General features: G+C 47.6%; 1 protein-coding gene and 1 long non-coding RNA gene across 2 annotated transcripts; one reads left to right on the top strand and one right to left on the bottom strand.

The window, feature by feature from the left end:
• Nucleotides 1-22,262: 22,262 nt before the first annotated feature.
• On the top strand, nucleotides 22,263-42,895 carry LOC144178258 (uncharacterized). Its single transcript, XM_077705974.1, has 11 exons — nucleotides 22,263-22,310; nucleotides 23,002-23,047; nucleotides 25,710-25,802; nucleotides 31,003-31,262; nucleotides 32,079-32,171; nucleotides 33,488-33,625; nucleotides 35,111-35,561; nucleotides 37,237-37,338; nucleotides 37,933-38,106; nucleotides 40,060-40,122; nucleotides 41,043-42,895. The coding sequence occupies exons 3-10, from the start codon at nucleotides 25,727-25,729 to the stop codon at nucleotides 40,119-40,121; spliced, it is 1,356 nt and encodes a 451-aa protein (XP_077562100.1). The 5' UTR covers nucleotides 22,263-22,310; nucleotides 23,002-23,047; nucleotides 25,710-25,726; the 3' UTR covers nucleotide 40,122; nucleotides 41,043-42,895.
• A 2,459-nt stretch (nucleotides 42,896-45,354) lies between these two features.
• LOC144178259 (uncharacterized) lies at nucleotides 45,355-51,729 on the bottom strand. Its single transcript, XR_013323982.1, has 2 exons — nucleotides 51,545-51,729; nucleotides 45,355-47,250 (listed from the first exon to the last, which is right to left on the bottom strand). It is a non-coding gene; the product is annotated as an uncharacterized LOC144178259 (long non-coding RNA).
• Nucleotides 51,730-71,934: the final 20,205 nt, after the last annotated feature.

Here is a 71,934-nt window from a genome sequence, read left to right on the forward strand (position 1 = left end):
CGCGGAATCAATTGCTTTTTACAGCTTGTGCTTGTGAACGTACTTCATTCCGCGAAAACCACCTCAGTAGTGAAAGCATTGCGAGACCGATGAGGAGGAGGAGGAGGAAAACGCACGGAAAGGCTGGGAGGTTAAACTAGGTGTAGAGCCCGCTTTGCCACACTGCACTGAGGAAGTGGGGTTCTGGGGATAAAATGAGAGGAAGGCAAGAAGGAGGATATAGAAGTAGAAACGCGCGCACTCCTAGTGCATTTAAACCTCGGGCACTAGAAGTGCTCATGTAAGCGTGTAGCGTTAAGAAAATAGAACAGGGCTTTTGTCACCTTCTGTGAACTTGATGGTAGGAATAGATGTCTTAAGACCGTGAAAGGCCCATCGGCTGAGCGCGGTGGCAAGCACGTTTCTTTCCTGGGAATATTGGGACACATGCAAGGAGTGTACGGTGACGATAATCCCTTGCATAAAGAGTGCAAAGTTCCCAATCGAGAAGGGTGTGAGGCAAGGGGACACCATTTCTCCCAAAATTGTTTGCCGCCTGTCCGTATGGGGAGGCGTTACAGGGAGAAGTCGCGGTTCGAGTACGTGCAAAAAAATTTGAGCGTAGTAGGATTTGCGCAGATCATCTTGTCCAGTGAATCTGGGGAGGACTTACAGAGAATGCATCGGGAACTTCATTAGGAAGGTTTTAGTCGTGCGATTTGAAAATGAACGCGAAGAAATTGAAAGTACCTTAAAGAAATAGAAAGTACTCTTAAAGGGACACTGAAGTGATATGTAAACATTGCGGGATTACTAGCGCAAATTGTAGTCCGGAGTCCCCAGGCCATGTTTCGACCACTCTAGGCGCGTTTACGCGATTTTATTTAGCAGAAAAACTAATTCGAAAATGCTGTCCTCCTCTCTTTACGCTCGCCCATTTTCTGTGGCGTTTTCGTGTGACGTCAGGAGGGGATGAGCTGGCAATTGGCTGCGCTACTGCACGGCTCCCCGGCCTTCAGAGAGAGTCAGTCGGCCCAGCGTTTCGTCCGCCGGCCGCCGGCGGGTCGTCGCAATCAAGGAGGTTAAAAAAAGTTGCTTGGTCGCAATTCGTTCGCTTAGTTGAAACGAAGCCAGGACATGTTTGTGAATGGAAGAGTGTGCCTTTCTTTACTTGGTTTGTTTGTACACTGTATCTAGCTCCAAGTCAAGGTCACTTCACACAAGCGCTGCACAAGCGCACATGCGACGCTTCGCTGACTGGTACGCCAGTAGGAAAATATAAGGCCTCTTGAAGGCGGGAGAAGAGTCAGAGAAGTCAATATAGGTACTAAGGAAATAAAATCAACTGATATTTTTACCGTACAGCGTAAAACTAGGGCGCGGGAAGCACTTTTTTGCGCTGGCGAACAAGCACAGCGGTCAGCAGCATGACTACGCATCTGCGAACGCTTTTACGTCTACGAAATGCAATTGCTAGACGTGAGCTACTGTGGAAACTCGGGCGACGCTTACTGCACGAGCGTAGTACAACAAATAGTCACCTAAGCTGCTCGAAATGCCAAAACTAAATAAAAGTGTAAACCGGTTGTACAATATATACCCTATATTAGCAAGACCTTCGCGTCCAGCCATGTAATAAAGAAAAAAAAAAAAACGCTCCGTGGCTCAGTGGTACGGGGTGCTAGGTATGTCACCGCAAGTGTTTTGCAAGTCATGAGTTCGAATCTCCGCGGGTACGTGCTTTTTTTTTGTAAGTTAAGTTTTTTGTTTTCCGCCGATGTTTTCTATATTGAGTTCACCTTTTCTTGGGCCGCAATGTTCATGGCTACACGAACTAGTTCACAAAACGCGCGCAGGCTGGCACTGGCGCGCTAGCGAGTTCTCGTTGGTGTGCTGTTGCCATAAGCACCGACTGCTTGCAGGCAGTGGACACAGGCCAGAATGAACAGACCCTTGGCCTGGTGCGAACACGCTTTTTACGATACAGACTTGAGGGAGGCAAGCTCCAAATATGGGAGAAAAGCGCATGACATTTGGGCGTCTGCGGGTACGCGGAGGGCGTTTATGCACTGCGTAGGTCTCGGCTAGTGAGTGCTACGACTACAAGCCGTCCTGGGAGGCTTATCTTGTGCATTTTACAGCCGACAACATGGCAGAAGCGCGGTACGATGATTACTGAGATATTGAGAATGCCCATCCAACAACGCCATTGGTTATGTTTTACAGAACCGAAACCGAAACCGAAACTTGTTTGATTGCTAACCTTGGGCATCGTCCAATCACGGCGCCCCTCCTCCCAACGTCACAGCCTTAGTTGGTGCGGCCGCCGCAAACCGCGCATGGTAGTTTTTCTTCTTTCGCGCTTTGTAAAATTATTACCGATTTGTCAACCGGATAAACGATGAAAAGTGTGCTAATTTGAGCCAGTCTACGCAGTGCAAGCAAAAACGGGAGCTTGACAAATTCACTTCAGTGTCCCTTTAAATACCCCAGTGGTACGGTAGCCCATTAGTCCAGGTAATGCATGGCCAGAATAGCAGTATGTATAAATATAACAATCTTGGACACTTTTCAATGCTTATCCCAACGAGAAAGAAGTTAAGCGTACAATTAGGGCTGGTGAGCTAACGAACACCAGATTGCGTCTGCCACGGAGTGGGTGTAACCAATGTGTACTTCCGGGGATGTCTCATGGTACTTGGGGATCTACTCTACACGCCTCAAGAAGGAGCATGTCGCCGGCTCATCGAGACACCGAAAGAAGAATTCTGGGTGTAAAGTTTAGCAATATGAAACGAGCCTAATGAATTAGGGGGAAAACTTATCTAGAAGTCACCCAGAGCTCAGATTAAGAAACGGGAATGTGCAGCTGGGACGGCTATCTGTTGTGTGTATGGAAAACGGGCGGTAAACTCAAATAAGAGCATAATCTACCGACGGAAACGACGAAAAATAGGTGAAGATAGATAACTCTAGCTGTGGAGCACATAAGAAATTTAGGAGGCAGAGAACGGAATCCGATGACGCAGTACTGTAGGAGTGGACGGATGTCTGTTTGAGATGGCTACGTCCTGCAGTAGACAACAGGCTGGGATAGTGTTGGCGATGGCGGGGATCATTGTTAAAGCGAAGCTTTTAATTCCTCATTGATGGCGTTTAATTTCGCGCCAAAACGCACTGCAAGAAAGCCAACTTTACGCAACGGGTTTCACAAAGCGATAATGATGATAAGCGAAGGCATATCAGGCTGTTCAAAAAAAAAAAAAAAAGGAAGAAAACGCTTCCTGCGATCGGAATCGAACCTGGGTCCCTCGCGTTAAGAAGCCGGCGTCTGCCCGATTGCGCCATTCCGACACGTATAGAAACACTTTGGATTCCGGACTTTTACTTTGACTCGGGTTTCAGGGGAGAAAGCTTCGCGTTTTAACCATCTTTCTCTTAAGCAAGGGGCTTTGATTTTTGAAATGGTGGGGTTGGTGAAATACGTGAAGTTCTCTTTGGGCAAGAGTTCTGCGCTCGTTGAGAAACCGCAGATTGTGAAAATCATTTCACAGCCCTCCACCACGGCGACATCCCCCCCCCCCCTCCCCCTGTAACTGCGCGCGTTACAGCCACAGTTGTCTTCGCTTCGGAAATCTCCGCGCAAGCATATTATTCGAAATTGTACGGGTGGCATTAAGGACTGATCAAGTCTAATTGAGAAGAACTTGTAATGTGGGCTGCATGGACAGGCAAGAAAATTTATCCTTGTTCCCGGTAACAGCCGCTAAGCATGAATGCGCGATTTTAGTTCCCCGGGAGAATATTCGCGTCATTTTCATTCAAGCCTGCGAATCATTCTCCGAAATTTGCCTGTAATAAGTGCTGTCATACTTTTTTTCTTCAAAGTGAGCCATTTATTGCGCTGAATATGAACAAAGTGTTTTTAATTTATATTTTTTAATATTTCATTATATGTGATCGCGGTGGTATATATATATATATATATATATATATATATATATATATATATATATATATATATATATATATATATATATATATATATATATATATATATATATATATATATATATAGATATAGTGCAGTGACGAACAACAAACCTTTAGGTGAGGTAAGCGCAGTCCCTATGTCGTTCTCGTTTTTTGCGCTGTTCCGTCGTGTTTAGCCAACTCGTCCAAGTTTCGACATTAGTCTGACGTTAACACAACAAAAACCGCATTCCCGATGCTGCCTTATAATATCCCGAGAAACGTATTTAGCTCTAGGGCGCATTTACATGTAGCTGCGCTAAACCTTTACCCGGGTAAGAACCGATTAAAGGACCGACTAAATAAAACTGTGTAGACATAGAGTTGAGTGTCAAGTCACTGAGTTAAGTTTAGGCACCAAGTTCGAACGTAGTCAGCGTCTGGGATCTCGTACTGGAACGTTTTTCACCTCCTTCTAATATCTTATCCTGTTGCCAAGCGGGTACTGTACGCAGCGCAGGTCCAATAGAGGGACAGCATTGAGTTTCTGGTAAGTTTCAGCAAGGAGAAACTCTGAGTTCCGTATAATGAATTCCGCTTAAGTTGATTAACACTTGACTCAGCGCCTTCATAATCTTATTTAGCCGGGCCTCTAGTCAAGCCTTACCCGGGTGAAGGTCGAGTGCAGCTATATGTAAATGCGTCGTCAGACTATCGAACCATTCCTTTGGCTGCTTTATTGCAGCTCCGGAAATGAGAATTGTATTGTGTAAACAGTGCGCGTTGAAAAGGAAAAAAAAAATAAATTGGAAGTGTGGCAGCAATAGATCTTTGTGGATTTCATTTCATTTCATTTCATTTATTGCATACTGCAGACCTTCGCAGGTCCAAGCAGGTGGGCACGGTACAAGTAGCAAGTACATATCAGGCACTCAAGTCAGGTAGAAATGTAAAAGGAAAAATGAAAGAATTCAACATACAAGTACAGGTTTACAGACCCAACAATACACAGTTAGCAAAACAACCGAAGTGAATATTTAAACAGAGTCTTTTAGAAAGTTCCATTCTTCCACTGTTCGTGGAAAAAAAGAAAATTTAAATGTATCTGTCCGTGCAAAATAAGGTGTTAGGGTTCCGGAGTGATGGTGTCTCGTGTGCCTTGTCGATATGGGTGTCAGGTACTGTGTGGGGTCTAGTGCTGTTTGTCTCTGAAGAAGTTGGGAAAGAAAATCAAGCCTAAATGTCTTCCGTCGTGACTCAAGGAGCTCAATGTCATTAGCTCTAATTAAATCAGAAGGTGAATCAGTGTGACGAAACTTAGAGTATATATACCTTACAGCTTTTCTTTGGATTCTTTCTAGTTTATTGACGTTTTTCTGTGTGAACGGGTCCCATATTACGCATGCATATTCTAACTTTGGTCGGATTATTGATTGGTAGGCCAGGAGTTTGACATCTGAAAGAGCGTTTTCTAGTTTGTGTCGTAAGAAAGACAGTTTACGGAAGGCGGAAGCGGAAATATTGTCAATATGTTGATTCCAAGATAAATTACTTGAGTGTTACTCCTAAATAATTGAATTCAGAAACTTGCTGTACAGGTGACTCATTTAGTGTATAAGTATACTGAAATGGATTTTTCTTCCGGGTTATACGCATACATACAGTTTTATCTAACTTCAAAGCCATTCCCCAGCGATTGCACCATTGGAAAACATTAAACAAACTGTCATTAAGGTCACGTTGATTTTCAGGGCAAGTAATTTCATTAAACAAAACACAATCGTCTGCGAACAGACGAATTTGCACAGATGAACATACTACACTTACAATGTCATTTATATACAGCAGGAACAGCAGGGGTCCCAAGACACTCCCTTGCGGTACTCCGGAGGCGACAGGAAGATAGCCCGATTGTTGATCCCCGATTTCAACGTACTGAATTCGGTTTTTTAAATAATCAATAACCCAGAAAACCAAGATGCGAGGAAGACCAATATTGTTCAATTTTAGTATTAGTCTGTCATGAGGAACCCTGTCAAACGCTTTGCTAAAATCCAAGAATACCACATCAATCTGACCGTTTTTATCTAGAGTAGATGCAAAGGAATGAGTTATAGTGAGCAGTTGAGTCACAGTAGAAAACCCCTTTCTGAAACCATGTTGAGTATCAGTTAAGACAGCATTATTTTCAAGATATTCGGTGATATGATTTGCGATTATATGCTCAATTAATTTACAGCATGATGATGTTAAGGATATTGGACGATAATTTTCAAAGAGCAAGCGGTTACCTTTTTTAAATACCGGTGCAAGTCGGGCAGCCTTCCAGTCACTAGGGAGCTTTGAAGACATCAAAGATACACGGAATATAATCACAAGATATTTCGCAATCACTTCAGCATATCGGCAAAGAAAGGTGTTTGGAATATTATCAGGACCGCTTGATTTCTTAGTTTTCAGTTTTAAGAGCATGGAAAATACACCCGGGTACAAAACAAAGTTGGCCTCTGTCGTGTGAAACGATGGAACATTAGATGGATATACACTTGGGCTAGAAAACACGCTATGGAAGTATATATTGAAATGCTCAGCTATAATCTCCTTGTCCGTAACAATAGATTCATTTACTAACATTTGGGATACAGGCTTTTTTTATCCGTCAAGTGGTACCAAAATTTATCTGGGTCATTTTTTATGATATTTGGGAGAGTTGTTTGGAAATAATAATCCTTAGAAGAACGCACAGCTTGTGCGAGGCTAGCCTGCAATTGTCCGATTTTAGTCGAATCCGCACGCTTCTTTTTTAGACGTTTAATTTTACGTTTCAGGTGAATAATACTACGCGTTATCCAGGGGGTCTGTTTGTGAGTTTTCTTTTTTCGGCTTGGAACAAATTAAGCTAAACAGTGTTCAAACATTTTTTTTAAACTGTGCCCAGAGAGCGCATACATCATCATTGTCAAAATCAACAAGACCGGTCTCCAGATAATCAATTATGGACGCGTCGTCTGCACGGGAGTAGTCTTTGAAAGACCGCACTCGACAGCGTTTGTTATCACCACGTTTCAACAGTGGGACGGAAAGGCCCGCAAGATAGTGATCAGATAATCCGGCTTTGACAGACACGGTATATTCGCTGAACGCACGATTGAAAAATATCAGATCTAAAACAGAACTGCAAGAACTTTGGACACGCGTTGGGTCGCGAACCAGCTGGGCCAAATCATGAGTGAACATAATACTGAACATAACGTTAGCATGCTCAACATTCTGGTGACCAGCGTGCATTAATTCCCAGTTAATAGTTGGTAGATTGAAGTCACCTACAAGAATAATTTTATGTTTGTGATATTGAGACATATGTAGCTCAAGTTTGCTTAAGTATTCAGGGGGCGTGTCCGGAGGGCGGTAGAGCGCGTATAAAATAAAATGCTGACCCCAACAAGATAACTTAATGCACAAGCACTCCAAGTCAGCAATATCGTGCAACAATATGGCTGCAATCTGTTGTTTGATTAGAACCGCCACACCGCCACCCCTAGAGGCACGGTCTTTGCGAAAGACTTTGTAGTTCGGTGGGAATTTTGTATCATCACTAATTTCGTTGCGTGGCCATGTTTCAGTAATTACTGTGACGTGGGGATCATGTTGGAGTAAAGTGATTTCAAGGAGGTCAGTTGTATTTACAATGCTTCGCGCGTTTACATTAACAAGGAGTAGGTTTTTATTTCTGTTGCTGAATAGGGGTTGATCGTTCCTGTCATCATACTCGTTAGGTACATGAAAAGAGGCATCGTTCAAGAGTCTGGCGTTGACAGTGACTGGGCGTGCTGCCTCGTCATGGGGCGGCTTAGGTCTAGGTCGTTTTTTTTTATCAGTACTCTTTCATTCTTGACATCGTCCCACATATAACATTGCTTATTAATGGAGAGTTTATCAAAAGCCAACGACACTTTTTCCTTATTCAATCGGTTCTGTTTTGCACTATCCCAGAGCTTCTTTCTGACATCCCTTATTCTCCGTGAGAAGTCTTCGCCAATAGAAATTCCTGTGTCCTTAAGTTTAGCTCCCCTTTTCAGTATCTGTGCTTTGTTCCTGAAGTCAAGAAGCCTAAAAATGATAGGCCTAATCTTATTTGGTGCCGGTTTACCCAAGCGATGAATACGTTCGATTGCTACTGGATCAAGCTCGAGGATATCTGCAATGACTTTGCCATTAACGGCTTCTTCAAGGCTTTCGCTATTTTCGTCCTTTTCTTCTGGTAATCCGTAAACTATCAGGTTGGATCGCCTGCTGTGGTTCTCCAGGTCATCAATTCGCCTTTCCAGCGTTTTGATTACGAAATTCAACATCCCTACTTCATTCTGGCAGCTAGCAACGCTATTTTCTAGTCTAGTCAGAGCCTCTAATTTCTTGTCAATATCACCCAGTCGTTTTTCCTTGATTTCTTTAATGTCAGCGGCAATTTCATTCAGTTGCTTTGCTATTTTTGCAAGGTCAGGACCAGGATTGACTTCAATGACACCCGCCAATAACAGCAACTCCCTCAAGAACGAAGCAAGCTCATAAAGCACTTCACATGGCCGAGGGTACGGCAGCACCAACAAAAATGGGCTATCAGACCGGAAGCACTTTCCGTAGCGTCTCACCTGCGTGAAGCACACAAGATGATTGTCAAGCAGCCGCATGCTGGTGGTGCCGCCGTGCCCAGTGACCGCCGTCGACGAGGTTGACCCTTTTATATCCCATTCCAGGGGTGGTGCCGTCCGAATGTCCCTTGCGCACTCGTTTGAGCATGTCGTCGATGCGTGGCTTGGTAGTTTCAGCGACCACCGAAGAGCAGGCCCAACGTTGCTGTCAGTTGCATTCCAAAGTTGATCGTCCGTGATTAATCCGGGCCGGCCGGTGCACTCGCCATCCGCAGGAAGTACGATGCTCAGAAGAAACTGCGTGAAGAACACAAGCGGATTGTCAAGCAGCCGCATGCTGGTGGTGCCGCCGTGCCCAGTGACCGCCGTCGACTTCTCCGGTTTGAACCCGTACAAAATTAAAATGCTCCCGGTAAACTGCACTTTTTTTGCATTCATGCTAGGCTTTATGTGAGTCGTCATCGGAACCACCGAAGCTGTTTTGTGTACCGGTAATTATCTCTAATTTTTGCTGTTAAAAACAACTCAAGCCTAAGGAAAAGTAGCGGAACAAATTTGAGGGCTGAACTGTAATAAAATTACGATATCACTCAGCTAGATGCAAGAATATACCTTTTTTGCATTCTGTAGAAAAATATGACAATCTAATTCCGTAGATCAATAGTAAAAACTTAATTGTGGGAAAAATTGCGAAATTTCGTTTGCCTAATATTTGTCAATTATGTTCCACTGCGGACACAAGCAATAGTGCCGTTCTCGAAAGGCTGCGAATCATAACCTTGGCTCAGAGAAAGCTTCTCACACAAATATCCATGTAATTTTTTTCAAAACAGAGGATTATTTTCCAATGCAGAGCTCCCCCCATAAGCGCGCTGCTCTTACGTGGTGGTGTCTACTGCGCGCTGTTTTTTTTCTCTCTACTGTTGTATTACCATGTGGTTATGATGCATGCTGTTATTTCGGCGCAATTTTTGTCCCACGCTGTTTTGCCGTTTGCCCTTTCTGTGGCCGTCCCAAACTACGATATAACTAGCATTCACCGGGACTGGCTCCGCAAGGGGGTGAAAAGACCATTTTGGGTCTTCAAGCCTCGCGAGGAAACGAATGACGACAATAGTGAGAGGAAGGACGGGGGAGCGTAAAAATTAATTAAGTGCAATGCACTTCTTAAGCGACCCTGAACCTGCGTCCACCGGCGATGTCCGCGCACGTGGAGATGGGCGCGCGCAGCCTGGCCGCTGACATGGCACATACCCACGTGGGGGATTGGCCAGGAATCTCCTCGTCTTCCTTGGCAACGGGGGGAGATGGGCGCGCGCTGCCTGGCCGCTGACATGGCACATACCCACGTGGGGGATTGGCCAAGAATCGGGCGTGAGAAGGGCTAATGCACCTGCTTAAAGGAGTACTGACACGAAATTTCAAAGCTGAGATCCGCTCTAGCAATCAAGTACAACGACAACACAAATAGGTGTCTGTGAATAAATGCATCTTTCTTTCTTTGTAGTTGTGTGTGTGTGTGTGATCTCTCTTTCGCGAACATTACCGAACCGCGCAAATTCAACTCGTGCATTCGCACTTTCACATTCTTCCCCTCGGGGAAATGCGGGGAATTTTTTTATTTTGTTGGTTTACATTCTTCGAAATCCATATTGAAGGAAGAGCACGCGATGCCGGAGGCTGAAACTAGTTTCTGTTGCGCGAGCGCAAGTTTGGAAACACGTTGGTAGGCACGACTGCATCTTAGCTTCTTTCCTCCTCTCCTCTTTTAGATGCGACGGCATCTCATTCACTCGCCTTGTCCCTCCATACGGCGTTGTCGTTGTCCGTCCACACCCCTCCCCCATTCTCCTCGCCGCGCGAGCTGCGCTCTCCGCCGCTCACCCCCTCTCCTCTTCGATAGCGAACACTCTCTCGCGAGGGGCATTGGATTGGATTAGATTGGCTTGGCTTGGCTTGGATTGGATTGGATTTGGATTGGATTGGATTGGATTGGATTGGATTAAAGTGGATTGTGTTGGATTGTATTGCGTCATAGCCGCGCCACGTTGCGTCATAGCCGCGGCAGGGGGTTCACGGCACGTTTCACGCGATGGGAGAATCAACCTAACGGAAACAACAACGGAACCCCCTATGCGTCGCATCTACACAGGGGTTCCCCCGAGGGGAGGTGGGAGTAATTTTTTAAGTGCAATGCACTTCTTAAGCGACCCTGAACCTGCGTCCACCGGCGATGTCCGCGCACGTGGAGATGGGCGCGCGCAGCCTGGCCGCTGACATGGCACATACCCACGTGGGGGATTGGCCAGGAATCTCCTCGTCTTCTTTGGCAACGGGGGGAGATGGGCGCGCGCTGCCTGGCCGCTGACATGGCACATACCCACGTAGGGGATTGGCCAAGAATCGGGCGTGAGAAGGGCTAATGCACCTGCTTAAAGGAGTACTGACACGAAATTTCAAAGCTGAGATCCGCTCTAGCAATCAAGTACAACGACAACACAAATAGGTGTCTGTGAATAAATGCATCTTTCTTTCTTTGTAGTTGTGTGTGTGTGTGTGATCTCTCTTTCTGCGAACATTACCGAACCGCGCAAATTCAACTCGTGCATTCGCACTTTCACATTCTTCCCCTCGGGGAAATGCGGGGAATTTTTTTTACGTTTCCCTTCATATGTGTCACGGCAAAATAACAAAGCAAAATGAAGATGCGTGCACTCGTACTGGATCCGAAAAGGCCTGACGAAATATCCGCACCAGCTTGCCGTGATATGCTGCGTTGCACTGCTATACTGAGCCGCTTTGTCACTCTGTTCTTTGGTCGCGCTTCTGCTTTGACATTTCGGTGTTTTGTCACCGTGCTGTTTCGTCAATGCTCTTTCATACGTGCTGTGGTGCAAAAATCATGGCTCTCACCAGCTCCGTAAGAAACGCATCACTTTATAGCGAAGGTTCAGAGACGAAGCTGACCAGCGGTAATGTGTCGGAATCACCGCTTGCCGCGCAAGTGAGCCAAAGTGGAAAAAAGAAGGAAAAAATGTTTTTGTCTAAGGACCTGGGCAACCAAGGGGTTGCCACATATATATATATATATATATATATATATATATATATATATATATATATATATATATATATATATATATATATATAGAAAATAAGGGTTGGCAGTCAAGAAAACCTCAGAAAGCAAGGAGGAGGTTGTGGTGGGTCATAGAAAAAGATGAAGAATTTTTTGAGTCGAAAAGAAAGTGGTGAAAAAATGCCCGCCGCGTGGGATCCGAACCCACGACCTCCAGAATACCGGTCTGGTGCGATAACCACTACGCTACCGGCGGGGCTATTTCCCCAGCACTTTCTCGGGTATTTATGTTAAGGTATTTTTGTTTCCTGCACTTGGGGGTGGTATATATATATATATATATATATATATATATATATATATATATATATATATATATATATATATATATAGAGAGAGAGAGAGAGAGAGAATTTTCAGGATATTAAGGAACTTCAACTTGGGCACCGGCAATTGGTATGAGTGAAAAAGAAAGACACCCGTTGAAAAAAAGAAGTGGATTAAACGTTGCGGCCGAGAGCTAGGCCGGCCTTCGTCAGAATAACCGATATATATATATATATATATATATATATATATATATATATATATATATATATATATATATATATATATATATATATATATATATATATATATATATATATATATATAGAGAGAGAGAGAGAGAGAGAGAGAGAGATAGAGAGAGAGAGATAGAGAGAGAACTTTCAGGAAATTAGGGAACTTCAACTTGGGCACCGGCAATTGGTATGAGTGAAAAAGAAAGACACCCGTTGAAAAAAAAGAAGTGGATTCTGCCGAGAGCTAGGCCGGCCTTCGTCAGAATAACCTATATATATATATATGTTGGAACTTTTTCCCCGAGGACAAAGAAGTGATCTCACATGTTCGTATAGAAGAGGGTGGTGAGGAACGATGGCGGCGATCGGACGTGCTCTGTCTGTGATGTAACGTAAATATAGTTCTTTTCCTTTCATCGAAGGCGTTGTAGTCACGACAATATATATTATATGGCTCTGCATTTATTTATTTTTATATTTTTGTAACTTCCAATCCGCAACATCGTTCTGACTTCTAAACGGCCTGGGATGCCTGTTATCCCTCGGGCGATTTTCATTCGCTGTTTTCTTCGCCTGCTTTTTTCTTTTTCTCCGTTCGTCTCCCGTTTCCGTTCTAAGCTTCTATTTTTACCCTCAAGAAAGGCGGCGCTCCAAGCTTGAAATTTGATTCCCTGCTCCCGAAAGAAGGCCGTCGCGCGAAATGAGTGCCGGAATATGGAGATCACGACGCGAATGGTAAACAGGGCGGCGGCGGTGGTGGCAGCGGTGGCGGCGGCGGCGGCGGCGAGCGGTCGTTAAAGAGTGCTGTCATTTGCATTCACAAGCGCGCTCAGTAAAATGTACTTCGCTCGACCCACCGATCTCTTCAGTCTAAAGAATTACCGGGAAAATTGGTTGTAGAGTCTCGTTGAAGTAAGGAAGCAACCAAGAAAAAGCCGTCGCTTTAACAACATTGAATCCTCTTTTAGTCACACGTGCCATGGTCGATACAAGCAATAGCACCCCTGGCCACGAAAGTCGTCGATGCTACTTTTATGTACGAGGCCTCCAGACTGTCGATGGCCCTTCCACGTTGCTCATTTCGGCGTTGTATTCTTCTAAAAAAAAAGTAAGGACGTTTTAAGACGTCCTTATCATTGCGTCTTTACAGCTTGCGTGAGTGCGCAACGTGTAAAATATAAACCAGCGACAGCTCCTGGGTCCTGAACGTCGACGAAACGCAGCGTAGCAATGTACAATTTCGACGTCACTTTGGAGTCGCGTCGGTGCCACTTAGCATTACTCTGGGACGCCTTATTTGCCACACGCGCTTTAGTATAGGTGGAAACGCTCTCTAAGGTTGATCTTTGGGCGAGTTAGTTCATGGTTAACAAACGCTGTACATGAAAACTCGGAAATTCTTCGCAGCATGAAATTGGTAGCGTCGGCACACGTTCGCCAACAGGGGTCACCACCCTCGTTAGGCATGGTCAAATAGGAGGAAGGAACGTGCAAAAGAGAAGAGGTGCATGGAGCTGGGCGTTCAACCGCGCGAGTGACAAGAAAAGGCGAGGGAAAGGCGAGGGAAAGAGGGCAGACTATTCTCGCAGGTCAAGTGGCACGAACGGTTCATCGTCTTGATACGGCACAAGTTTGTCCCAATTAAAGTATATTTTTACGTCGCAGCAGTTGGGGAATCTTTCGGGCTCTACGCGGCGTCTGAAACTTAATTGCAAAAGAACCTAAGCACTTCTTATGATTTGTGAATGCAAACACATCAGTGTCCAGTTGAACTTTATTGGGATGACGTAGCGCCGAATAGGTATTGTGGGCGCCGCCATCGATCAGAAGCGGCGAAAGCCTTGGCAGTGAGGGTTCTGGTGCGCCGTGCAGGACGCCCTGACTAGGGGGTGACGGCTGCGCCGCTTTGTGAAGACAGCGAATACCCGCGTTTGCAGCCGACGGGAATTTAGGGGCCGCTTCGCTGCCACAGACAACGCCGATGCCGACGCCGGCTTTGTCATCCAATAGGCCATCTAATGCTTTCGCATTAAAACTCACAGCGTAGCAAGCGAGAGAGAGAGGGGTGGTCGTCCTTCTGTCCACCTTGCGCCAAAAATGGCCCGAACGAGCGACAAACGAGACGGAACGAAAGGAGCGCCGGTCACATGACGCGCCGACGTCATGTGCCACGGTCGCTAGCCCCGCTTGCTCCTCGGTTGTTTCTACAAATTTTTTTTTTTAAATATTACAATTGGACTACAACCTTGGACTGCCGGCTAATAAATCAGAGAAATATAGTTCGGTAATAGCACTAGTGGGATATTCATTCTGCCACATCACACTCTTGATTCCAACAATGAAAGGCGCGAACCGGCGTGGGGAGGAAGGACTCTCGTTTTCTCTGGCCACTCCCCTTAATGAGATTGACGAGAATGCTGCAATCCGAAACCATGAACCAACGTTATTGTGCCGGCATTATTAGAGCTCACTCGGACATAGCGCTTGATGCAAAGCGTTGCGCTGCGATCGATACGAAGATTAGCGTTCGCTCTGTCCAATGGTACTCCCCATCAAATGCGACAAGGCACGCACGGAGATTACGCCCAACTCTCGAACCGTCGTAGGGAACCGAAGCAATTAAATGGGCTCACTCATTGTGAACGCCCAGTCTGAGCCGGGAGCCTTGGAGCAATGATTACAGAAGACTGCGCCGTCGGGAAAGCTGCCAGTCAACATCCAGCGAAGTGCACGTGTTCATTTGCGCGGCCGCCGTTTGTACGAGCAGGCGGCCTTAGCATTTCTCCTTCAGCGTTTCGTGGGAGCTGGAACGACGCATGTATCTGACGGTGTGGCAGCCCGCCCACCCGCTGACTTGCCTTAATGATAGCTCACTGCTTTGAGTGACGTTTGAATATATACGTGCACTAGACCCTGTTCGGCGGTGAACTCTTTAGCGAACTTAGAACGCCTGTACGCCGTCGACGTGAGCGTTGCGAAAAAATGGCATGCGACACTACAGTACGCGTACTTTTACGGGTTTCTTCATAATTCTCAATGGCGAAACGATGCCTCCATTATTAAGGAAACTAAATACACTCACCTTGAATAAGAAGCAAAGAACCAGCCAAATAGTTTTTTGGCGCATTGTGCGGGCACAAAGTAAAGTTTGCGCGAGTACTGAAGGGTTAAAAAAACCGGGCCGTCTCCACTAACAAACCTGGGGAGGGGTGAACTATGCAGTGTATAAGTGTATGATGCGGTTTCGATGATGCGGGTTTCATGTATGATGCATTTTCGAAGTCATGATGAAGTGTATAATGTGGTTTCGATGCTGAGCACTCGGCGTCTTAGGCCTTGTCGCCTTCGTGTTTTTGCCCACTGATATGAAACTGCTGGGGGTAGAGGTATGCAGTTTTGCTGTAAGTCTCGTGTCTTTGAAGCACGAAGCGTTCTACCGCGAGGAGTTGGAAAACGAGTGCCCCGGTGTGCTCTTTCAGTACCCGTTTTATCGCATGGAGATGAAACGCTGTATATAGCGCGAGGCGTTGGGAACGAGTGTCTCGGTGTGTTCTTTTAGTATACGCGTTACGTTTTAGCGCGACGCGTTGGAAAACGAGTGTCCCGGTGTTTTAGTACCGGGACCACATGAGACGCCAACAGCCGGAGCCCCTAAGGTGCTTCGCCTCTAGAACTGGTGGGGGATTTGCTGCGTCCGACGTATACATTGACCCCAGCGTTGGTGCCGCAAATATGGATTAATCCCCATGCAAGCGAATCCTTTGTCGATCGTAACTGAAAATATGTTTGTTAGGAGCTACCAATGGGAGCACCGAATATGTTTATCTTTGATGGCTCTGCCAGTAGCAGTATATAGAACAAGACGGAGCCCTAAATCAACAACAAAACCACCTTTAAAATCGGAGCAGGGCGATGCGCGGGAACATGGTTATAAGAACGCAAACGAATCTGAATTCGCACGTCTCGATAAAACATATACTGCCGCGAACCATGCCTGTGTTTTGTTTTCAGCGCCTTGCTTCGCCCGGCTGTGTTATCTGTGTCCGAAGCGAAGCGCGTTTTTCCTTCCCTTTCTTTTCTACGCCACGCAGGTTATCTCATTTGGTAGGGAGAGTGTATTGCCCTGTTGTTACTAGAGAAGAATGTTCTCTGATCGCCAGTTTTCTCGATCTGGATCGATGGTTCCAGAAAGAATGACGTGGAAAGAGAAATGTTCGCAAGGTAGTCGCCGCGGCATTCGATTCGCCGAAACCCGTCCCTGCACGTCACTTTGTTGAGCGCTCCTTCGCCGCCTGTATACTTTTGAGTTCTTAGCGGCGCATAAGTTCGCTCCAATAAACTTTGTTCCTTGAAGAGCCCTGCGTCGTCCTTGGCTACGCGGCAATACAAAAGAACGGAAGGCAGAGGGATAGATGCAATAAATGTAATGCCGATGACGATGCTAGCCGATCCATGGCGCCTGGCTTTCTACGCCGGATGAAAAAAAGGGGTAATCGTAAAAATGAAAAGATATCGGATGGCGGACAGAAAATTTTGAGTGACATGTACAAAATGAAGTTTTTCACAAAGCTCCGTCCAGTCCTGTGCTCCGCAGAAACACCAAAATATTTATTTTTTAAATTTATTTATTTATTTATTTATTTATTTATTTATTTATTTATTTATTTATTTATTTATTTATTTATTTATTTATTTATTGGTTGGTTGGTTGGTTGGTTGGTTGGTTGGTTGGTTGGTTGGTTGGTTGGTTGGTTGGTTGGTTGGTTAATTGATTGATTGATATGATCTAATGAGAAAAGAGAATAAATGGGGGGTGGGGAGAAGACCATATGGATTAGAGAAGTCACAGTCAGTTCTTGTGTAGTGCGCTTGGGTTTTCAAAAAAACCGTGGTTGATTCCTCTGTCATAGGAATCAGTAAAACACGAAAGTGAAATGTGCAGCGACATCTGCAGCTGAGCATGATTTGTGGGTCGGCGGCTGTCTTGTGGGTGTGCTTGGCGGGCGACGTCCTGCTGGCGGGTAGCTTCAGCAAAGGTGTACTGGCGTCTTTTCCGTGACGTATATGACGTCCGTGAAATCTTGGGGTATCGCGGCATAAAACACTTTCGCGTTAAAATATAAAACCCGAAAACGAACAACACTAAGTATAACATACTCTTTAGTACTAAAGGTTGCTTCCCCACAAGAAGACCCTGTGTGCAGGGGTGCACCCTTTAGAGGCCGCTTGGTTCGTTGTACTGGCGTCACTTCACTGACGGATATGACGTCAGCGAAATATTCGTGTATCCGGGAATAAAAACACTTTCGTGTTAAAACACGTTGAGAATCACTATAACTGCTGTCCAGTTTGTTCAGATTCAAAAAAAGCCTTGGTTGCTCGTGCAGCCTGACTAGCCTTTGACCAGGGACCCTCTCCGTTCTGATGCGGGACTTGAGCTGAGAATGGAAGAGTATGAACTTGGTGCGAAGAACTCTCGGCACAACTGAATATCCAACATTGCATACAACGCAACGAACAAGAATAAGTGCGAGAGTGTCTGCAACTAGCCCTACACGGAAGTTTTGAGGAGCCCTTTGTCCTGAATCCTATAATTGTCCATGGTCACTATGCTTGCGGTGCCTCGTCGATGTTGGGGTTAAAGAAGCGTAGATCACGCAGTTGTTTTCCTGGGTGCGTCTTCAATATGCGGTCTTCACGACGGCTGCTCATCGCGCGAACAACCTAGAATAATGATAGTTGGCGGTGGCGATCTGGTCGGCAGTAATTTAATGTTGAGCGCAAAAAAGCGTCGAACAAGTCAAGCACAACGACAGCTCTGTCATTCATCAAGACCCAAACTATGACTAAAGTGCAAACAATATTCGATCTGTTTAAATAGGTATCTGATATGCGTCTAGAAATTCCACGCGTTCTCTATAGGCACACTGACCCAGCGGGAATTTCCTCGCCATGACAACATCGAGAATCGCCTCCTCCTTTTCCTTCCGGGAGGGCGTTCAAGACCGGCACGCCCATTTGTTTTCTGTCTTGAGAAAAGCCGCTGTGCCCAGCAAGAGCAGCAATAATGGCAGAGAATGTAAAAGTATATTCCCTTTTGATTTCAATGATCTGTCCGCCTGAGCACCTTTCCAGGCCACTGCGTACCCGCGAAGAACGCCTACTGACGGGACAGAAACTGTGGTCGCCTTCCGAGAACCACTGCAGCTGTCCGTGACCGTTGGGCGGGTAGATGGAGTTGCAAAATTCCAGTGCGCCTACGTGGGAACTGCATCTGCGCAGCGCAACACACATCGATTGGCATGCGCTTGAGTTGCCTTCCCCGAACGCTTTACTTCTGTCTCGCTCCGACTGCACCGATACCGAATGCATTAGGAAAATGTTTGTAGAGCAACAAATCCCTTGTAGCGCAGACCTTTTACCGAGATATCGCCCCAGAATAATGAAAACGGTGAACAGATCGATGGATCGTAAATGTTACATTTTCAAGATAGAAAGTGCTGCCCAGGTTATGCATGTTTAGTTAAGATAACACTGGAATTTCCTTTAACGTAATTACTTTTAGCACGCTACAAACACGAAACAATGTACGCTGAATAACTGAAAATCTAGAAATAAAATTTACGCTTCCGAATATAAAAATACTGTGTGTATTGTATTACAAAAAGAGGCCGAAATAAAAAAAATCTGCAAAAATTCAGAGAATTGTCTACTAATGCGTAGCATTATATGTACCGCTTGTCTAGAGCGCAAGTTCTTTACAGCGAATTTTGGGTTTTTCAGAATTCTGTTGGGCTGTGTTGTGTTTTATGGCACATAAGCGACTAAGGCTATCGCCAAATGCGCCAAACAGATGGTATGGTATTTTGCTTTGTGGATAATGATTCATTGTTTTAAAACATTACAGCTTGTTTAGGAGCATTGATTCAAAATTCAAAATTCTGCCCTACCAATAATCTTCACTTACGCTATTATAACGAATTACAGGTATTACATCCTCCAGATCTCCGTTTTTTTTTTTTCGGAAATGCCGGCGGTACACGGTTCGCGATTCTCGCTATTTTTTTTAATTTTTTGGCTTTGTGAAATTGTGTCCTATCAGTTATCTCCAATTACACTATGATAACGATTAAAGGTGTTACTTCCGCCAAATCTGCATTTTTGTATAAATGCAGGGCGTTGCACGGTTCGCAATCTAGCAATTTTTCTGTCATTTTAACAGCGAAGCTGTTTAGCAAATTGTTATTTCGCGTGTCCGCAGTTAAAAAGCTAAGAAAACGCCGAGCGCACGTAAGCGCGTGCCTAGCGGCGACCGCCCAACGTCCCCGGCGCACTTTTCTCAAGCCAAGCGTACGTACTTTTGAATGACATATTTGACAGATTGGCCAAGATTACGGCGACCACCAATTACGCTTTTATAACAATTAGAGGTGTTACTTCCGTCATATCTGCATTTTTTGTGGAAATGCAAAGCGTTACACGCTCCTGGCTGGGGGGTACGTACTCGGCAAAAGATGCTACGCATTAATACAGATTCATAATCGATATCTGTAGGAACGTAGTTACAGCCGTCGTAGGTAAAGGATGAGAAAAATACTTTTAGTATTGCATGAAATGACTATTTTGTAAACAGGATTCAAACGTGAATATGTGTACTAATGCATAGTATGCAAAGTGATTTTGAATAATTTCCAGCGTGCGATAAAATACTTCTGTACGAATAATTCCCGTTCGAATAATTATTCTCATGTAACAAAAGTCATTTCTTTAAGGACAGAATGTAATGCAGGGCAGTAAGTGCTATATTTGTAGCTAAAATAAAGTTTGCTGAACCAGAAGAGTTGGGCTGAGATTTCGCCAAACGAACTTCCATTCTATAACAACCTCTCTCGTCCCGTTTAGTTTGCGCTGGTTAATCATTTTGATTCCATTGTATAGACCCTCCGTGGTGGCTCAGTGGCTAAGGCGTTGCGCTTCTGAGCACGAGGTCGCGGGTTCGATTCCCGGCCGCGGCGGCCGCTTCTCTGATGGAGGCGAAAAGCAAAAACGCCCATGTGTTGTACGAGATTTCGGCGCACGTTAAAGATCCCCAGGTGGTCAAAATTAATCCGGAGCCCTCCACTACGGCGCGCCTCATCGCCTGCGTTGCGTCGGCGCGTTAAACCCTACAATCAAAATCAATGATTCCATTGTATAGCTTGCATACTGAACTGTTATGGGCGGCATCTCGAACTTGAAACTAGGTGGTGCGGACGCATGTTGAAAGAAAATCTGACGTACACGTTTTGTGTTTTTGATGCCATATGCCTTACTCACCTAAGATGCCATGAAAAATAAATGACTCCTGGCCTATTTTCGTCGACTAAGTGCTATACAGCAATGGTGTCTGGCTGCACAAAAGGGCTGTGCATGCATATCAATCTGAAGCTTTCGACGTGCTTTTGACAGTTGCAAGTCCACTCCAAATGGCAGCCGGTACCGATTCAATGTTTTGTTGGTCGGCGCGACTTTCTGCTGCACTTTTCTTGTTTTCGTTTATATGTATCGTGATTGATTGCGCTTGCAGAACTTTCAGTGCGTTCAAAATTTTGATGTTTTTTTTTCTAGTTGTAGCATCGACAACTTCAGTGCTCTCAAACCGGCGCGTGTACTAAGGCCGGGTTCGATATTTCAGGACAATAGCAGAAGTGCCCCTCAATTTAGACACTCAGTCAGAATGGCAGAAAGAACCCATGGGCACGAAAACAGCATTAAACATCGATGGCTGCTTTTCTTCTAGGGTTACAAGAAGGGGTGCTTTTCGAGCCATTCTGGCCCCTTTGTTGCTCCAGGGCCCACTGACGATGACGAAAGGGTGGCGGGTGCTCTCGATGTCACGGCGGTGTACAGCTATAGATACGAGGGGCAGCGTTGAGCCATCGCAAATACTCGGAAGAATCCACGGACACACAGCAAAGTGGATGCTGGCATGTGAAGGCGTTATTGCTATACTAGAGCATAGCATAAGCTAGGTACGGAAGACAATTTGTGGTGCAAGAAGAGTGGTTTTCGGATAATTGGGGCGCCTTTCGTGCTTCCGTGCTCCGCTCTGTCACTCCAGTTGCACACTCAACACAAAAGCAAAACATAAAACTGTTCTAAGCTTATTGGGCAGTTTTAAATGCGGCATATATACCTAATTTTGCCCTTCTATACTCTTTAATTCGGTGTTTTCATTTTTGTCGAGTCATAATTGTCATTGTAAAGCTTTGACTTGGTTGGTAGACAAATAACTACGTTAAATAACTCGTTTTCACAATCATCGCAACACTTTGTTCATAAATGCTGTAGTGCTGTGGTTCTCAGTCATGAGCGCGCCGGGGACCCCTTTCGGTCTTGCGAAAGTGATGGGGGACCCCACAACGAACTTTATGTTGATCGGTGCCATACTGTCAATCAACGTGCAGTTGCATCTTACGTGGCCCACACCCTTATTCAATGCCCGCCTTTTGTGTCTGAATTTCGTGACGATGCGTGTCATAATGTGAAACAATTTGCTCTTGAATAGCCTTCTGAACACCCATATGTTGCCTTTTCTGTGTCTTTTTTTTTTCCTTTTATAGCTCGCGTCTTCCGAAAAAATATGTGTGCTACGGAGATAACGCACATGCCATGCGGCGAAGCCACCTTTTTGCATTGCCAGCAAGTTCTGGCAAACGGAGAAAAGAATGGCGGAGTCAACGTTTTGTAGGAGGCTTCGCGGTCCCCTCGAATGCTCTCGCGGACCCTCATTTTAGGACCACTGCTATAGTGAATAGACAAATAAATAAACGAGATAATTTGCCAGCCATCAACAGGACGCAGGAGGTTTGAGACGCGAATCGGTAAGCTACGCGCATTTGCCAAGAAAATGTTATTTGGGGTATGGAGCAATGAAGGCAATTACAGCTCATCACTATTCGAATGCCATTGAATATTTGACTTTACCCTGAATCGGGGAGTTTTTCATAGATTTGCTTTCCTTTCTTTCCGACATCCCCCCCCCCCCTCCTTTTCTACTGACTGCTGCTCACTGGTGCAGGAGGGCATGTGAGTATGCCGAACTCTTTCACTTGCAACACGCATCTTTTGATGCTGATCGAGGACCTTTCAGTCATACTCTGTGCTGTCACTGCGAAAGGAAGGTCCATTTCTTCAGCAGTTGTTTATCTCCGTTTTGTTTATGTATTGCAACCTCCTAGTAAATACGAGAGGGTTTCAGTCGGTGAAATCCTTAAAATATGACTAGAAGTGCGTTATTTGTACAACACTTTGCACTTTACGATGGTTCAGCAGGACATGTTTTTAACCGAGCTAGGCCATAACACGGAGCTATGAAAGAGCACTGTAAGGTTGTGGAAAAAAAAAGAGTGACAGGCACTGACTTCTAAGAATAAGCAAGCGTTCGTAATGAGCATTTCTGGAGACAAATCAGAAGGACCATGTGTAGGTTGCAAACGCGCGATGTAGTCATGTTCAGATTTATTTGTTGCCATGAGTTTTTTCAATGAATGTTGTATTGGCGGAATAGGGTTTCGGCGCTGGAGCGCCATTATAATTACTGTTATGCTTGACTGTCGAGAATTACGACGGTGGGTTCTATTCCATTGTTACTCTCACCCGTAGTTGCAGTTATGTGCTAGCGTTAGGCCGAGAAACCTTCGCGCAGACGCACACCAATTACTAAAGGAAGGCCTAAACAACGTCTACTGCGAACCCTCCTTTCTTTCTTTTCTTTTAGGTCCCTGATGAAGTTGAGCAGCTTGATCAGCTTAGAAAAGTGGCAGGTGAGTACTCAGTCTCTTCAGCGCCTGCGTGGCACCCTCACAACAAAACAACCCACTGAAGAGACTTGCGGGCATTCCTCGCAATTTTGCAGACTGTGACCGCAAAGAATAAATAAGCGCATTGCACGGGGCGTGCAGATTAAAAATTACTCCCACCTCCCCTCGCGGGAACCCCTGTGTAGATGCGACGCATAGGGGGTTCCGTTGTTAGGTTGATTCACCCAACGCGTGACACATGCCGTGAACCCCCTGCCGCGGCTATGACGCAACGTGGCGCGGTTATGACGCAACACAATCCAACACAATCCAACACAATCCACTTTAATCCAATCCAATCCGATCCGATCCGATCCGATCCGATCCGATCCGATTCAATCCAATCCAATCCAATCCAATCCAATGCCCCTCGCGAGAGAGTGTTCGCTATCAGAGAGGAGAGGGGGTGAGCGGCGGAGAGCGCAGCTCGCGCGGCGAGGAGAATGGGGGAGGGGTGTGGACGGACAACGACGCCGTATGGAGGGACAAGGCGAGGGAATGAGATGCAGTCGCATCTAAAATGTGAACTTGAGCTAATGAGACAGTTGTTCACTCCTTCTGGCACAGCTCACCTCCACAGGTACTACATGTGGCTTTGTAACCGTTATGTGGAGTTTGTTTTTAACGGTCCTGCTTGTCGTGGGGATAGCTCCGGCGTCAAAGGCTACACTGCGACCCGCTATTACATCCCCACAGGACTGCGTAATCAACCGCAATAAATACATGTCATCGAGACATATTTCCAGTGTGAATGGTGTACCCAGCATTTGCTTTCATCACGTAACCATAGAAAAAACAAAAAAAAAATCAATAAAGGCTAGTGTATTCTAGGAATCCGGGCGAATCCAATTATCCAGCACAACTTTTTGCGGCACACCTCAGCACTTCCCTGGTTACAACTCCCGCGGGGCTTTCCTTCGCGACTGAGGAAAGATAAAAATAATGCGCAAATACGAAACTGTATCTGGCAGACGCCTCCTCTTTTCCTCTGAATAAATCATGTGAATGCACCTTCTACCCGACACCTTTCCCCGGAGGAATGAACCCTGCTATATTTGCTATCACTTGTAAAAGCTACATGCCTATAATAATTGACTTCCAACATAGTGGCGAATGCGTAAGCCGTGAAGAAATAGCAGCTGGACGTAGCGATTCGTATCTTTTGTATTTTATCGCAGCAATGGAGGTTTGAAGGGGCAATGAAGATAAACAGATGTTAGGAAAGTGGTTGTATTATCTCTCCTAATTAGATTACGAAATTTCGCACCCTGGTCAGGGGTCGCACATGGCGCCGCAGAAGAATTTGAACTTCTATCAACTGCCGCTATTCTGGTCATCGTGCATCGATCGGCCACTGTAGCAGCTCACTTTGTTGCGGATTATCAAGCTTCAAATATTCATCATCGCACCGAGGAAACCGATAGAAAACCATTGCGCAAACGAGCGTTTACTGGAACCCGCAAGCCGCTTTGGGCGCTGTTAATTGGGTGCGATAGCTTCAGTTTCGTTAAAAGCTGTGTTCTTTGCTATGGCTACAAACTGCACTGGCGACAGTGCCACGCGCTTAGCGTAAACACCGAAGGTCTGGGCTGTGCATCATAGTCCTCTCAACTTTTCCAAAATATACGAGCACAGAACAAGCAACTAGTTTACTCAGGTACAAGCTATACATGTGACTGTAGTCGAGTACGTATATTGAATTTGTATGTTTATGTGTTTGTACAGAAGTCACCGTAGAACATTATTCCACACTCGGCATTTTTCCACTCGACATTATTCCCTTGTTCGACATTATTCTATATTATTCTACTGCTCTAAATTATTCAACATAAGTTTGCACTGCCTTTGACTTGTACGTTCTGTTTATTTTTATCACAGTGGTCGCGACCATTTCGCTAATGCTGTACTATTCGTCCTCGTTATCTGCTATGTCCTGCATATCAAGAATTTGACCCCAGGCTCAATCCTTTCTCGACGCCTTTAATGTCACGGTATTTTCTGGCTATCCAACCTCGTTTAATACTGTGCTATTTCATTTATCGTCTAAGAGATGTTGTAATAGCACAACAGCTACCCTAGCTTGACCGAGTTACAATACAAAGCACCACCGGCTTAAAGTTTTTGTGGCGCTCTGTCCGAACGCTGATATGGCATAGAACACTCTGCCGTAACTCTTACCGGGCCGCCGCCTTGATTAGGCAGCCTACAGCTGCTAGGTACTGAAGGTCGTTAGCTTGGTCCCGGGCTCACGGGGAGAACTTAGTTGCAGGCTCATCTCGCATAGCACACCAGTTTCAAAAGAGTTATTATCGAGCTAAATTTGACATCGCGGAAACTTGAACCTCTTAGTTATTTACTGTTTTAGGGCACAATGCAAGAGAGGCAAGGGTACGAAGAAAATTACTTACCTTCCATTGCCAAGTTAGAGGAAAAACCAACAACGCTGTTCATAGCTAGTAAAAATATATCGTTAAGCAGTAAAATAACGATTTTATTCCCATGGTTTCGCATCTGTAGCTTAACCCGGCGAAATGCACTGGTAAAATGGCGGTAAGATGCACGCGAGTGCGGGACCATTAACTACATAGCGTGCTAATAAGCTCGTGAAACACTTCACAACTTGCAGGGTTGAAGGGAGCGAAAATGGTGGAAAAGGAGTCATCTCACATGGTCAGCGTGGATGGAAAAGTTCGAGCGTCGAGCACAAAGGAGAAAACAGGTAACTGCTGACATATTAACACTACGCGGTGCTTCTATTTGTAATACTTATGCACTCGTTCGCAATGTTAAGGAATCATAATACGGCAAGCAAAATACTTTGCTTTCAGAAACGACGAATCACAAAAAGCATTATTTGTGCTCAACAGCAATGATGTAGCGGGCAGGTATAGATAGAAGGATCAACTATCAATGTAGGATGAGATTATAGCATACGCACCACATATTTATAGCATTCCGCCCTTCCCGACCTTCGGGCCCCGCTCCTTATGTGTAATGTAGCCGCCCACGTGTACGCTATACGAACATGGAGAACATAAGCGTTCGATAAGTAGCCCAGAAATAACCTACAGTAGCAAAAAAATATTGAAAAATATATTCGCTTGCGCTTAGATATAGTTGCATTTGATTAGGATCGCTACTTACACTTGCAGTGGTGAACATAAGATGACCACCGGTACTACCAGAGCAGCCTTCCGTCTCTGCAGAGGTTTGCGCATGCGCAGTGCGTGAGCAGCCAGGCTCTTCTTGCCGTGCGTACCGCGTCACTGAGATGTGTTGGCTCCAAGTGTAGGCTCCAAATAATGCAAATAATGTGTCGCTTGCTATACTGCCATGTTCTCTACTAACCACGTCTCACCCCTTGGTGTGAGACTTTACAGTTCGCGCGCGTTAATTACACAGATTTGTTGCCCCCTGCTGAATGGTAGCACTAGTCTCCCGAGATCGGATGTCGAAACGCATTACGCCAAACACTTCACGTCTTTCAATTATCTCGCGCGTCGTAAAGGCACTCGTATGCTTGCGTTAAAAGTGAGCACGCGGTACCTGCGAGTGTTGCAATACGGGCGTTTGATCTGCACGTTAACGGTTCTCAGAATCCTGTGCGCCAAAAGTCGATTTCACCAGGTAAGAGGATTTTGTCATGGCGAGGTGGTGTTGCTGGGGAACAAAGGCGCGACATAGTTGGCCTCGCACGAAGTGATATTGGACCCCCGCTAGGCAGGCCTTTGGAGCCGCTAAATAAAACAGTGCAGACAGCGCGATCAAGGGTCACATCCAGGAACCGGCACGCGCGCCTCCAGGCAGAACAACGACGTAAGCATCGTCGCTGCAGTGGCGCAAGCCAGCGTCATCCGGGAGATCCGTATGCTTCGCACGCTCGCAGATGACTGAGGGACGCGCAGGCAGTTTCATAACAGTACGTACGGCTGCGCTCCGCCATGCAGCTCGCGTCGTCGTCGGCCGCTGAGGATTGGGGAAAAGCCACGAATCAGCTGCCAGCACGCGGTCTGCTTGAAGAGTGAATAAAAGTGGGGTTCATGAAGAAAACTGTGTTGTCCCGATAACAATGGTGCCGATTTCATCGCAAACTTCAATGATGATTATAATCGAGATATTGGACAAAACATATCAAGCAGTGGGAATTCCCCATTCACTTTCCGGCGTTTTTGTACGGCGTCACAAGTTATCGTTTGTGCGATTTGCCGCCGCCGACCAAAAAAAAAAAAAAACGCCGCAAAAAATAAAATAAAAAAATTCCCCCGCATTTCCCTGAGGGGGAGAATGTGAAAGTGCGAATGCACGGTTGTCGGCCCGCTTGCGGCGCTTGCGCTTGGCCCCCGCAGCCCACCGCCTCGCCGCCTTCTCTTCCATCTCTTCCATCGGGTTTGTAGTATCACGTGTACACCACGCAGTTATCAAGCCGCTATAACGCCGCTGAGTCGCCAACGCACGCCGCTGACGACGTAGTTTGAATGCGTTAAAGATATAAGGCGCGTCACTAACACTGATATCAGCGTCGTGTCCGTGGCTTGGTCGGTAGAGCGTCGCGCTGCGGCCGCAAAGTCCTCGGATCGAAACCTGGCGCCGGATGCTGTTTCTTTTTTAAATATAGAGGAGCACTGCGGACGCCGACGCCGCCGACGCCGGCGGTGGATGGTTTGGGGTCGCACTTAAAACACGACTGGGCGACTGTGCCTCTAGTTCATTCTGATCGTATGAATTGAATGAGAGCGCGCAGTTAAAACACTGATAAAAAACTGTGGCTGATTACTCTGTCATAGGAATGGGTAAAACACGAAAGTGAACTGTGCAGCGTAATCAGCAGCTGGGCATGATTTGCGGGTCGGCAGCTGTCTTGTGGGTGTGCTTGGAGAGCGACGTCCTGCTGGCGGGTCGCTTCGGCAAAGGTGTACAGGCGTCATTTCCGTGACGGATATGACGTCAGTGAAATCTTCGTATATCCCCGCATAAAACACTTTCGTGTTAAAATGTAAGACCCGAAAACGAACAATCCCAAGTATAACTTACTCTTTAGTACTAATGGTTACTTTCCCGCAAGAAGGCCCTGTGTGCGGGGGTGCACCCTTTACAGGCCGCTTGCTTCGTTGTATTGGCGTTATTTCCCTGATGGATGTGACGTCACTGAAATCTTGGTGTATCAGGAAATAAAACCCTTTCGTGTTAAAATGTTTTACTGCTGGCCCATAGAACACCACTCGTGACTATATTGCGTCACTGTGTCATGAAATTTGTCATTTTAAATATTTTTTGTTGTTTTTTGGTTGAAAGACGAGCAGAATCAGTTACCAAACGCTAGTTCTTGCGAACTGAGCAAAGTTGTGCTTTGTCTTCCTGGCCCCTTTAACTTTTGGGGTCTAACGAGTGGCTCCTTATTGGCGGCGAGCGCGGCCACAGGGGGCGCTTCACAAGGCACTCCCGTGACGTCAAGGACTAACATTCGTATTCTGCTTCCCTGGGGCCAGCCTTCAGAGCCGTTTCTCTGTCCTGGGGCTGTGCTTGATGCTTGTCCACTCCGAATTGAACGTTTCAGTAGCGTTTGTTTTGATACAAGCCTTCAAATTGTGCAAACATCCACGGCGGGTGTATGCTTTGCAACATTTTTATTTTTATTTTACCACTCACGAATAGCACCGACTGCTTCGAAAACTCCAGCACAAGACGGGAGAAGTCGGCGCTTCTTAATGCTATGAATTCGTATTGTACCAACTTTCGTGTCTAGCAAGCGTTCAAGAAAAAGAAATAAACAAGCCGTCTGCGAACGCCCGCGAAAGCGAGAGCGCCCAAGAACTGAGAACAAATAGAAGCGCGTCGGTACAAGACATTTCAATTCTATTCCTCAGGGGACGTTTACTGCGCAGCGCTGCCGAGTTTTTTGTAACCTTGCGGGAGAAAGCTGAGTTTCACCCTTGGGTGCAACAGGTACAGTCATAGAGAAATGAAATGTGAACAACAAAATATGAAGCAGACCACACATAATTGAAAAACACTGCTCGTGGAGGTCAAGTATTAGCGGGCTATTGGTACATTTGGAAAGCTACATTTCCCTTTTTTTTTTACTGAAATTAGGCCACGCGTCAATTTGAGCTCCACGGAAAGAAATCGCACTATTTGGGTGTTCTGATTCATATTTTCGTGATCGCATTTTATTTGTCCATGACTGTACGTTGAAGGCATGTATTCTGTTCGCACAAAGTATAACTTGAGTCCAAAGTACCCATGTATTTTCAAGTGGTCACGACACTTAGGGTAGTGTTGTGAAAAGGGGGTGGAGGGAATCTGTGCCATAGCCCCCTTTTTCAGGAACCAATGCTAAGTTTCAACGAACACACTGTTTTGAGGTAGACGCCTAAAAAGAAACAGTTAACAATGACAGTGTTTTATTTTTCTTTGTCAGATAGGACCTCCCCGGGTAAATTATTCCGGAATAACTAGTATGAAATAGCTGATACCGTTGACTGCATTAAATTATTTCGTATTATTTCCGCCTGTTGCGCTTCCATAACTTACTCGGGATACATGGTCGCGTTTTAATTGAATTTATGGTATATCTTGTTCGATCAAAACGAATAAATAATATAAACGAACAAAAATTCGGAATGCGATTCCGCAGGCTTAATGCAACGCTCAGTGTTGCCTGAAACTGCTACGACGCACCGTGCCAGAGTTTTTTTTTTTTTAATATCCGATTTAAAATGTTCTCTAAAATTTAGATTTCAACCTATAGCTAGAAATCTAACGATGATAATAAAAAAAGTAACCATAAAAATAAAGCTAACGTGGTGAAAATAGTTCGTAACAATGAAGTGATAAAACGCCGTTTTATTGCCTGATCCTCGGCGTGATTGTTGAAGCCCTTTCCATGCAACGCAAATATCAGGAACAAGCCTCCCAGACCGTCTTTACATTTTTTCAAAAACAAGTGAGGCCGACGCAATATGAACATTTATTGAACAGCGCAGAGCGTTTGGTTCCGTCCATGAGCTAGCAAAGCCGACTCTACGTCAACGTGTCGAAAATTAGCTTGTTGTGTGACGTTGTTCAACTATTGCTTCCAGGCATCGCAGACAGAAATGCGATAAAACTTATTCAAAAGTCACCTTCAACGCGGTCAAGAATTAGTTGAATGAACTCAAGCACTGCTAACGCATCCGCACTCCGCCGGAGGGTTGCAGACGATCGGCGCAGGTCCCCAAGCTAACGTCAAGTACCTTGACGCCAACAGCTAAGGGGCTCCACTCAAAGATATCAGCGCCCATTACGCGTCGAGTACGTCGTTGACCCCGTGCCACAGCTGTGCTATTCCCTTTGTCGTCTCTCCGGCTTCTCTTTCATGTTCACGCAATCCCCTGTCTCTTCGTGGTTTCCATACACTCTGCCACACATCCTCGTGTGGTTCCGTCTGATTCACCCCGCGCTCATTGCAGTTTTAAAGTGAAAGCTTTCTCCGTGGGACCGGTAGAGTTCTGTCAAAAAGCTAATGCATTTCCCGTAGACCGGTTGCTCGACCGAAGGGCTCTGATGTCATCTGGACACACGGCGCATGCGTGAAACCGGGCTTGCATTGTTTTAAAAATGGTTACTTGAAAATCACGAAAAAGGTACGGTTTTAGATAAGACAGTACATGCATCGATCACGAAGAAGGAGTACGATAGTATATTTTTATCTCCCAAACCACTTATCGATATACATTTTGATCGTTCGTAGATGCGTGTACTTAGTGCGCGAGAAATCGTCGCGTAGGTTTGTTCTTCGTTTGCGATTTCGGCCTTTCTTTCGCGCTTCTCTCAGCTTTTTTTATGAAGGGACGGTAAATTTTATTTCTAGTAATGCTAATAAACTTTCCACCTGCGTCTTCTTCTTCCCCTCCCTTGCTTCCTTTCTCCCTGGCGAGCAGTGAAGGATGCCCAGACAGACTCGACGCTCGCGAGCGTGAAGCAGAGCTCGCAGCTGGAACAAGTCCGCCCTGGAGAGCGGCCGCACAGCGTGTCGCGCACGCAGGTCGACGTGCCTGCGCTGGGGATCCACGAAACGAAGATCGAAGACAGCAATCAGCCGCAGCAGTCTCGGCAGCAGCAGCAGCGACTACCGGTGCCTGCTGAGAAGAAGAACTACGGCCTGTACCCGTGGAACGCGGAGGAGCAAGACAGAAGCGACGTGCGTATACGGGCTTCTCCTGCAGCGCTTTCGACACTGTGGTTCCAGCCTTAGATTCCGCCTTGTAGCCGGGCTGACTGATGGGTGCTTGTTTAGGCAGGCCCATTCATGGGCACCTAGTGAACAGTGATGAGTTTGTGCGAACGCGAAGACAGTTTTAAAGTTGTATTTTACAACTGTTGAAAATTGACAAGAATTTAGTCCAGAAATTACTTCACTTCACCTGGACTAGTTAGTTGCTAGTCGTTCAGAATTAGAATGGCGGAGAACTAAGCGTGGACACTGAAAAAAAAAAAAAACTACACTCATAAGGAGGATGAGGAGGCAAAATTTTATTTGGAAGGGAGTGGCGGATGGGTGGCAGTGCACAGAAAGGGGCAACAGTTTTATCTGCTGCATGGTTTATTCATAGTAAATACCTTTTGTCATCATTATTAGTGCATCCACACCATGGGATGATATCCACTTCAGGAACCAATGCCCTCTTAAAATGTGCGCATAAGTTCATATTTTTTGTAAATGTTTTTTTTTTGCCTTGACAGGGCTTACTTTAAAGCCAATAAACTCGTACAACGAAATAAACAAAAAGGCGATGTTTACTTTTACAATGAAGAAAAAAAGAGCTTAAACTGCAAAATTAGCCCTGTGAATACTTCGTACATACTTCGATGGTATTCAAATTTCAGCGGGCGGGAAGGATCAGCCTTCCGAGTACAAGTTCTTCCATCGAGCCTTCCGCCGTACAGAGACTACTCTTATGCATGAATTGTGAGCTCTAATGGCGTGCGGGCAAAATGAATGGTGCTTTCTTCGCAGTACACGCCCACAGACCTTGCCGAGTACATCCTGAGGACAGGAGACGAAGAGGGCGTCGCCATTGCCGTCGAAGAGCTCCTCAGGCAGGGAATGGTAAGGAGGAGGGAAGACGCTTGCGGCACGCGCCAACACCCGCCTGACGTGATTGCGAAGCACGAGCCGTATTCCACGGTCAACCTAATACATAGGTAATCTTAGAAATATAGGACACGAAGGACGCGTCGGATGTCCTGGAGGTAAAATGGATGATTTTTTGGGTACGACGTAATCACCGCACAATAAAAATGTGTGCCATTTGAAAGAATTTGAATCTTTAGTTATGTTTAATTAGTGTGCCCAGGTGGATTTAAATCCCAAGGTGCGCCAGGCAGGATGCTATGGGCCTCTTTTCACCGCAGTAAAACTGTGCACTGTCATGGAAATCATTTACACCGAAAGGGCAACGTTCAGAAGTTGACTATAACAATTGTAACAAAGCAAAGTGCTTTAGTGTCCTCGGAATTTCTCGTTTTCAGGACTCAACGCTGCCGCCCTCGCGGTTTCATTCATCAAAAATTATTTTTAGCCCACGTCAGCTTTCAGCCATGCATGCCTCGTCTTCACCCCAACCAAAATAAGGAAATACAGTACAGCATACGCAGACAATTAAAAGTAACTTTTACCACCAACCAAATCAGTGCCAAGCCACTTTAAACCGATCTAAATGTGCTGTTCCCCAATTATCCGAATGTTCTTCAAGCCATAGAGGCCCGCAGAGTAAATTAAGCAATTGCGTCGGACATACTTTTGAGCCACTCTCCTCTATTAAAGTGTCGGGTGTTTGTGCTCCTGAACGCGCTCCTTCCCCTAAAACTTCATGATCACTTTGAATTCAAAATCAAGGAAGTTTATTCAAGTGAATTAGAAAAAATGCGAAGGTAAAAACACTACAAACAAGTGTCCCAAAGTTTATGACTGTACTGGGACCCTGTATAAGTCAACAACAAAGTTAATAATTACAATAAACTTAGGCAGCAGTAAATGACAGTACAAAAAGCTTGTTAGAAAATATAAGGCACTCCAAAATGAAAAAAAACGTGAATTACTTTCAAGTAAACAATAAAACAGAAAATAGTTAATCAGTGTAAAAGGATGGTCATCCTATTCGTTTCACATCAGGAATAAATAAGCAAAACTGTGACAATTAAAAACGATTAACTGGACAAAATAGGGTCTTTCAAGGATGATTTAGATGACAAAATGCAATTAATTAGTATTGCAGCAGTTGGTAACCTATACCAAATTTATATTGCAGAGAAAGCTGAAGTCATTCCGCCGTAATTAGTTTGCACGCGTGAACCAAGCGCTGCATATCCTATTCGTCTCGTAGCAAGTTCACAAGCTAGGTCCTTTCTTTCTTGCCGTCCTAGATGAGCCGGGAGGAGGCGATTGTGTACCTGCAGGACGTAAAGGCGGAGATGAACTACATCCGGGCTCAGCAAGAGAAGCTGCGGAAGATCCAGGAGCTGCGGGAGGCCATCAGCATGAAGAAGAAAGACGAGCTCAAGGTGGGCTGAAACACAAGATTTTATTGCGGTCTATTGTGCTAACATGATAAAAGTACTTACAGTCTTTGTCAAAATTTCCTGAGCCACAGAGCTCATCAATTCGGCTGGAAAATTCATACCGAACCTTCCTGTGATCTGCTCTGAAATCACCAGGTTTAACCTGTAAGAACAAAAAAAAAAAATCGTCAGCTCTCTGGAGTAGAATATTTTGTTGACACTCAAGATTTCGTGTTCAGCATTGAATGATCTGAAGTAGAGCAACCCTCAGAGGGGACTGGAGATTTTGGCAAAGATTTCACCTTATGCGGGGAATGAACAAAGTAAGGGCTAATGAACTTTGTCTGGGCTTGCTAGTCTGCACGATATGGTATGCGGTGTAATAAACCACGTAATTCAGACCTAGTAAGGCGGCCTCTGATGCCCCTTCTCCAGCCTTGCGGGCCATCCGGCCAGAGGATCTCGCCTTTTTATGACATAAGCCATCTCGGAAACATTACCCCATTCCTCTTCAACGCTAACAGGTACGCACGGGAATCCCTGCTCTTACTTTTACTTTCGCAGAAGTGTCTAACCCACATCTCGCAGGCATTGTTGTGGTGGTGCATTATTTATTGTGGAATTCCTACTGCAGCTGTGGGGTATTGTATTTTTTTTGGTTTCGATCATTTCGCATTCTTCTTACTCGCAAACAAATAGGAAAGCTTTTGGGGGAAAAAAAATTGCTCCTCATTGTCTCCGAACCAAAGTAAAATGACTTCAGATAGGGGACACGAATTTCGCGCAAATGTGCACTGATCCCTCTCCTCGGGAATTTAGCCTCCCAAGGTACCACACTTCTTGTTGATTCGGTTCACGCCTCCATTTTAACCCCACTATCATCCTCGGGCGCGAACGCTTTTATGGCCAACCCAGACTGTGAAACCCCTGTAAAGCGTGCACCACCGCAAAGTGACTATTACTGCGGTGAAGCTTTACACAACTCACGTCCTCAGTGTACATGACGCTTAGTGTCGCTTTTGTCCTCTTGGGTGTGCAAGATTCACGGCTCCAGGGAGTCAATGCCTGATGTAATGCCCGGAATGAGTGCTCTTCCATCTAGAGTGTGGCGGCAGCCTTTGACTCGTACGAAGAACTTGCATTGAGAATTCCCCGCATGGTGCGTTGCATGGCGGCCGGCAAAGCAAGTGTCGCGCCTTGGTGAATGACCGCGTCGTCTTCGAGCGGATTAGTGGTATAGTTTCCGCAGAAGCAGCACACAGATGGCGCCTACCATCGCGAGGTACCCATCGACCACGAACAGCGCGGAGTGTCTTCTCTACTGCGGTCGCTTGTAGACGAACTACGGCCCTAGACTTCCGATAAACAGTCATATCATAGATATCATGGGTCACATTGCACAATGCAGTCCCAATTGAGATTTCAACATGCTCACTTCAGTCTCCCTTTAAGTCCCGCTAACAGCCCCAGTCGTTCTCCTCTGCGCAGGCGCAGCACAGGCTCGGCGAAGGCTTCGGCCCGAGGGAGCATCCGCCTAAAGCCCCGACCAAGGCGCCGCAGAAGGCTCCGCAGGGGAAACCCACCGCGAAGAGTCCCACCAAGGCGGCCACCTCCAAGGAAGTGGCGCCGCCGTCAAGCGCCGCGGTGGCCACGGAGAACAAGGCAGTCCCCGCCGCAGCTCATGGATCGGATGCCTCCAAGTCGAAGGCGGCTCGCGTCGACGCCGGCGGAGCCGAGGCGGCCCAGAAGCGCGATTCGGCGGCGGCCAGCAACAAGCTGGGCGTGCTGGAGCGGCTGGGAGAGGAGCAGCGACAGCGGCAGCAGGAAGCCGACGGCCTGCTCAGGAGGCTCCGGGGACCCTCGCCGTACGACGAGTACACGCTCGAGGAGATCATCTACTGGCTCGCCAAGGACATGTTCGCCCACAGCATCGTCAAGGGTGCGTGCCCCTCTCTAACAGCCTACTTGTAGTAACAAAGGAAAAGAGAAACGGAGTTGTCCGGTGTGCGGTCAACACACGCAAAGGCCCTCTTTTGTCTCACCGCACTTTCTTCAACAGAACAGCTGGCTTTTCAACTCAAAGAGAAAAAGTTCAAGTGTTTTATTGCTTCTTGCTTTCGTGCAGTGTAAACTGTCTTTTTCTGGGAACATAAACAGCGGCAAAAAAGGTTACAAACCAACAAGCGTTTTTCGACCTTTACGAATGCAGTGTGCTCTTTGCGGTAACAGACAACCGCTTCACTTGCGGCGCCTTCACAATTGTAAGCACACCGGATCCGAATGCCCACACTTTGCCTTCTTTGTTTACAAATACAAAGTAGGTGTACACCGTTACCAGGCGTCAGCATGGGGCGCCACGAGAAGCGGGATGGCACGCGCACTGCCCATGAAAGACGCGGGTGGATGCGTTGGCAATATAGTCTAGTCTATTCTCCCATCGTTTGCAAGACAAGGGCAGTTCTATACAGCTATCGTCCAACAAATTTGTCAGGCACATTATTTTTGCGTTTACTTGCACGTAGCCTGAGGATCTTTATCATACGCATGCTAGAAAGTACCGGTATATCCTGGTATACCAACGTTCGCCACGTATGACGTCAGATATTGCATTGCGGCAAAAATGGTTCCTTGGGGTGATGCCACTATCGATGTTCTAATCATTTTCTTCGTTAGGTGCTACAACTAGGCTAGTATCTATTTCATGTGCTGTGTAGGTGCCCCTAAATCTCGAAATGTGGGCGTTTTCATTCTTCGCTTCCATCAGCAACACGGCCTCCACGGCTGAGGTCGAAGTCCTTGGACTCAGCAGCCCTTGGGCACAGCAGCACAACCTTATACCCGTGGCTGCACCAGTACCTCAAACTTGTTGGAACCGAATGTTGGTCGACCCTATGGTCAATCTTAGGTTGTTCTACTACAATTTTCTACGAAATTCAATTCAAATCTACATCGGACCAAATGACCGTCTCGGAAGACGTTCGAGCCGCTCAAAACGACTTTGAGACATGAATGTCCTTACTTTCGTCCCAGTGCCTTCGGGCATTTTCCCTAGACTTACGCTGAAAAAAAGAGTACTCAGTGAAAATGAACAATTTTTCATCAAGTGTTTAACGCAATTGATTTTTCCTTAAGTTAAAATACTCCTGCAACCTTTATAGGCACTATAGTTTCCATTTCAATAATACAAAGGGAGCAAATTTTTTGAATGCGATTTGCAATTTGTAAGAAAAAAAACTTTCCAGTTACGTTTAAAGTTGATGCTATAGCTGACGATACTTTCATTACTATAGATTACCTGTGATTTTAAATGTGGATTTGTGGTCTGAAAATGAATTTTACGGCAGCAGCGCTAGTGCGAGGGAGTGACAAATCCTTCCACTGCCACCGAAGTTGCAGGGGAGCACGGCAGATTCAGTACACCATACAAAGTCTGTCCTTTGAGTCGGGTGTCGTTCGTTTCGAATACGTGTGCAAGGCCAGTGGAGCACAGGTATTAGTTGGCTACTCAGCTACCACGGCGAGTTTAATACGGGTCTTAAAAAGGCTTAGCGTGGTAAGCCGAAACTTGCCAGTTTGTAAACAAGTGTTTATGGTTATGTGTTTCCTCGTTTCAGGAGACCAGAGTGCGGAAGAAGCGCTCGCGAGGTTTGCCAACTTCGTGGAGACAGAAGTATCCCAGAACAAGCTCTCTGGAGAAGTCGAGAAAAAGGTTCTCGGTGAGCTAAACGTTTAGAAAGCACCTTCCATAAATATGCGTACAATCCGGAGCTCTCGTACTCAACACTTGCGATAAACATGACTGACCTTCCATTGCTAAAAACACGAAATCGATTAAACATCCCCACAAACTAACGTGGTCAATAGGCTTAGCACAAAAAAATTCAAGACAATAAATGTTATGAAGCTGCATTTTCTGAGCTGCGAAAAGAGCTTACTAATAGCGCACGTTACACTGTAGGCATAATTAAGATTGTGCGAAAACCTACCAAGACTGGGACACTCTGCGGTACAAACACCGTTGCTTTGAATACCCTTATAATTATAAAGGAAATGGAGCCACACAACTATTGGATTTGGAGCCATTTATTATTTTTTTTTGCTTTATTTTGAAAACTGGAAAGAAAGTGGTTGCTTTCTTTCGCCGATGTCTCGCGTGGCGTTCACGGGACGACTGTTAGGGTAAAAGCAGTGGAAGATACCTTCGTGTAGCAGTACACAGCAGCAGCAGTCCTTGCGTGCTTTGCACAAGGTCCTGGTTTCTTCAGAACTATATCTGCCTCTGTGTAAGAAGAGTCTTTCTTGCCGCGCAGACATAATGCTTGCCGCACTGGTGGACATCCTGCGCGAGTTCCCGGGCCCCCAGTACAGTGGCACCAATCCGCTGCCCCCTCAGCGACTCTTCCCGGAAGCCACCGAGAACCAGGCGGCCAAGCTGGCCAACGCGAGGCTCCGAAACGCTGCCATCCGACTCCGCGAGGAAAAAAGTAAGTATGGAAACAGAGGCGACGCTGCGCAGTTATCTCACGTTGCCGAGACCATTCGTTTGTAGCCAGCGCTGAAATCTGACGCTAATTGGAGCCGCGCAGTCACTGCCTGAGCCTACGCCTAATCGGCGCTCATAGTGCCGCGCATGTGCCGCGTTTGTTTACATTTAATATCCTTGAAGCGGTGTAGTAATAATGGTCATGTCACCCAACCTCAGATATGGGGAAATCGGGGAGCTTTCGGCGTTCCGTGAACATAATAATGATGACGACGCGACGACGACGACATTATCGAGGACCATGAGGAGAAGCATGATGATGATTCGTTGCTCGTCGCATCTACACGTGTCTTGAAAAGAAATCCCTTACCGTTACTCATTTGTTAGAGCGAATATTTCTATTCCTCACTGATGGCGTTTGATGTCGCGCCAAAACGCTCTTCAGCAAAACCAACTTTACGCAGTGGTTGTCCACTCAAAAAGGCACTGCAGGAAAGCCAACTTTGCACAATGGGTTTTACAAAACTATGATGATAATAAGCGAGGGCACATTAAGCGCCTTAAGAAAGAACTGTGGTTCATTCACCTGTAATAGGAATCGGTAAAACACGAAAGTGAAATGTGCAGCGAAGCTGAGCATGATTTGCGGGTCGGCGGCTGTCTTGTGGGTGTGCTTGGCGAGCGACGTCCTGCTAGCGGGCGGATTCGGCAAAGGTGTACTGGCGTCATTTCCGTGACGAATATGACGTGAGTGAAATCTTGGTGTATCCCGGCATAAAACCCTAAAACGAACAACCCCAAGTATAACGTACTCTTTATTACTAAAGGTTGCTTCCCCGTAAGAAGACCCTGAGTGCAGGGGTGCGCCCTTTACAGGCCGCTTGTTTCGTTGTACTGGCGTCACTTCCGTGCATCAGCGAAATCTTTGTGTATCCGGGAATAAAACACTTTCGTGTTAAAAACGCTTTCCGTGGCCGAAATCGGACCTGGGCCCTCGCGACACGAAGCCGACGTCTATCCGATTGCGCCATTTCGACACGGTTGAAGCCGCTTCACGTTTTAACCATCTTTTTTCAGTCTCGATGCTTTAGTTGCGTATGTCCGTCCGGCGTGGTGAAACAGTCTGTGAAGCTCACAAGGGAATAAGGCTGGGACCCAGACAGTTCACAAAACGGGTGCTTGTGCTGAGCACTCCTTTGTTCTTTCCCTATTTTAAGTGCTGAGCACTTTAGGGGCTCGCCTTGTCGTTTTAGTTCGCTCGCTGGACCCAAGCAGAGCCACACGGCGTTCCGTCGCCGCGGCATAACCCAGAGGCTTCGAAAGCCAAGCGGTTTGTATAGTCATAAGCGTTCGAAACATGTGGACCGCTGGCGCTTGTCATAGATCTCCTCGCTGTTTAGTGCTAAGAAAACTGTAGGTACATTTGAGGCAAAATATGCGCAATTAACCGGCAGCGCCCGCGCTCATTTACTTAAGAACTCTCTCTCTTTTTTTTTACGATAGTAAGCGAAAAAAAGTGGCAGTGCAACGCCGGCACGTGCGGGAGGAACAGCAAGCACAAAAAGAACAGAACTCCCTCTGGCGCAGTTTCAGGCAGCGGGCGCGGGAGCGCTGCGAAGGTGGGAAATTTCAATTGCATTGGGTGGTAGCAGTGAGCGCATAACGGCGCTACAGCCCATCATGGCGAATCACTGCTCTGCACTTGCGACAGCTCTCGCATTGAGTGGAACGGCTTTAATTTTTCTAGTGCTGCTTACAATGATAACATCAACATTCAAGTTTTAAGAGCGACACCACCTGCGTTCCGCAAGTTTTAGCTGGAGAGGAATTTCAGACCTCTGCGTTTGTAGCGCTAGCTTTAATGTTCAGAGCAGTGTTTGTGTCATTTAATTAAACCAGCGGTCAGTTGTTGGGTGACCCTCTTTGTAAAGGCCTGCTTCTCCTCTCCCTGCAGAGAAGACCATTCCGGCAGTGATCAAGCACAAGGAATTGCCCGCGGCTGCCCAGAAATCCTAAGGCAAGCACCCACTCTTTACTTTACCTTTCTGCTGATAACTCTGCATTCAAGAGCTGAGAAACTGAGTCGTGGTTATTTAAAGCATGCGGTGTTTTAGAGGGCAACATTACAAGGAAAGAAAATGGACAGATTGTTGTCTCTAGCTTGGTTTGGCCTTTTCTGTGCGATAACCAAAAATTTGTGACTCAGGCGCAGCCGCAAGCTTATACTCACCTTGGACCAATCATTCTGGATATCCTCTTTAAATTTTGGGGGTTTAATACGCCGAAGCTACGTCTAGGTTATAATGCACGCGTAGTGGGGGACTCCGAATTAATTAATCCACCGGAGCATCTTGTACGTGCGCGGAAAAATAGACACACGGGCGTTTTTGTCTTTCGCCTCCATTTGAAAAATGGCCACCGCGGCCGCGATTGCACTCGCATCATTGGGATTAGCAGCAAAGCGCCTTAACCACCTAGCCAGCGCGGGGGTTCTGAATACCCCCTTAGGCAGGCACGTAGCCAGGGGGAGGTGAGGGGAGGGGGGGGAGTAGTTGGTGTCAGAACCCTCCCCTCCCCTGACATTTTCGTAGCGGTGCATTCCCCCCTCTGTCCCCTCCGCATTTCGGCTTTTTTTTTTTTTTCGTCTATGCTGATCAGTGATCACACTCCGTATCGCTGTATTAATATGTAAAAATTAAATTACATAAGATAATGAAAATGAAACGACGTTTGCGCGCAGGATATCTTTCCTTTTAGGTCTTTTTTTTTTCAGCAGCATGTAACACCCCCTGAAAAATATTTATGGCTACGCCACTGCCATTAGGTATCAACACGTATAGCATTAGTATATGAAAACTAATACATCGTTGATAACGCCCAATTAAACCCCTAATTAGCATGTTTTTTGTTTCTTCTTTCTTCTTGGTTTCACCGCAGTGTCAAGTTGTCTGCAACAGCGAGCAGACGAGGTCTTTACTTCCTCTGGCAACACTTCTTCCGAGCTGCGTGACACCCTCCTGGTCGTTGCCGAGCCGGCACCACCGACAACTAAACCAACCACCCAGCCCCCGTTCCCCGGCGTTTCCGCAGGCGCCCGCGGTCTTGCTTGTAATCTAGCTATTCTTCCCCTGTGTGTGGAAATGTATATCGACACGCCGTTACCTGCAACTCCAGCGTATCGCTCGTCTCTTTTGCATCAGGTGAGGAGGGGAGAGTGACCAAGGACTGGCCAAACATGTCGTATACAAGTGTCCGTGAACACCGTTCTGTGGTGGGCGTAGCCGCGCCCGTAGACATTATAGTGTTTGTGGTACATGCACTGTTGGAGAAATGGTCGCGCAGTGTAGAAGAATTCCGCAAATAATTTAACCTTGCTTTTTTTCTGATCCGGATAACTAAGTATGTCTTCTTCTTCTTTTCAAGTTCCCCGCTCTGTGCTATATTGTGCGATGACGGTGCGGGCAGAAACGACGAAGGGCAGGGAAGGTAAAACGTGACACAGTGCGAAATACTCGTAGTACGCATATATCGAAATGTAACAGAAGTTAACAAAAACAAGGAAAATAACAGAAGCTGTTAGAACGATTATCATGCGAGATAAGTGTGTGTGGAATTACTAGCCTGACTGACAAGCACTTTATTATTTTTTTTTCTGTGAAAGCACTGTCGCCATTCCGACAAATTAGTCGTTCGGGGCTACAAATTTTTAGGCCTCAGGGTTCCGTCAAACCTTTTTTTTTTTTTTTTGTCTCACTCCATCGTCGTCGTCATTTACCGTCAATACGCAATAGCATACGCCTGTGAATTGACCCTTGTGTTATTTTGAGATATAGTATTTCTTGCCTAATGGCTCTGGCTAATGATAAAATAACGACTCTAGATTTCTTTCTCTGCGCGAGCGATCCACCAACGCTACGAGGCTTCGTCGTCTGATCTCACCACGACGATCAGCCACTTGAATTTCCCTGCAGAGAAACATAAATGAAGAAAATCCGAAGAACTTTGTGTGGAGCACGCCTGCTGCATTCCGAATTTGTCTTTTAGACTTTAAATTAACTTTCTCTATTTTTTACTTTCTTTTCTCTCCTTCCCACCTTTTTTTTTTTTGGGGGGGGGGGGGCGGGGAGGTAAGTGTTCTTGATGCACCCTCCCCCTATTCGATAAAAACGATACAAAACCTTGACTGAGCAAATTGTCGCACTTTTGATGGAGTGCAGGTCTAAAATTATCTCCTTTTCGCCGACTGCTTTCACGTACATGAAAAGAAAGAAACGCCTACAAATTGTTCCGGAATTCTTTTACAATGTGCTGTCTTGTCTCTCGCTTATCGTTACCCCAAAAACTTTTACAATAGTAAAAAAAAAATGCCACATACGCTTGCAAGTATAACTGTTAAAGAAAACTTCATCTTTCTCCCTTCATTGCGGGTGAGCGCTATTTTTTGAGAATCTTTGTGGTTGTTGACCTTAGTGACTCCAGTGTTGACCCGGACTGCAGGATACCTGAATCGAGGCTATGAAACGGTCCTTATTCAGCAGGCAGGCATGTAGATACGCCGACTGGGGAAGGCCAAGTAGAGAGGTACCTTTTACACGCGGCCCGTTCCCTCGCTTGTAGTGAACTCGTGCACATTTTGTAAACGTAGTCGGACTGATTTAGCGGTTGTTGTTTTCTCTCGGCGGCGGCGGCGGCGGCCCTTACTCGCTGCCCCCGCATGTTTTCACTGCAACGGGCCATATCATGAATGTTGTACAATTTCAGCTAAAATAAAGTCACCGAGGAAAAGCTCACGGGCTGCTGCCCACTTCCATTCTTTTGTCGTCTGCTACTGGAAATTGCGATAAAAGGGCGAGTTCGTACGATTGACACCACCCCTAATAGATGGAAACATTTACAGAAACAAAAAGGCTTTGTCTCTTCTATACCGTTAAGGCTGAAAGTTGGGCTAGTTGGTGTTGACTTAGATGCATATTACCAGCGAAAAAAACAGACAGGGACGAAGAAAGAAGCAGACGGGACACTCGCTAGACTTCTATCATCCTTGTCTATCATACTTGTCTGTTGGCATTTTCATATATTACGTGTTTCTTGTGTAAACTTTTCAGTTGAAGTCTAGCGAGTGTCCCGTCTGCTTCTTTCTTCGTCCCTGTCTGTTTTTTTTCGCTGGTAATATGCATCTAACTCTTCTATACCGCTCGGAAATGTACAAGTCTGTTTCGCTTTTTTTTTTTTTGTAAGGGGGTTGGGGGGGGGGGGGGGTTGCCTGCTCCATTTACAAGGTTACAGCAGTCACTGCCAGCCTGTTTCGCGTTACGACAAACCCTCGTTTACTATAGCCCAGTTTTCGGTGTTTCTCAAGTTTATTGAACGGTTCTTACGTCAGACTTATGCATGGTCGCCAGAGAAGGCTTCAGGCCGCTGGTATTGTGTATGCGTCGCCACCGATGGTTCCCACATTTCACTGCATGGTCGGACAGTCTTAATCGTTGTTGCATTAAGCTTCTCCAGACGATCAAAACCCTCCCCACATCCACATCGTGTGGACCGCAGGTCATGCCTTCCTTCGAAAGAATGAGGCGGCCCACGCAGCCACACACCCCGAGCATTCCCGTCAAAAAAGGGAGACTTGGCCGCACGCACCTCCTCCAACGTTCCAATCACCCAATCGCTACATCGGTATCCTCCACAACTACCGCGAGAACCCCTCCCCTCACCCGTCCCTACGTGTTTGCGACGCCTGACTAGGGCGCAGACTTCAGACCCGAGCACGCGCTTCAACAAACCCTTCCTCCGTCCCACACCATCCACTGCAGAAGCCTACAACTGCTCAAGCTGCCATACTACGAAACACGACCTACCACATCGTATGGGCACGCCTGGCTGTACAAATACCCTCTTTTTGCCTCCCCTGTGAACTGAGTGCGAGCTAACCAGCTCTCAGCTCAGGGCACGGGAACACCTGGTCCCCGGGCCAGAGCACACCTTCAGGGTCATCCTTCTGCTACAGCCCGTATCACATACGCTAAATGGGAAATGTCCAAGCCTCAATAAAACAGGAAATAAATAAGCTCGATCAATAAATTTTTATTTATCCGTCAATAAATTTCGATCAACCCATAATTTTGGTCAATAACTTAAGCTCAAGCTGCAATTAGCAGCAGCCTTGTGTGCTCGTTGCTCTTTCTTTCTTTTGTACGCCATGGTAACCTGACCAGTTCACCCCTAGCAGCTTTTCTTAATGACCAAAAACGAATTAAGTAGAACCACATCAGGAACTTAATATCGGCCGAAAAGTAAGAATTTAGCTTGAATACCAACTGCAAAGTTCTTTGTAGATCTCTTAACAAATTGTTGGCAGAAATTCCTGTCCTTGTCTTTACGCTGATAGGTTCCATGTTTCTGGAACGTTGTATACTATAGAATGTTCTCCTAAATCTGAAACTGCACGCAAAGCAAGTTGTCACATTCAATGAAAATGTTTTGCATTCTACTCAAGAACTCCTGAGTAATCAGTTCTGAGGAAACAGTGGTGATCCGGAATGCTAAAAAAAAAGACAAGAAAAAGAAACGTGCCTAAGCGTTTAACCGTATTCACCCAAACTTTTCACCCTTCCGTCGCAACTTTTATTATGCACAAAAAAGGGGAGTTCTTTATTCACTTTTGTGGTCTTGGGAAAAAAACTGCATTTCCATTTCCTACCAGGCCTGTGAAAATATGAAAATTTATGATTGCTAAACAAGTAGCTGCTTCGGCCGAGAGAAAAAAATTCCCGGGCCATCTCCACTAACGTGAAACCGGGGTAGGGGGAGAAGCATGCAGTGTATAAGTGTATTTTTGGCGCCTGGGCGTTTTTGCCCACGGATGTGGAGCCGTTGAGGGGTAGAAGTTATAAAGCTTTGCTGTACCAGTCTCGCGTCTTTGAAGCACGAAGCGTTCTAGCGCGAGGCGTTGGAAAACCAGTGTCCCGGTGTGTTCTTTTAGTACGCATTTTTGCCCAAGGTGATGAAATGTTCTGCACGGGGCGTTGGAAAACGAGTATCCCGGTGTTTTAATACCGTGACTACATGCAACTACGACGACGACGACAGGAGACGCCAACTGCCCGAGCCCGTAAGGGGCTTCGCCACTAAACATTGATAAAGTTTTCATTCTATCGTGACAGCCGTCCATCAGTTATCATTGCTCATCGTGTGTGTAATGTTGGTGGCATATTGCTAAAAAACGGGAGCGCGAACAACTGCTCTTTCAAAAGTAAGGATATCACGAAACGTTTTTGATTCCTGAAGAAGATGTAGGTGGGGATGTTGAGACAAGCGAAAAAAATTACACAACAAGAAGAAAGACGGCAGGAGAAAGGTAGAGAAAGAGAGGGAAAAGGCGGTGTAGGGGTGGTATGGAGCTGCTAAAGTAGAGACGCTAGGTCGGTGCTGTCCAGAAAAGCCTAGAAAATTTTCAAAGTGCGACATTCAGGACACCTGCCTCCAGGCGCAAATACGATCACCCGAGGGATCCTGAAGCGTTGGAAAAGCTCGCCATTTTCACTTCATTCGTCCAAGTCTAAGAATGTTGACATCTCTCTGTTTCTGGAACTCTGCAGCGGTCCTGCGCGTACGGCAGTCGGCTTCCATCGTCTCTCGCTCTCCCCTGATCCCCTCTGCATTAAATTTATGAGCTGATTGCGAAGTTCAAACTAGCAGTTATGTTTAGCAACTAGGCGTCGCCGCCGTACAAATTGCAAAAATTGCTGTTTTTGACTTTAGTCCGTAAGCTAGCGAGTTGTCAGTTTAGAACGCACAGTAAAGACAAGTGTCGCGCGTAATCGCATAGCGCCAACACATCAGCCGCGCTCTAATCGCGGCTTCCCGACCGTTGTGAAGTAGCATGAAGGTATCGCTCGTACCGTGCCACTTGGGTGCACGCGTGGCGTGCAGCCCTGACTCCTCGCCGCAGAGCCAGCCGATAATCAAGGATTGCAGACAAGTACAGTGCGGTCCACTGCTAAAGGGAACCGGCAAGTGCGTGGCCGCTGCGCTCCGCGAAGCGCCGGCGCCGAGAAGTGGCGAGAATCGGAGACAGCCGGCACATGCGCACTGGCCACACGAGGCGGGAGAAGCCTCGTGTGGTCAGTGCGCATGTGCCGGCTGTCTCCGATTCTCGCACTTCTCGGCGTCGCCGGTTCCCTTTAGCAGTGGACCGCACTGTACAAAAGGAAAGTGGCGTTCCGGGCACAAAAATTATTTTATTTTCTAGGCACTGCCCTTTTCGAACATTGCTGGAAGTAAGCGCTGTCCACGTTACAGCGTCGAATACAGTGTCCTTTCCCGAATGTTCTACTATGTGGGCGCTTTCATTGGACGACGGTTACAGATGCACCTCTAGTGGCCCTTGTGCAGAGAAGTCAAGTTAACTTTTTGGGTCTGCATGGTGCGATGGATACTGTCGAACATGGCAAGGAGGAGAATGGGGATGGCGCGAATTTAGACCAGGTTGTACTACTTTCGGGGGCGCCTGGTAGAGGGGGAGTCGTCTCAGAGCCGCTTCTAGTATCCGAAACTGCCCCAGTAAAAAATGAGCTGATGTCTCCCATGTCCAATTCAAAGAACGAGCAGCCAATTCATTGCCAATTCGTTGCCAATTCAAAGAACGAGCAGCTGTTGACTTCTTTGTACGGGAAAACGCGGCCACCCAACCACCTTTCTAATGCCAACCACCAGTGGATACTATGCACTGCGGCTGGGCTGTATGCAGATTTGTGCCAGTGGTCTCTTGAGTGTTGTCGTTCGTTCTAGTTGGGCGCCTTACATTCCACTACCCGTCGCAAGTTTCTTCGCGATCTTGAACGGCAGCCGCAGACGAAGGGGCCGCGAGACCAGGGACGGGAGAGAAGGAAGAGGCTACAGTTCTTGTGCGGCCTCGAGGAGCCGGTAGTGTCGGGCGTCGTCCTCCTCCGGGCAGCAGTACTCGGGCGGCACGACGCTGGTCTCACCCAGGAACACGTAGCCGTCCTGGATGTGGCGGGCCAGCAGCTGGCGCTTGCGCGCGATGCGCACCATCTGGGCCACCTTCCACGAGATGAACAGCACGCACCCGACCGCGGCACTCACGGCCAGCGCCAGGAACGCGAGCCGGGAGTCGAAGTGCCACCTGCGCAGTGGGCCCGAACCACCTTGCGGTTAAGTCCGTGCGCATCGTGATTATTTGAATCGTTTGGCAAATTCTATCATATGACAGCTGCATCTTACCGGTACTCATTTACGGGGCAGAAACTTGGAGGCTCACAAAAACGGTTTAACTTCAACGAGAAATGGAACGGAAGGTGATAGGTGTAACATTAGGGGCAAGAAGAGAGCGGAGTGGGTCAGGGAACAAACGCGTGTTAAGGACATATTAGTAGAAATGAAGAAGAAATGGGCGTGGGCAGGGCATGTAATGCGAAGGCAAGAACAGAGTGTATCCCCAGAGAAGGCAAGTGTGCCAGGGGGCGGCAGAAGATTTGATGGGCAGATGAGATCAGTAAGTTTGTGGGGATAAATTGGTTGCAGTTAGCACAGGATCGGGATAATTAGAGATTTATGGGAGAGGCAACTTCCCTGCAGTGGGAGTAAATATGATGATGATGATTGTGATGCTGCTGGTGATGATGACGATATGACAGCCGCGATTTTATTTCCACGAGCCTCGACTGAAAGGAAGTCATCCTTGTGCCAATAAGCGAACGAGGAAGACGCACCTTAAAGCAAATAATAGTCAACCGGGAGGATTCCACCGGAAACGCGGTAAATACGGTGGCGCAATCATCGCGTGTAGTGTGTATGTACGTGTGCTTGCGTGTGTGCGTACGTGAATGTGTGTGTCTGTCTCAATCGCCTAAAATTGTTGAAAATGAAGACGGCCAGTTTGTTTAGTGCTAATAGAAGGCTCATAACGTTCACAAAATTCTGCGCAAATTTTCGTTTTTTTTTTTTTTTCATCTCTTGCACGTTTATATCTTCACCGACTGACTCCGCGCCGCATTTACAAACCATCGACGAAAAGGGGGTGTACAGGGGCGCCATATTTTAAGGCGGAGTTTAGAAACTGGCATGTTTTGAACAATACTCAATGGCTCCTCCTGTAGTATCTGCTCAGTAAGGAGTGAAACCATCTTGGAGAAGTAGGATCTAAGCTGATTCGCCCGTAAGACAAGTGAGTTGACGGCGGAGAAGCCCGCTCTCACGAGCAGCCGGATCAAAGCCCCTCCACTCTTCTACTCGTGAAGGGATACATCCTTCCCTAGGAATGTCCTGAGCAGCGTATTGAGGAGGGCGCATGTACACTTCGCATTTTGTTTTAGACAAGGTGCGCAGTTTACATTAGGAAACAGGACGAGCAAAAGAGGACCACAAACTCCACGAGGAGCACAATTTTCTCGTATTAATTACTTCTTTACGCCAAATTTTTAAAGGTTTCCCAATATTACTTGGTAATAGCGATATATTCGATATTCGAAGCATCTTTACATCAAGTATTCCTATTTATTCTATTTGAAGAGCTGACTATTCGCGCGGTTATCGTTATTATCTAGTGAAATGGGGCGACAGGTGGTGCGATGCACGACCGAAAGCGGTAGCGAAGCCAGGACAGCAAAGCATTACCAAAAAAGGCGAAGGTGGAAAGGAGCCGAAATCCGGAAAGAAAGAAACAAAACAAACAGGGTAAAAAAGCCACAGCGCTACACAGCCCCACATGTGCCGCTCAAGGTCAAATACGAAGAGGAGGAGGAGTAGGAGGAGGAGGTGGAGGAGTAAACATTTATTGAGCAAAGGGATGGGAGTGAGGGGTGATGGTCAGCTTCCTATGTCCAGGAGGCCGCGAGCCTTAGCTGATCCCAGGGTTCGTTGCACCAGGGCTTTTTGGCGCTCCGGTGCCGAGCTAATCAGCGCAGACTCCCACTGCTCAGGGGAAGGGGAGTGGACGGGGTCAGGGTTGCGTGGGCAGGAGTAGACGAGGTGATAGGTTGAGAGAGGACTGTCGCAGTGCGGGCAGTGGTAGGGGTATGTGGATGGAGATGTGTGTACGTGGATGGTGTGATTGTAAAATGTGTCAGTTTGCAGCCTGCGGTAGATATATGCCTCGTGGTTAGATAACGCGTGGTGGGGCTGAGGATATGTTCTTCTCGTGTGGGTGTAATGCTACAAGAGTGAGCTGTAGCTGTTGTCGAGGGGTGCCAGGTGGATAGCTCCACTCTCCGTGCCCATCAGGGTAACTTGCGTTGAGGATGCAAATGCCCGGGAGTGGAGTTCTCGGGCGGAAGCGTGCGCCTCTTCGTTCCCAGCAAGACCCGAGTGGCCAGGAGTACAGACAATGGCTACTCCTATGTCTTCAGGCAATCGCTGTAGGATTGGGATGTCCTGGGGTGGTGCCAGCCCAGCTTGGTACATTCGGCAGGCTTCCTGACAATCCGAAATACGAGGCTTCTCAGAAATAAATCACCACGAAAAGCACAGCTGGGAGCGTTTTCTTCGCCCTTATAAGAGACGATCATGTTAACATTCGAACCACGCAAGCTTCAAGGACACGCCGAAGACACGTGCACAGCAGGCCGCCGATCACGTGGACACTGCCGGTCGGGGACAAGACGCAGCATGCATGGGGGGGGGGGGGGAGGAACCAGCGGGGGACGGAGGGTAGAATGGGAGTCGTCTGGTCAGTAGTCCGCTCATCGGTCCTGCAGAAGGGTGGACGTCCACGTCTGCTTCTAAGGGTCCCGCTAGTTGACCTATCAGGACACCGGCACCAGCCCCCCCCCCCCTCCCCCCCGCCCCCCCCCCCCCCCCCCCCCCCCGGAGATTCTTCGCTGTCACCGCGCCGACGTCAGCGAACGCAACTGTCGCCGAACTAAGGACGGGTTCAGACTGTTGTTGCAACTGTCGTAATATCTAAAGAATGACGTAAATTTACGTTTCAGCCAACCAAACTCCGTGACACGCCGTTTTTTTACGTCCATAGCTCACGATATGGCTGTTACGTCGGTAGTCTTAACATAGTTTAAGTCGCCACGGCCATCATCTCTCGTGTAGGGTAACTGACTTTCAAATACGTTTGCAAGCATAGCTCTAAGGGTTACTTGCGAAGAAAATGTTCCTGCCTTCCGTTAGCGTTCTAAAGTGTAATATAGTGGGCATTTATGTTCTGCGTGTATTTACAGCAGTGAAAATATGCGAAGATTTGTATTTTTCTCTAGTTCGTTGCATTCTTGTGACGTAGCCAGCGAGCGCGTTATAATTAATCGTGTTCCTCCTCAGATATAATCTGGCAGCGCTCTTCAATTTCGCGTAACCTGTCATAAAGTTGTCTTGTTGGCAACTCGCGACCCCTGCTGCCGGCGTAAGCTGAACTTTAAAGACCAACACTTTCCGTCACGGGTTATCGGCGAAGGATTCACTCTTCCCGCGGACACACCCCAAAACGTGACATTACAATCGCCTATTGTCCGACCACTTTCAAGTGCGATGTCCAGCTTCGTACGCGCTGTGTTCATGCCCCCGCCGTACGACCGAGCGCTTCCGTGTTTTCTCCCGACGGGCATGCGCGCGGCGGGGAGTGCAGGGACATGTGGTATTTCTCGCGAGGGTCAACTTCCTGCTCGGCAGCTACCGTGACAATGCCACTGACGGTTCGACATTTCCCTATTATGGGGCTAGACAGATTATTGTCTCTAGGCCCCTTTCTTGCGCAATGAACCTCCTGGTGTCAATCTCCGCTGACAGTTTCCATTAAAATTCGAACAAGGCCATTTCTTTATCCCGCACGAAATCCTCTTATGCGTAGGTATAAATAAACATTCAAGCGCTGTGGAAGATGAAATGCGTACTCATTTCAAGGCACGGAAATTCTAGTTTACTTTAAACGAGTTAGGCAAATTCACGCCTTCGTCAGAGTTGGTATATAATACTCGTAAAGGTACCGCATAACAAGTGCATCCTGGTGTCTAGTTTCACGAGCTTATGCTAAGATTGTGGACTCACTACTGTGTGGTTTTCGTTTGTATTTTTTTTTTGCGTTTCTCTCTAACCACTCCCCTCTATTCAGAAATTTATACACCTCCCCACCACCCCGGAAGGATTTCGATCCCCCCCCCCCAAATCGAAATCCTGGATAAACCCCTGCCTCTATTGACCATGAAGGTAAATAAATCAATAAATAAATACGACATTGCTCAGACGATCCTTGGCACGATGATGAATCAGCTCTTAATGACACAGCAGCCGACAGACAGTGACGAGACAATGACGAGAAAATTCGGCAGTCTAAAATAATTTCAGTACTGGCGTAGAAAGCGAGCGGTGCGGATAAGAGCCTGCAGCATATTTGTCCGCCATCGCGTCTAGCGATCTCTCGGGACCCGGCGACCTCCAAAGGACACTCATCTTCAGGGCAAGCAAGAACGTGGACTTACCAGTCACTGGTAGCAGCCATTATCGGGCTTCTGGTGCGGTCTAGCTCGCGTTCGGAGCCATGCTTTCCGTCGGGTGCAGCCAACGGTAACGCGGTTCGCGAGCGTCGCGTACGTGGAGAAAATACAGCGCACGCTCGCGTTTCGCACCTGCGGCGTATCTTTATCAGACACGCGCGCGGCGAGGGAGGGAAGCGCTGCAAACACAGCCGCGCGATTGCGTGCAGAGCAAGGCGCGACACAGCTGGCGGCCGACCGCCATTGTTTTCTCGTCAGTTCGATGCTCTGCTGGCCACTCTTCCTGCGCCGACACATCGTGCACTACGATCCGTCGACGAAATGGGACACCGCACGACGGAGGGAAGTCAGCCACAACTGCTGGGATGGACCGCTAATTTATTAATCCCACAGAAAGAATTTCATCAATCCGGAGCAGCAATGTCCGCCACCTGACAGCTCGAGCGAAGATATGCAGTTTCGTTCGTGATGCCCCACTGCGCAGAAGGGGGCTTATTGCCAAGTGCGGTTTCCAGCAAAAGTGCGCGTGTATAAGGCCGGGTTTTAGACTGTTACCGCTACTGTCGTAATAACTTTAAAGAATGACGTCATTTCACGTCTCAGCCAACCGAACTGCGTGACACGCCGTTTATTTACGTCCATAGATCCCACTATGGCTTTTGCGTCGGTAGTCTTAACGTAGCCTAAGCGACCCACAAGATAACTTTTTTTTTATTGTCACTTTCAACATGTGATACAAAGAAAACTTCGAAAAAGCATTTTTAACGGCGCTTTGCTTCGTGTGCAAGGAACATCCGCTGAGAAGAGTAATCAGCGTACGTAAACCGGATCCTGAGCGATGGTTCACTATTGATAAGACCCCTCAAGTTGCTTGATGCACAATAATTGCGCGACAGAAAATACATTGATCTAAACGTTTTTTTTTTTTAATGCCACACAGTGCTTCATCCTTGAGGGTCTCTTTTAAATCGCTGCTACACTGCATTTTTTGGTAATATATAATTGGAATTATAAAAAGTTTCCCAAACTTGCTTTCCCGGTGCAGATAAATTTAATTGACCGATTCGGACACAAACTGGCGCAAACAAAACTAAGTCCTAAAAGAGGTAACGCGACCAAAGTTTGGACCGGCTGCAACTACAAGCAGGAACGAGATAATGCTGTGCTTGACGACGTCATGCTAGTGGTGCAAAACTCTGCAGAACTAGTGATACTATCGATGGTAGACTTACTATCGGTATAACTGTCGACAGTTGGCTAACAAAAGGATGTGGAAAGACCACCGATATTACACTACAATGACACTTTCGGTGAAACTTCACTGACAGTCTGCTGCCAAACTGTTACACGGTTCACATGAGGTTGATTCCAGCAAAACGCGCGACGGGGACGCGGGGTGACTCAGCAAAAACAACATCCGAATAATGGTTGAGGAATACTGCGAAAATAATCTAACAGCTGAAAGAACGATAAAATTTTTGTTGACAGACAATGTTGATCCCACTTTATCCGGCTGCCTCAACAGGGGCTGTAGTCAGCTTGATATGATACTGCCTAACGGCAGCTTTCTCCCGAGATTCCTTCATATGTAATGGTTTATAGATAAAAATGAACGTTATTATTGTAACTATACTGTCTAAAAATTATATCTTGTTGATTCTCGATCAGCACGTGTTTTGGTGGACTGTTCCAATATTACTGCTTTTAGACTACTTCCAAATGGTCAGACTATTGCTTGAATAAACTCAGTGCGACCAATAAAATGAAATGTCCGTCACTTCTTACAACTAAACAAGCATACCAGGAACATGACTTTTGCCCTGAATATATAGCGCTGATGTCCTCAAAAGTGATCGCTGTGTGCACTTCTGGGTATAACACACTACAATTGAAGAAAAAATGAGGACTTTCCTGCTCACAAAATCAAGCGTTTTTTCTTATACTTCAGTCATCACGCACGATCTTTCAAAACTCTGCATACCCCAGCACTCCTTCTGTATTCATCCATTATTTTAAACTTACGACGTGAAGGCATGCAGGGAAGGAAAGGGATTCGACGCTGCAGCAACTCTATCCGCTCCATCGGAGAATACACAGACGCGCAGTGGGCGCGGCACGAAGGATGCAGATTACAAAAGCCAGGGCGAGTCTCGCCAACGGTTCAAAGCGGCAACGACCGCTGGCCGCTGTAGAACTACCGATGATTTTATTGTCACTCGACTATAGCAAAAATACGATAATAAACTATTAACAAAAGTGCTACGAACTTTTTGTTTTGAAAAACTCGGTTGAATATTGCCCAGGTCATCAGATTACGCTTATGGTTCTCGAACCAAATACCAGCATTGTTTTCGAAGCAAAAAAAGTCAGGGCCCTTCCACTCTGTGAAGAAGGATGACCAGCGAAGCTGTGATGCGCAACGTTGGAGTCGTCTTAGCGGCTAATAGTCGTATCATTTGTTCCGAGATACTCCAGCCGTTTTCTGTCCCCATACTCCCACCGTAGATGGCCATGCTTCACTGTGCAACACAGAATGTAGGAAAGCCAGCTTACAAAGACCAAGCTTACACCGATCCCCTTACAGTCGGTTTCGCCTCTAAACACAGATGCATTGCTAGGAAGACACTTTCTCAGGGGCAGTATCAAAATACTAAGGTCCTGGGACCTTTTAGAGCAAAACTTTAGTAATCTCGTCGAGCGATATCGCCGTCGCGGTAAATTTGACGTTCATTTGACCGCAGCTGCGCCGTACCCTTGGCCATAGAGCTATTGTATGCAACTCTATGCCCTTGGCAACTCATCATGTGACTCGCCGGGCGGAGCTCTGCCGACGGCTGCGTTATCCGCTTCCCGCCGCTGCCGGCTTGGCGCATGCGCTTTCCGCAGCTAGTTCGCGCCTGACCACGTGACCCGCCACTTGCATGCGAGCTTGGACATGAATGACAGCGAGGCCGGGCCGTGTTCTCTCAACGCTGTGCGGGAGCTGGAGGCTTTGAACCACCGTCGGCAGCGGCATCTGGCCCTCCCGCGGATATCACCCGGTGAGCCATTCGGCTCGGAAAACACCGGGAGCGGGGTCACAACCACAGACAAATGCAGGCTTTGGACGAGCAGTATATTAATTACGGCTAAATGAAACGTTAGCCAAGTTAAACCAAGACTTAACCAGACTAAGTCGGGCTTCCGCTTTGCATATCTAAGATTTGCTGAGCTAGGCCACAGCCACTTTTTCATTTTTTTTTCTATACTGGGAACTGCATTCTGCACGCGGGAGAGAGAGAGAGAGAGAGAAACAACTTTATTTATTTTTTTTTTTTACAGAAAGCGAGTCCAGGAGTCCTTGACCCCTGGCGGCTTCTTCAGCCTCTTGGATCAGTAGTTGCTGTATAGTTCTTCGGAGCAGAGCAGCGCCGTTTCCCATTGCTCCTCATTAAAGATGTTTATTCTTTGTGTGTCTTTTTGCTTTTCTGTGCATGCCCATATTATGTGTTTGAGGTCTGCCCTTTGGCCGCATGTTTTGCAAAGATCGCTGACTGTCCCGGGGTAGTAGTAGCTATACAGAAGTGGGTTAGGGAAAGGTCCTGTCTGTTTTTGTGGCCAAGGGATGGCCTGGGAGAAACCTGCTTCAGAGAGAGCTTGACACGATACCAGCATAGACTGCGGTCAAGGCTGTTAAAAAGAACGATTGTTTAAGTGCTTCGTCATCATCCCAGTGGTTGAACATTCATACACGCTATAGTTGTTCCAACCACTCTTTAGAACCGTCCGAGGGTGATCCACGGAATATGGTAGATCCCGATGTTGCTGAAGAATCACGGAGTTCCGGAGGTGCTATAGTTAGTCATGGGGGCTGCGTCGCTCATGGTGCCGGCAACTCTTCATGGGTCAATGGGGGAAATGGAGACCAACCTACAACAGGCGGCCGACATTGTCAGTGAATATGCACGACAATGTGGTCTAGCGTGTGCGCCGCAAAAATCTGAGCTGCTTATCGTCTCACCACGTAAAAAACTCCCTCCCGGGTCGCCAACCATCTCCTTAGAAGTGGATGGCCACCCTATTGTTCCAACTCAGCAGGTGAGAATCTTAGGCATGCTTCTACAAGCGGATCGCTCCAACACCAAACTGCTAGACCGACTTAAGCACACCACGGAGCAAGTCTCCCACATGATCCGCAGGGTCAGCACAAAAACGAGAGGTATGAGAGAGGCGGATGTGCTAAGACTTGTCGAAGCCTTTGTAATCTCTAGGGTTACTTATGCCCTCCCCTACGCTGTGCTGTCGAAGGCTGAAAAAGACAGGGTAGAAACTATCATACGCAAGGCGTACAAACTGGCGTTGGGACTACCTGTCAGCACCTCGACACAGAAACTCCTACACTTGGGAGTTTATAATACCTTGGATGAACTCCTCGAAGCTCACCATATGAATCAATTATTACGTCTGAGCTCCACCTCCACCGGCAGGACAATTCTGAACCAGCTGTGCCTGCGCTCACCGCTTCAACATCCCCAGGCCGATTCGACTAACCTTCCGCATGAGATCCGCCAATTCATTGATGTGGCCCCACTACCCCGGAACATGCATCCAAAGCACCATCAGGATCGCAGAGACGCGAGAGCTAAAGCTATCTTCAAACGGTACGGCCAAAACGCCACCACAGTATACACAGACGCAGCCTCCTATCCCGGGAGGAGAGCTATGACTGCTGTTGTGACTACAGCTCAAGCCCTCCTCACAAGTGTATCAATTCTTACCACCCATGCACAACAGGCAGAAGAAGCGGCCATAGCCCTAGCAATTGCTCAAACCCCTGCAGAGATCATTATTACGGACTGCCAACAAGCATGCAGAACTTTCTCCAGCGGCTTCGTCTCACCCCCCGCCACACAAATTCTGCTGCAGAATCCTCCACAACACCGCGTAAGGATTATTTGGGCTCCCGCCCATGCCGACGTGCCTGGCAACGAAGCTGCCCATCAGCATGCCCGCGATCTGACACACCGGGCTAGTCAGGAGTTCGGCGAGCAGCGGCGGGACTGTCCCCTTTTGTCCTACAAGAAAATCACGCAGCACTACCGCCTGCAGCGAACCATGTACCCTGCTCCACACAAAAATCTAACCAAAGAACAAGAACACCACCTTCGAGGTATCCAAACCAATACCTTTCCCCACCCAACTAGAGCCCACATTCTGGCTCCCACCCTCTACTCCTCGCAATGCCGCTTCTGTGAGGCTCCGGGCACGCTTTACCACATTGTGTGGGGCTGTGATAAAAACCCTGACCTACCCCCTCTGCCCTTCCCCTCCCCTGAGCACTGGGAGAGAGCACTGTCCAGCTCGGACCCTGATGACCAGCTTTGGCTGGTGAAGAGAGCCCAAGAAGCCGGACGGTCTCAAGGGGTCCTGGAATAAGGACTCTTCCCCAAGGCGAACTTCTTCATAGGGACGTTTATTCCTCCTCCTCCTCTTCGGTTTACCAGGCGGTAGTCAAAATTCAGGTTGAAGACCTTGCTGTCGGCAGGTGGCACAAGTTGAACTTGCCTAAAGACTGGAAGGAGATTTAGGGTGCATGTACCCCGCACCCCTACCAGATGTAATTACGCAGTGAAGAACGAAGAAATTGGTTTATGTTGACATTAACCTTTACTGGAGCGGCCTTGTACCCCACGACAAATAAGCAGAAAACACAAGAAGCAGTCCACAATTAGAGTGAAATGCACAGCCGAACGTCGGCGAATCGAAAACTTCAGCGTTTTCTCTGCAAGCCTGTATCTCGAAACGTTCCCGTTTCCAGATCACCTTATTAGATCGAAAACATTGTCTACCAACACGAACAATGATGTAATGAAGCTTGTTAAATAAAAGCAAACAAAATTCGTATCCCCGGCTTAACCAAATTTTAAAATAAGCGGATCGCCCAAACGGCAAATGAAAGTTTAGACCGCCCAAGGGTGGAGATACCACAGCCAGGAGAGTGGGCCCGGGAAGACCACCCTGATCTCCCCTGGGAAGTAGTGGGAGGGGTTGGATTGTGAGAGATGGATAGGGGAAGACGGGAAGGGGTTGTGGGGGTGCGAACGGAAATGGGGACAGCGTTTTTTTTTTTTAACTGATCCATCGAAGTCTGACTTTGTTTTAGGCCTGATCTGCCACCTGAGAATGTGATGCAGACTATGCCAATATTTTACGGCCCCTGCAACCAGGTTGCCGCTAGCCTCTGGCTCCAACCATCGGGGACAGGCTCCGACCATCAGAGACAGAGACCATCGGAGACAGCGGGTGGTGACTCTGGCCTCCCCCCCCCCTCTCCGTCCCATTACACCCGGTCTCACCACCTGCGCTTTCAGCGGGCCCCGACCATCAATAGTATTCCCGACTCGTCAAGGGAGTTCTCCACCAATCCGGGTACTGACCTCGCTCCATGCCTTTCTCGGTCTTCGTGTACCGGATGTTTGTACGACAATCTCCGGTGCAAGATAGTCTAGATCTGTGCGATCTGTCTTACGCCCTCCTTTCGCCAGCTCCTCGCCCATTAGGAAAGGAGTCATCAGGCTGCATGGACGATGTGCTACGTCCCAGCTCCTTAATTGCGCCAACTCCAGTCTAGGTTAGTGACGACGAAATGGTACCCTTCTGTTATTAAACAAGATTGTGCCCGGCGCGGCATAAAGCAAAATGATAAGCGGGGGCTGCACTCGAAGCGCAGGATAAGATAACGGGGCGTGGCCACGCGCAGGTAACAAAGCATGAGCAAAATGAATCCCGCAGTCTTTGCTTTTAATCGTGATCACGGAGCAACAAGACAGGAAGGTAAATGGTGCTTCCTCGAGCGGCCGGATAACGTCACAAGCGCTTGGCCAAGGTCACGCTAGCGGCATCTGTAGCGGGAGAATGAACTGCGTGGCCCGGCAACGATCGGTATTTCAGTGAACAGCCCCGGAATGAATTTTGGCCGGAGCTCGTGCATCAGATGCCGCTCCTCCGCCGTCGCAGCTACCGAGGTATGTAGTCCGTGTTGGCTTTCAATTGGGTCCATTCGTTTCAACTGCACCACGTGAACCAGTTCAGGCGATGCAACACTTCGCCGTTCGTTTCATTGGTGCAGCTCGCGGCACCTGAACTGCGCCGTTCGATTCACCGGTGGCGCTCTCCCTGCCGAGGGCGGTGCAGAAGCAGGCTAAAAAATGGCTCAGGCTTAGCTCAGCTAACCTTGGATATGCAAAGCAAAAGCTTGGCTCCGTCTGTTTAAGTCTTGGTTTCGCTTGGTTAACTTTTGATGTAGCTGTGTTGCAGACCACGGCTCAACGCCGTTCGGCCCCGTGCCATGCTCACAGAAGGAGGCCCGCCTCGCTTTCATTCGCGGAGAATGCGGTGCTCCTCTTCGGCGGGCGCAAGATGAGTCACTTAGCCCGAGACGACCCAGCGGCGCATGCGTGGGAAGCGGCGAAGTTGGTCGGCTGCCGATCAGCTGAGCGCCCGCGACAGCGCGCCGTTCAGCTGATCAGTTGAGCAGAACGACTGAAAACGGGAAAAGCGGGCCTGGCGAATCACGCGATGCGCTTCAATGCATGTGTCAAAAGGTGAATTTGCGCATCCGCGTCAAAACCGCTAGACGAAAGTAGTAAAGCTTTGCTTTAAAAAAAATTCCCCCGCATTTCCCCGAGGGGGAGAATGTGAAAGTGAGAATGCACGGTTGTCGGCCCGCTTGCGGCGCTTGCGCTCGGCCCCCGCAGCCCACCCCCTCGCCGCCTTCTCTTCCATCTCTTCCATCGGGTTTGTAGTATCACGTGTACACCACGCAGTTATCAAGCCGCTATAACGCCGCTGAGTCGCCAACGCACGCCGCTGACGACGTAGTTTGAATGCGTTAAAGATATAAGGCGCGTCTAACACTGATATCACCGTCGCGTCTGTGGCTTGGTCGGTAGCGCGTCGCGCTGCGGCCCGCAATGTCCTCGGATCGAAACCTGGCGCCGGATGCTGTTTTTTCTTTAAAGAGCACTGCGGACGCCGCCGCCGACGCCGGCGGTGGATGGTTTTGGGGTCGCTTATAAAGAGCATTCGCTCTTAAAAGTGCAGGTCTGGTTCCACCGATTATTCAGGATGGCGAAACCCGCTTTGCACCGCTGTGAACTGGTACCAAGAGGTGCAGGCTGAACCGAATGGACCCATTATCTGGTCGCTTGCCCGCGCCAGCCGCAATGGTCCGGACGTTTCCCCATTCTTGCACCGTGATCGTGATATATGCAGTTTAGAAATGTTAAACCTAAGGTTTTTTTTTTTTTTTTTTTTTGCATCGGAGCGATACGCTGTTGTAAGGGGGTGGTGCCGCTGACACGTACTAGTGTCAAACTCGTACCTTGGGATTCGTTTTGTTCCTGCTTTGCTACCAGGCTGTGGACGCGCCTGTTATCTTATCCTGTGTTTCGAGTGCAGCCACCGTTTTCTCCCGTATTTTTTTTTTATTGACCGTTTGCTCCCGTTGTAGTATGCCGCGCCAGGAAAAATTGTTTAGCAAGGAACGGGGACCCTCCTGCCGCCAATAACCCAGACTGCTTGAGTCTGATCGACAGTGTTCTCAGTGGTTCTGGAAGGCACATTTCGGCGCACGCTGAAGATCCCCAGGTGGCCAAAATTAATCCGGGGCCCTCCACTACGGCGCGCCTCGTAGCCTAGCAGTAGCTTCGGCGCGTTAAACCCCATAATCTGAACCTTCTGGACGGGAGAGCGTTCCGATATGAACGATATGAATGCGTGCAGAGTAAACGCCGCGGCATTCGATTCGTGCCGACGTTGGCCTGCGCACGCCACTTGTTTGACTGCTGCTTTGTCGCTTGTGCAAATATTTTCTTGCGTATTTTGGAGCACAAGTCCGCTCTAATAAACGTTAATTTCAACGCGAACCTTGCTTCGATCTTCACTTGAGAGGAGTGCGCAGGATTTCAGTTCAATTTGGGTGGGGCGCCCCCACTACAACAGAGAAAAAGGAAAAGCATAGAAGGAAGAACGAAAAAACGAAAAAATAAAAGCCAAGGCTAGAAACTTGTTCAATTTAAAATACTTCAGGATGATTCCGTATTTTATTTTCCGAGTTAGTATATTTGTTTCTGCAGTGGGATTGCAAAATGGCGGATCGCAATGGTGAGGGCATACATCAAAGGCGCTTATAATTTGTGCATAGCTTGCGATGCAAAAATAATTATAGGTGAAGTAAAGTGAAATGAGTAATAAGGTTATGGCATTTAATGCCAGTGTTTCGGTTAATACTGCTCTCAACTGTGCCCTCCACTGTAATCAAAACGAAGAAACAAGTGGACCCACATTGATCAGTATTCTATTACAGTTGACTCTCGATAATTCGAGATCGCTTGGTTGGAATTTTCAGTTAATTAGAAGTGATGTTGATTGATTGATTGTAGGGCTTAACGCGCCGACGCAACGCAGGCGATGAGGCGCGCCGTAGTGGAGGGCTCCGGATTAATTTTGGCCACCTGGGGATCTTTACGTGCGCCGAAATCTCGTACGCACGGGCGTTTTTGCTTTTCGCCTCCATCAGAAAAGCGGCCGCCGGGGCCGGGAATCGAACCCGCGACCTCGTGCTCAGCAGCGCAACGCCTTAGCCACTGAGTCACCGCGGCGGGTAATTAGAAGTGATGTTCCGGTACACGGCAACTTCACATTCGGTTTAAAGGAGTTGCTCGAAATTTGAAGCTAAAACCTATTAAATCGCGTAATTGTAAGTTACTTCGAATTAAAAATGCGCGCCAATCCATCCTTTGAAGGTGGTTGGTAAAAGGAGCTGCAAACGACACGCACAATGATTATCCATGCGACGTCACTTCAATTCACACACGTGGCTCTACAAAGAGTGAAACCAGAGACAAGTGAAATTCACTTAACCACACCCTCTATTATGTACTTCAAAGAGATATTCCTGACTAAGGTCAAATCAATGCATGATCCATGAATGGTGGTTGGTTGAGTTGTATTGGTGAAGCACATGAGTGGTCTTTTTTTATAAAATGAAAGGAAGCTCAAACTCGGTGTTAGACGGCGTTGGTGTGAGCATCCTTAATTTTTTACTAATTCCTAGCGCATGCGCAAGGCGCGCACACGGCCGCTACACGCGCGGTGGGCGGAGCGCACAACGGCGCGAGAGGTTGCGTAACGCTATCACGTGGCATTTAGCCAGAACGCAGGGGGTAAACCCGCAGATGAGCTCGGTGAGTGCACCGTCTGCCTCCCCCGTCTCCGCGTGGGCTCGTAGCTCAATTGGTAAGACAACGGGCTGTCTCTCCGTTTCGCTATTCGTTCCAGGTTCCTGGAACGAATTTCTGCGAGGTACCGGGTTCCTGAACGGCGCCAGGTTCCTGGCGGTACTAGTAACTTCTTTTATTTGTTCGCGGAAGTTTTCTGTTGACACCAACGGTCGCGACAGAACCCTTAGGGGGCAGAGGTAAAAACCTCAGCTTTAAAAGCGTCAAGGTACTGTCATTTCTTGATAAAATTCAAAATTTCCAAGCATGAAACAGCGCTGTCGGCGCCACCGCAACTGAGGCAACGCACAGTTGTTAAGTGACAGGCCATTTGAGAGTTGCATCAACGTCCGCAACTGTCTCTTTTGAGGTCGTCAACATTTCTTGCGTATAGCACTGCAGCTTGTGGTGCTTCAGGCTTTAATTTTAGCAATAAGCCTGAACTTCATGGCAACCTGTGTCGTACTCTTGACTTGGCGATGAAACTCCAGTTCATGAACGAAATCACAAAGGGAATGACGTATTGCAGACTAGTAACAATGCTGTTAATTATCATTTTTGCTTAATTGGAAATTCGAAGTGTTTTGCAGTCCCCACGGACTTCGAATTAACCGAAGTTGACTGTAATACCATCCTGAAAACTTCCTGTCCACGGTCCCATGAGAGGATCCGTGGGCACGCACTCCTTTCCACAGTTGCAGATCCTTCAACTTGCACGCAGCTTATTTTTCCACCATGCTTTCATATATCTGCTGTTTCCTTACTTTCCACATGGCTCTGGCCATAGACGTCCAACGCTCAATTTGAATAAACTTTAAGTAAGCTACATGTGCAAGGAATATTTTGCCGTCCCCACTGAATGGCCCACCAACTGCCATGCTTGGCTGCACCCTAGCCTTATGCGTTTGTCCATGCGCACAGCTATGCATTCGACCTTGAATGCGCTGTTAAGTGTCTTCGTGGATACAACTGATCGCTTGCAAGCCCTTGCTCGCATTGCCCATCCACAGAAATTAACTGCCCCCTTTATGCAGATCCCAGCCGAAAAACACCTCCTGGTTCCATGCAATTGATTCGAATTGGTCCAGTAACTTTTTCGGCAGCTCCAATTGGTCCTCCAATGGGTTTTTTTTCCGGCTGGGATTGACCTACCCCTAATAAAACACGTATTCGCTCATATATATTGCCATTTAGGCTTTACGCTTTCAGTCAAGCGCTATGAAATTTGACTGCAAAAAATTGGTCGCTATCCCGATCTGCGAAAGTGGACGTCCAGCAAAGATGTTGTAAACCACTACAAATGGTGTTGGAGGAGGGCATGAAATGTTTCTCGTCGTCTCGGCGTGCTTGTCGCTTGCGCTCGGCTAGTATCACTAGACTCTAGAGCAGGGTACAGAGTATCGGCACTCTTTTCTCCCATTGTTCGGTGCCGCCGCCATGATCTTTGGTCAGTTCGCATTGCGTGACATTTGTTTACACTGCGACGGTTCATGAGCGCCGCCATTTGTTGTTTATGCGTTTTAGTCGGTTAAGTCTGGTAGGCTTATAGCTTGTCATCCCTCCTATGCGCCTGCGAGCGACTGACGTCGCTCCGAATGCGAATCAAAGGTAACATCATTCCAGCAGTAGAAGTGTGTCCAAACATGCCGCTTTGCTGCATCTTCGATAGTGTTGTTAACAAACGACCCGCTCGAGGCCGTAGATGCGGCAATCTCCCAACACTGATAAACGCCAAAATGGCCGCCGTTGCTGACTTGCGTGGCTCAGTGGCGGTACTCGAATACCTTATCTACTGACACTGCGCTCGGCTTCTCTGGCGACAAATGCTGGTCCTGCCTAGCCTGACGTATTCGCTCGGCGTCTTCGGCAAGAACTGCTCTGTTTAGTGACACTACTCCTGCCTAGCCTTCAAAGATAATCTGCAAACATAATCTTTACTAGGAACACACGGAGGGGGGCCTTTGTTCACAGGCGCCTAATCAGCCGTAATATGGTTTCCATGCTTATTTTGTGGTTTCATTAAACGAGTTCTGAGCTCTACGCTGTATGTCTGATTAGCCTGAAGCATGCGCTCGGCGTCTTAGGCCTTGGCGTTTTTGCCCACAGAGATTAAACCATTAGAGGGTACAGGTATACAGCTGTGCTGAAATAAACCCATGGTTTGGCAAAACTTCTCGCGGCCTCCACGCTTTGATCCGGAGGGTGCGAGATTTGCAACAATTCAGAAATGTCCAGGGAAGTGACAGATAAAGAAGGGTAGTCATAAATGAAACCGAACCAAATTGCGTTGACCCCATGGCTGTATCGCATACTGCTCGGGGTTCCCCTACGGGAAGATGGTGTAATTTTATTGGAGGGGGATGGGGGGGGGGTGTTAGAGTGGAAAGGCAGAGAGAGAGAGAGAGACGTTGTACGCGGTATGAGTTTGCCTTTATTTAAGCATTATCATCATCATGTTCAACGTAGGTGACGTCGAGCTGTGGTTGGCGTTCCGCTTTGATTATGACCGCCTTATGGTCTGTGAAATGTAAGGTCAAGGGCTGTTGTAGTGGAGGAACCCTAAAGTTCCTGAAGATGAGGTCGATGCACGTTCCCCGGATGGTTGTGGGCTGCTTGCAATCACGGCCCGCCGAGACTCTCCGACGCACGCCGCTGCCGACGACGATGAAACGTCGAGGGCACGTGAAGTGTGCTCGTCTCCTGCCGGACCAGGAAGACACCGGCAACACTGTCGCTCCAGGAGCCCTTAAAGGGGAAGCGTGCTCGTCTCGTACCGGCCCAGGAAGACACCGGCAACACTCGCTCCAGGAGCCATAGAAGAGTAAGACACCACCAGGCGTTCATCAAGCCGAGCATGCGCAGTGGGGGTGTTTTTGTCTTGTGTCTAGACCCCTTCATCAGAAGACTCGTTGATAATTCCAAAATTAGGGGTCTCCCCCTGCCCGGACAAGGCTCAGTTAAAGTGCGTACGCAGATGACGTGACTATTTTTATCCGGGACACTGATAGCCTCACGGCTGTTTTAGGGGACTTCGAGTCTTATGCTTGACTTTCAGGTGCCGAATTAAATGTCACAAAAAGTGCTGCCCTCCCTCTGGGAAACGCTACACTCGCCCCCATCCATAACTTAAAATTAGTTCGAGGCCTGAAGATACTCGGCGTCAAATTTACCGAAGAAGGTTTTTCTCCAGACATGTGGCCCGAGTTAGTTGATGATATTCAAAAGAATATTGCCAGGGCTAGGTCTTTCCACCTCTCTTTTTCGGAGAAATCGTAACTGATTAAATGCGTTTTTCTTGCTAAATTCTTTTTTGTCTCCAGGATTATGCTGCCTCCCAATCCTGTTACACACAAAGTGTCCCGCGACATTTTTTCTTTCTTTTGGGATAGAAGCACGGAGCGTTTAGCGAGGGATGCCCTGCGCCTCCCCCGGATGTTGTCGACACCCTTATTTTTTCGGCGTCTCCTCACCACGAGAAGCTCAGACTTCTGTGGCGAGCACGACAGCCCACATCTATTTGCGTACTCATTCACAGCGTCGGCGGCGAGCTGGAGTGTGTCCTGCAACCCTCCTAGGGAATCGGGGCCCGTCCACATGGTCACGTCGTCCGTGTACAGGGCATGGCTTAAGTTTGGTATTCTTCTCAGCCGCTCTGGGAGATCTAGGAGCGCGATGTTGAAGAGTAATGGGGAGAGGACTGAGCCTTGGGGAGTCCCTCTACTCCCGAGAATGATGGGATTAGAGGTGACGCCCCGATCTTGAGTATGGTTCTGCGGTTGGAAAGAAAATCAACAATGTAGTTCTAGGTCCTTTCCCCGCATCCTGTTTTGGCCAAGTTTCTAAGGATCGCCTCGTGTGCCACGTTATCGAAGGCTCCTTTCAAGTCCAGAGCGAGGATAGCCCTAGGGGAGTGACGCGTGGCAGGGACGAGGACCTCCTCCTTCAGTTGGATGAGCACGTCTTGTGTCCCGAGATGCTTCCTGGAGCCAAACATTGTGTCCGGAATTTGTTGTGTTGCGTAAAGGTGGTTTTGCAGCCTTTTCACTATAATTCTTTACATAATTTTGCCAATACAGGATTTTAGCGATATCGCTCGCAGGTTCTCAATGTGTGGCGATTTGCCCGGCTTCGGGATGAAGCGAACTTCAGCCATCTTCCATTGATCCGGGAGTTTTCCTTTCATCCAGAAGGAGTTAAAATGCCTAAGCAGGGTTTCCATGGTGGGGTCATCTAGGTTGGCAATAAGCTTGTTTGTAATTTGGTCTGGGCCCGGGACACTGTTCCGCTTGCTGTCTGCTATTGCCTCTCGTAGCTCGTACAGTTGGATCTCCTTGTCTAGCTCGCGGTTAGGATTTCCTTTGTACGGAGGGGGAGGAAGAGATAGAAAGATAAACATTTATTGAGCGAAAATAGGTTAAAGGAGCGGGGTGGCCGCCGGCACAAGTCTGGCGGTGACAGTAGTAGCTCTGTCCACGAGTGAGGCTTGTCCTCGGGGGTCAGAGCTACCCAGCGCCAACGCGCTCCCTCCCACCACTCGTCAGAGGTTATTGAATGGAAGGGGTCAAGAGGGCAGCCGCACATAGAGTGGGGTACTTGGTGTGGGGCGTTAAAATCTCCCATGATTATGAGGGGGGATTTTCTTGCTAATAATAGGGCTTCCTGGATAACGTCTCCGCCAGTCTGTCTTAAATGGTCTGGTCTGCCCTTCGTTAATGCCCTCCGTAATCAGCCTGTGGCTGGTTAAAAATTGCCCGCCTAGTATGCGAGCGGGCACTGCAGGAAACACTTGCCAACAGCAGCAGTCTATTTGTTCAATGGAAGCCTTCGACCAACACTGTAATGCTAGGTGCTCATGCAAAATGTCCACGTGGTTACCTATGTGCTAACAGCAGCAGGGTGGCGAGTTGGGCGAGTTGGTGTACTTGCATCTTGGGGAACAGCGCGAACTAACAGGGACACAAAAAGAAAGAAGTGGACAGGACTAGCGCTGACTTTCAACTCGATTTATTGGAAAAGACGTAACTACTTATACATACACCGAATCCTCCTCCCCCACCACGCCACGTGCCCACACCAGCCAATGACATACTATCAAGACCAAAACACTCCACTGTTGACAACGCACATTTCCTAACACAGGAACACCTTATCGCGACGACCGCTCCAAATATTCAAATTCTTTTTCGTGCAGGACAACTGATGTTTCACTGATACAACCTCTCCCCCACTTTCTGATGTAGCATGCTTCCATCAACTCTCTAGTACGTCTGTCTTTATGCTTAAACAAGATATCTGTCTCGCGGAAAAGCGGATAGCATCGGTGCTCACACGTGCGGCAATGTTCGGCCAGACGTGCGTAATCATCTTTTTTAAGCTTGTTGCGATGCTCCAATAAACGAACGTTCAAGCAGCGACCTGTTTGACCAACATACACTTCTCCGCAAGATAAAGGAATCTTGTAAACAACAGCCACAGAGCACGGTACAAAGGGTGACACATGATTTACTACACACGCACTTTTCCTCTTTCCCAACTCATCTTCAGCACGCCGCTGGACGGCCGGACAAACGCTATTTAATTTAACCGGGGAAGAAAACACTACGTCCACTCCAAACCGTGCTGCTACCTTTTTCAGCCCGTGTGACATCCTATGTACGTAGGGCAAAACCGCAAACTTTTTGCTCCTTTCCCTTGAGGACCCAGCCTCTCCAGCACCTCCCTGCTTTTTTAGCAGCCTTACCAGTTTATCTGCCGTCATCCTGAGTGTGGTACCAGGAAAACCTGCCTCTTTAAGCCTAGAAACCTGACCATGAAAAGCCTCACAGACCGAATCAGAACAGGAACGTGTCAAAGACGCCCGTAAGCAGGATAAGGCTATTCCGTTCTTTATGAGCTTCGAGTGTCCTGAATTGTAATTCAACAGTGGTTTCTTTGACCTTGGCTTATACAAGAAACACACATGATCTGACTTAAAGCGAAGCCGTAAGTCTAGAAACTGGAGTTCATCATTGCTAGGTAATTCCAGGGTGAACTGTAGACCTTCTCCGTTTTCAGTGAAAACCTTTAACACATCCACACCACGTTGGCTAACCATGGTCCCCGGCAGAAACACCAAATAGTCATCAACAAAACGAAAGACCACTTCAACCACCCCCCGCAAGGCACATTGTACCTCTCTGTCTACAGCGGCAAGAAAAATGTTACTTAGGACAGGAGCTATCTTGGAACCAATACAAACACCGTTACGCTGGATTAGTTGTTTATCTCCCCAGGCTACAACAGTGGCCTTCAAGTACATCGACAGGAGTTCTAAAAAGGATTCCACAGAAACCCCGCAGTCATTTCTAAACCGAATTTCATCATTATCATCCAGTATGCATGACTTAACTGCTTTAAGCAACTTCTCCTGCGGTATGGAGTAATAAAGATCGACCACGTCGAGGCTAATAGCCTTGAAACCTCCCATCCTTCGTTCCTTCAGGAACCGGGCAATTGCCTCAGAGTTGCGCACCAAAAAGGGGTCGTGGAAACACAGCGACGACAAGTGCTTTTGAAGGAACGAGGAAACCGCCCCCTGCCACGCCCCAGCCTCGGAAACAATAGTGCGGAACGGTATTCCGATTTTGTGGGTTTTTGCAGAGAAAAAGGCTTCAAGTTGCAACCTTTTTTCTTTCTTCACTTGACCAGCTAGCGACACTAAATTCATGCTGTCAAGCTGGGCCGGTGTATGTATAAGGATTCGGTGTATGTATAAGTAGTTACGTCTTTTCCAATAAATCGAGTTGAAAGTCAGCGCTAGTCCTGTCCACTTCTTTCTTTTTGTGTCCCTGTTAGTTCGCGCTGTTCCCCAAGGTGCTAACAGCGCCATCTGGAAATTACCTCAGCCTTGCTTTGCATATGAGAAAGGATTGCTCTTTCAAGCACAACAATTCTACGGTGCCATTTTTCATTCCACTGTAGCGTTTGCAGGCCTACTCTGCTTGTTTCCAGATGCCCGGGTTCCGAACACACTGCAGCTTCACTGCATTGCACCGCACCATGAGTGAGGACGCCGTCCCTTCTGGTCGTACTTTCCCGTTCGCTGTTAATGATTATGATCAGCGTCCCTCACCCACAAGCATTGCTGTACGGAACGGCGTTCCTGCAACTAGTTCCTTTTTGGAGGAACGGAGGAACGCCACCGTTCCTTTAAGGGTCGGTGGAACTGTAACGGTAACTCGTTAGGTTTATGAAGGAACGGCAGAAACGGCGTTCCTTCTGCAAACGTTACATCACTATGATTTGGCAGTTTTTGATGCCAAGGCTCGAGTACAAAAATCCACAAGTCGCTACTGTGTTTCTCTTCCTATAAGGTGGCCAATTTTCCCGCCCTTCAGCGGAACGTGCTTCCTCGAAGGTCAGAGACAGAAGAAAAATTACGCCCACCTCCCCTCGCGGGAACCCTGGTGTGATGCGACGCTGAGGGGGGGTTCAAGCGCAAGCGGAGAGCAACCGTCGACCGAAAGGCCGCCAGAGAGCGGCACACCGGTTATATGCGCAGCGCGCCCGAAGGAGAGGAGACCGCGGAGAGAGAGAGTGCCACGGCTATGACACAACACAATCCAACACAATCCACTTTAATCCAATCCAAGTCAAGTCAAGCCGATTCAAGTTAATTGCCGTTTCCATTGGGTTGATTCTCTATATCGCGTGAAACGTGTTGTGAACGCGTATGATATACATTCCATCACATGCGGCTGTTCTCACACGCGAGAAGATGGGCGTAATTTTACTTTTCATGCACATGCATATGCGACATGAGAGAGTTGCCATCAGCGTTTGGATTGACGCTGGTACTCGATTGTGTCAAACCACTCGCTGACGGGGCTGTTGCTTCCATCGCACTACATCGGAAGAAGCAACGGAGTCGTCGTCGTCAAGCGAAGCACAAGCGCAGTCAAGCGAACGCACTTGACTGAACCGGCGCAGCGCGCTCACCGCTTTATATTCAGCCCTTGAAGGAGAGGAGACGAACGGAGGAGAGTTGCGCATGCGCAGCGAGAGCAAATGCGAGAGAGAAGCGTCAGCGAAACGGGCGCAGCTGTTATGATAATAAGACAGAGAAAGCGCGTTGCACACAGCTGTTGGCGAGAAGAACGGAGGAGAGTTTGCGCATGCGCAGGTGGTGTACGGACGCCGCGACGACGCTGGAGGGACATACCCGAGAGCAAGAGATGCGTCGCATCTAAAAACCCAGTGCAGCTTCGGAAATGCTAGAGACGTTCGCCTTAACCTCATCAAGGTAGGACTGACTATACCAAGAAGATGCAAGATGCACTGATATTTTCCATACAAGACAGGGGGGTGGGGGACGGGGTCGCATAACATATTGTACAAATGCTGGGCGAAATGAAGGAATGAATGACCGTTTTAGTAATAACCCGCACAAGCTGCGCGCTCACTTTTATTTTGTTTTTCGACTTTAACGACCAGTTGATCACTTGGCGGCCGCATTTTTTGAAGTATACTGTAAGATCACAAGCGAAAAGGGTATCACTGTGGTATCTGATAAGGCCTTCTGATTTCACTTTTGTGCTAGTTCTTGCAGGCTACCTGTGTCATGTGACGATGTTCCGTAGAATCTTTTAGTCGAGGACGCGGATATAAGCGCATGATATATGTAGCAGATATGATGACTGTTTGCGAGGGCTCACCTCGCGACAAGACGACCCAGCCGTAAATTCTTTGTGTTGACTCCCGCATGTAATTTTGCGTTATCCATCGTACTCATTGCGTAGAATGTCCGTAAAATTTATGCCACATTGGCTTGTTTAGGGTAGTGATCACTATCTGAGATAAGAAGCGTAACTGGCGTGCTGTCAGGTAGGAGTGCTCCTCCAGATTATGTAAGCACACGAAACCGATTTATAACGAACCCTGCTTACGGAGGTACTGTTAGTAAATTTCAAGGCAGTGGAATTACAATCAGCTTCATGCATATGCCGGTTTCGCGACGCCGGCCTGTGATACACACGTGGCGCTTATGCGGGCCAAATGTACCACACTAAGACCGCGTCAGAAGCATTTACTATCGTAAATACACCGCATTTGCGAGCAGAGTGGCTTCTCCACATAAATATGCATTTCCAGCGCATACAAACGGAAAATATCGCTCGCGAACGCGCCGCGAAAGCAACGGCGACAGTGGTACACCTTCTAGTACACTGTAACAGTGGTGGGCGGGCCAGAGACTCCCCCTACTGCTTTCGAAACTGGCCGCTAGGGGGATTTCAGTGAATACCTGGGAGTTTGAGTGAGAGTGTGGATCATGTGATGGTTTGGGTACAAATCTTTGGGTTTTGTTGACCTGGCCAATCAGCGGCCCAGTGTGTGTTAGTAGGTCCTCGAGGAGTGGTTTTTGTGTACTAAAACCGAGGTGTTTGGTGTTCTTGGACAGTGAGAGCGAGAGCTAGAAAGTCGACTTAGAGAAGCTTGAGTCTGGTCAGTTGACCGAACGAGAGCGACCCAGTAGCCCCTCGTGAGTTAGATATGTTAACTGAGATAACTTAAAGGAGCCATGAGGACAAAATACAAGTTTGTTTTATTCGAAAGATTTCGTGTTTTATAGTGCCTGCACCGCTTGTCCGGCAGCAAACGATGCCGTATTCACTAAGAAATTAATCCATTTAGGTTAAAATTTTGATTCTCCCGCCAAATCGTGCGATTTCGGGACGTCAGCAATGAAGTCATAAACGCCCGTATACAAACGAGCTTGCACTGCTTGCACTGCGTGATTCGGCTGCAGCGGGGCGTGCCATGACTCTTCCCAGATGGCGCTTCCATACTAATGCACGCAGGGTGCCTGGACATCCAGGCACCCTACATGCACGGACCGTTGGCACCTGGCTCGTTTTTGTTACTGTATAAAGTAATCCTTTCATGAAACATGGAATATCCTCGACAAACAGGTCACGTAAGACATCGTCGCTTTCGCAAATCAGCCAGTGCGACAACTCGAAAGCGGCGGGCCGCTGTGCAGCTAAAACAAGCATAGTGCGCGCAGCACCAACAACCGTACGCATCGGTACTTCTATGTTTACGTGTGCTTTCGTTACTTCCACTGTTTATCCCCACATT

The sequence above is a fragment of the Haemaphysalis longicornis genome, unplaced genomic scaffold (genome assembly GCF_048455015.1).
Source record: "Haemaphysalis longicornis isolate Haplotype H1 unplaced genomic scaffold, Haemaphysalis longicornis Haplotype H1 scaffold_4, whole genome shotgun sequence".
NCBI lineage: Eukaryota > Metazoa > Arthropoda > Arachnida > Ixodida > Ixodidae > Haemaphysalis > Haemaphysalis longicornis.

What these genes read in the sequence shown, in the direction of transcription:
- LOC144178258 (XM_077705974.1), top strand. Translation starts at nt 25,727, where the DNA reads ATGGTGGAAAAGGAGTCATCTCACATGGTCAGCGTGGATGGAAAAGTT. An exon ending in CGCCCACAGCATCGTCAAGG is followed by an intron (nt 35,562 to 37,236) that starts GTGCGTGCCCCT and finishes TCCTCGTTTCAG; the next exon opens with GAGACCAGAGTGCGGAAGAA. An exon ending in CCGACTCCGCGAGGAAAAAA is followed by an intron (nt 38,107 to 40,059) that starts GTAAGTATGGAA and finishes CTCTCCCTGCAG; the next exon opens with AGAAGACCATTCCGGCAGTG.